The sequence below is a fragment of the Ostrea edulis genome, chromosome 7 (genome assembly GCF_947568905.1).
Source record: "Ostrea edulis chromosome 7, xbOstEdul1.1, whole genome shotgun sequence".
Taxonomy (NCBI): Eukaryota; Metazoa; Mollusca; class Bivalvia; order Ostreida; family Ostreidae; genus Ostrea; species Ostrea edulis.
The window spans coordinates 55,032,169-55,096,674 of NC_079170.1; the positions used below are offsets into that span (position 1 = coordinate 55,032,169).

Consider the following 64,506-nt stretch of genomic DNA (forward strand, 5'->3'; position numbering starts at 1 on the left):
TAGAGCTGCGGTCCAAATATATGTGTGGCTGGATGGGGGTGGCTCTGCTCATGGGGAAGCCGGAATATCCTAACATGTGATATAAAGAGAACTTTTAAGCTTTCAGGGCTGATGACACATTATTTAGAAATCGTCAGGATAACTTGAGTTTGCCTGCTTACATTGAGTGCGCTGTGGTACACTTATGATGCACAGTATAACTTAAAACCACTCTTTCTTTTTATGGCAATTTTCTGGGTCCCTTTATGCATTTCTCAGTTAATGGATTGCATCTGAATATCGATATAATTAACTTAATAACAAATTAAAACGAGTAGTGCATTGCAAAAGTGTCGAACAAATGTAGAAAGAATAAGAGTTGCTAAAGAGTTTACAATACTGTATTAATAAACATAATTGTCGGTTTAGTGTTTTTATTGAAGCAGTCTGTATATTTATTTATTTCGGTCCAGTTTCTGTAGTTGGAGTTGATCCCTTTAAATTGTAAAAAGTCAGCCATCGATGGTAAAAGTAAGCCTCTTCGTAAAGCTCCATTTGTGACATAATTAAAAGATATCTCGCATTTGTTTACAATACAAACAAGAGGACCAAATGCCTTAACGTTAGCCCATACAGGGAGTCTCATATTTACATTTAAGTCTCAATATGGAGTCCTTTGTGCACATCTTTATGATCTTTCAAAATATGCACACAATTACTATTCATTTACAAAACGAAAACAAGAGATCCATGGGTCACATCGCTCACCTGAGTCACCTTGACCCATATTTTAAAGATTTTCCCTATATATTCACATGTAAACGTTTGATCCCTACTGTGGCCCCAATCTACTCACGGGGGCCATAATTTTTACAAACATGAATCTGCACTATGTCTGGAAGCTTTCATGTAAATGTAAACTTTTCTGGCCCAGTGGTTGTTGAGAATATTACTATGTAAAACTTTGATGCCCTATTGTACCCCCATGGGGCATGATCTTAACAAACTTGATCTGCACTATGTCAGGAAGCTTTCATGTAAATGTAAACTTTTCTGGCCCAGTGATTCTTCATCAGAAGAGTTTTAATGATTTTCCCTATATATTTGCATGTAAAACTTTGATCCACTATTGTGGCCCCAACCTACCCCTGGGGGCCATGATTTTAACAAACTTGAATCTACACTATGTCAGGCAGCTTTCATGTAACTCTCAGCTCTTCTGGCCCAGTGGTTCTTGAGATTTTTAAATGACCCCACCATTTTTGTGATTACCTCCCCTATGGAGGCATGACCCTTCATTTGAAAGCCCTTCACTCAAGGTTGCTTTTTGCCAAGTTCAGTTGAAATTGGACCAGTCGTTCTGGACCTAAAATGTAAAAAGTTTACGGATGACGGATCAGAAAAGCTCACTTGAGCTTTCAGCTCGGGTGAGCTAAAAATGGAAGTTAGAAACATATGAATCGTTTTGACACCCTCCCCCTTACAGCTACAAATTGGGGATGCAGATTAGCACCAGTATCCTAATATGACAGGGGCATTGAAAGGCATGAATACAGTGATTTAAATTTCTGGCAGAGCCAAACCATGTGGCATAATCAATTCTTTTCACCATTCTTATGTATCTCAAGCACAAAACAAAAGTAGGCTAAATTCAAGAGCTTTAATTCTACAAATACAGACACATACGTCCTGCTGATAAAGAAATAATTCATGTAATGATCATAATTCATGTCAAAAGAAAAAAAGACCTTACTCAAATTGAATCTGTAGTAATATGACAGAAATATCTTTATTCACATACCAAATATTACTCCTTAATTAATCATACCAAATATTACTTCTTCATTGATCCCACAAGCAAATTTATCATTTAATAAACTATTGCACCAAGAAATAATGTGCTGAAGTTTTATACTCAGATACGGCAATATCACAAAACCATGAATACGATGACATTAATGAAATTATGTGAAACTCAGGTAAAAATTAACAAGTGCATAAAAAAATAGATACCTGGTTTTTTTCCATTGTTGGTAAAAAAATAAAATATTGAGTCATTTGTTCCTCTAATATTCCATTACAAACATGACTGAAAAGATAGTAAAAAAAAAAACCCCACTGTGTGTAAGCTGAAATAGAATAAAGATTCATACTTTATTTGAAAACTGAAGTCAGAAAGCCAAGAAAGAAATTCACAAAAATTTAGACTATCAAAATATTTTGGCAAAAACAGATTCCAAACTCTAGATGTATTCATTGCATTTATAATTTCAATACTGATAATATCAGCCCCCCCCCCCCCCCCCCTAATGAAATATGGTAATAAACATAAATTACAAAATCTTGCAATTGCTGTTGAGCATTGCTTTACTATGACGGTGGTACTGTAGTTTATTGCGGTGGGTTGTGTACACTTGGCATTGTTACTGGCTCTCTTGTTCAGGCTAATAGTAAGCATCAGCCAAATGATCAGAAATCAGAAAGTAAAGCAAATTGAAATCTCCAATTAATATACAACATTCTAAGGAACAGTGAAAAAGATTCTTATTTGTATCAATAACATACAATGCCCATCCCATACAAAAGGCAAGCAATAATAATATTTAATCATTATTTACAGCATTGGGTTTATTGTCAGATGCAAAAAGAAGTAAAATTTGTCAAATCATCATTATATGACAGTTAATACAGTTTGTGACCATTGGGACCTCAGAATAGCAAACCATGGAACTGCGAAATGTTTTCTTAATTCAAGTTAAAATTTTGATTCTAATATTTCCTAAAACCCTTGAGATATATGTCAATATAGGTCATAACACAATTCCAATCAAAAAATACAAAAGTGTAAGTGATTAAATGAAATTAATCCCAACAGCTTTAATGAAAATAACTCCAACAACCATTCTGTATACAGTTGCATGCCATTATGAAATACGAGAAATTGATTGCTATCTGTGTCAAGTGTAGTCTCTTTTATAAGAAACAACACACTGATCCTGTTGTCACTTTTCCTTCTAGTCTGGTCAGTATTACAGGGTCACTACAGATCACAAAGACCACTGGACAGCCAGAGTTACAAAACAGAGAGATTGTCACAATGATGACGGAGGATTTCAGTGATTTGATCAATTTTTCAATCTCTCACTTGGTTACGTCCCCTTAAACACAAGTTGATTCCTGGAAAAAAAAAAAAAAAAAGTATGAAATAGTTGAAGGAGAAATCTGAGCTTTCAGGCAATTCTTGTGAAACTAAAGTCTATTTGGTTTTTTTGGCCTTACCTGTTTTGGCCATTTTACAGTAACAAATCCCATTATAAGTAGGGAGTACATTTTACAGTAACAAATTCCATCATAAGTAGGGAGAAGTACATTTTACAGTAACAAATCACATTAAAAGTAGGGAGAAGTACATTTACAACCTTCTGTCCTGTCCCTCTCTTTAATCAATAAAATACCAATTAAACTAGATATAAGAGTGTCAGTATAAAGGAGGAATCTTGAGGAAGTCTAGTACCTAAGGAATATTCCTTGGATTCAATGTGTGTCTCTTCACAGTATCATACATTGCAATGTCTCATTTTGAATCCAGATAAGAAAACAACCTAATGATAAACATTACATCTCAAATAAATATCTGGTTTAAAACAAAGAAATTCTGGTTTATTGAAAATTTACCTGATTAAAAGAGACCACAGTCTTTGAGATTATTCTTGATAATGACATCTGTGACTGCATCAAACACAAACTGCACATTATTTGTATCAGTGGCACATGTGAAATGGGTATAAATTTCCTTTGTGTCTTTTCGTTTGTTCAGATTTTCAAACTGCAATTGAATGTATGCTGCAGCTTGCTCAAAATTATTATCGCCTGAAAAAAAAACAACTGAGTTTATAATCTTTAAAGTTAATTTATAACAAGATGTACTGTGAGCAATGCTCACTAAGAATACCCCCCACTTACCCCTATCTCCCAAAGGGTGTTGTTAATAGGTATAAATTACCTCTTTCCCGAGTGTCAAAATATGGTATGCCTTTGTAGAAGAAAATGGAAGATATAGTCCAAACACAAATCCATGGCATAAACCTATAATTTTGACCTTGAGATCAAAGGTCAAGGTCATAAAGAGGTCATGAATGTACATGACACATAGTCTCATGTTGATACACCCATGTCTTAAGGTATGACTATGTCAAAACCCTATAATCAATTTTGACCTTGAGGTCAAAGTTCAAGGTCATATAGAGGTCATGCAGGTACTCAACACATCGCCTCATGGTGATACACTCATGTGTCAAATATGATATGCCTATGTCAAAGAACAAAGAAGTCATGGCCCTGACACGAATCCATTGTAAAAACCTTTAATTTTGACCTTGAGGTCAAGGTCATATAGTGGTCATGAAGGTACTCGACACATCGTCTCATGGTGATCTACCTGTGTGCCAAATATGGTATGCCTAAGTCAAAGAACAAAGAAGTTATGGCCCGGACACGAATCTGCACAGACAGACAAACAGACAGAGTGATTCCTATGTACCCCCCAGAACTTCGTTCGGGGGGTATAATAAACAAGAGGCCCATAGGCCCAATCTAATTAAAATCAGATCCTAAGATATGCTCACATTCGCCACAATAGGATCTGACATAACCACATAGAAGGTTACGTCCGCATGACCTTTCACTTGGAATATTCATGAGAACTATCAGCCGGTCAGACTGCGCCATACAGACAATGATGGCTATTTAGGCGGTTCCCGGCAATTCGTAAACAAGTTGCAGTAATCTACCTCCCATGAATTTTATTCCACAGACAATGATGGCTATTTAGGCGGTTCCTGGCAATTCGTAAACAAATTGCAGTAATCTCCCTCCCATGAAGTTTATTCCACACTATAAAATTGCATATTCTTACATAAGGAATTTTAAATTTTCGCAAAAATGCCTAATCTATTTCGTTCATACAAATAACAAAACGTACGATATAAAATACACCCAAATTAAATTAATTGTGAATTCCGATTTATGTATAAATAGGGATGGGTATGATTTGAATAGTTTTCAAGTTCGTTTACTAAATTAATGCAAGGAATATGCCAGTCGACGTAAACGGTGCATTTGTAACATCACATCTAGCTGTGATGTGTTTTCTTTCAAACCAAACAATTGCAGTAATTTTCCTTAAATTGTGAACACCGAAGATTTCATAGGCAACGCGCTGATTGGCTAACATAAAGTTCACATGAACATGACGCCTGGTTGGGTTATGTCAGATCTTCTTGCGCTGAGTATATGGCGCGGATCCAAGAAGTCTGATTTTAATTAGATTGCCCATAGGCCTTTAAAACCATTCACTTGAGCATTAGTTAGAAGTATCACTAGCCCCAAGGGCTATGAAATCTAGAAAAAATTTCCAATTCTGCATATCTAACCTAAATTCTAATATTCAGCAACAGTATAAAACATGATGTGTTCTTAAACACAAATGCCCTCAAAAGTGCCACACTAATGAAAGATGGTATATCAACACTATATGACTATGAAATGAAATTTACAATTTTGGTAAAGGGCTACCTACTCCTTCTTAATATCTATTTTGTTGCAATTCAGTATCAATAGCATTAAAGTAGATACTGTTTAAATGTTTTACACATATACATGTATAGCAAATTTGGCCTGGAGTCAGAACCTCTACACTGGGGATGATGAATTCAATTTTAGTGGAGGCCTTCCTGATCTACATTACTATGCATTTTGTTTTCCTTAAAAATATGCAGTTGTAGAGAAGATTTTTGAAAATTGGTCAAGTTTTGTCAGTTTTTTATCCTGAAATTTACAATTCATGTCACCCTTGTACAAAAGATGCTTCATATCAAATTTGGAAAGAATTAGAATGATAGTTATCAAGAAGTTAAAATTGTTCAATTGTTAACACATTAAATTACCAACCATTTTGGCCCCACCCTGGTACTACAAACTCCTACCCCTTGAGATCATGAAATTTACAATTTTGGTAAAAGCTAACTGCTCATTCTAAATATCTATTCAATTTCAATTAAATATCAAAAGCATTACAGAAGATTTTCTTTTTATAAATGTTTTACACATAAACACAAGTTTTGCCTTGCCCTGGATTTCTTTCTATGTGATGTGAACACAGCAGAAATAGTGTCAGACAATGCAGGAAAACCAGACGTTTACAACATGTCTTCTTATCCATCTTGAAAACAATGTGTTTAAGGTGTGTTTCCCCAGCATCGACAGTTATAGTTTTGAGGCACACATTCAATGTACCAAGTTTGGTTGAAATTCGCCAGGTGGTACTGGAGAAGAAGTTGATAGTATGAAAAGTTTACAGATAAATGTACAGATGGACGGACTGACAGACAATGGTTAATGGTTGGGGAGAAAAACTCACTTGAGCTTTCGTCTCAGGTGAGCTAAAAAGAAGAAAAAAATGGAGCAAAAACAATGTTTCTGGCACTATGTGAAAGGGGACATAATACTAAGAAATAGAGCAAAAATAATATGTTCTCAAACTTCCTTTGGGGAACATAATTAGAAATATACACAGCTGCAACAATTTTTGCCTACACAACAGGTAGTGCTGTGAAGCTGTTGAAAAATAAATATGCCTGTACAAATATTTGACACAATTAAACTTGATTCCCTGATTAGCAGAGATGTCACATAAATTGATCTTTACCCTGAAACTCTGGGAAACAGATGGTAAGTGGTGACTTCTTGATCTTTTCTTCAAACAAGTCTTTCTTGTTTAGGAAGAGGATAATGGATGTGTCTGTGAACCATTTGTTGTTACATATTGAGTCAAACAGCTTCATACTCTCCATCATTCGGTTCTACAAATGAGTTGTTACATACTGAGTCAAACAGTTTCATGGTCAGTTTTATAAATGAATTCAAACAAGAGGCCCATTGGCCACATTGCTCACCTGAGTCACCTTGGCCCATATGTAAAGATTTTCCCTATATATTTGCATGTAAAACTTTGATTCCTATTCAGTATTGTGGCCAACCTACTCCCTGGGGGCCATAATTTTTACAAACTTGAATCTGCACCATGTCAGGAAACTTTCATATAAATGTTTACTTTTCTGGCCCAGTGGTTCTTGAGAATTTTTTTTAAATTAACCCCAACCTATATTTGTGATTATCTCTCCTTTGAGGGGGAGGGGGGGGGGGGAGCATGACCCTTCATTTGGACAAACTTGAAAGCCCTTCACCCAAGGATGTTTTTTGCCTAGTTTGGTTGGAATTGGACCAGTGGTTCTGGAGAAAAAGGTCGAAAATGTAAAAAGTTTACAGATGGACAGACAGACAATAGACGATAAGCTAAGGTGAGCTGGAATCTCGTTCAAAATGTTAAACTTTGCACAATTAATTCATGAATCATATTAACATTACTTATAAGATAAAGTTTGACTGAAATTCTACCCAGCCAACTTTTGGTATATCATAGGATTATATGAGATGTAATGCAGGCCTTAAATCACATGATTCAGGCTTTAGAGGATGGGAAAAACATTTTCCATCACTTTGTGGGGAGGTAGTGAGCATGAGATCCCTTAGTATATAATTGATTAGATAGAATTTTAATCAAACTTCCACCTTATCAGTAATATTTGTTTAACTTGCGAATTCTATATATTCCACGTATCAAAGCATCACATGAGATTTTGAGTCATATCTTTCACATAATCTATAATCTGAAATCATTTTCACAGCTAACAATATTGCTAATATTCATTCAGAATCATTTCATTTTAAAACCTGTTCATATCATATCAAAAACACATTTCTCAAACTCCAACTTTTATTTACAATCAGAATTATATGTTATATTTATTCATTTTGTAATAATATATGAAGATATTCAGATTTGTTATCTCCGTAATACAATTATAAATTGTAAGACAACATTAAAGATTTTCTCTATATATTTGCATGTAAAACTTTGATCCTCTATTGTGGCCCCATCTTACCCCCAGGGGCCATGATTTTAACAAACTTGAATCTGCACTATTTCAGAAAGCTTTCATGTACACTTCAACTTTTTTGGCCCACTGGTTCTTAAGAGGAATTTTTTTAAATGACCCCACCCTATTTTTGCATTTTGTTATCATCTCCCTTTTAAAGGGGGCATGGCCCTTCATCTGACTCCCACTTTTAGCCAAGTTTAGTTGAAATTGGCTCTGTGGTTCTGGAGAAGAAGTCGAAATGTGAAAAGTTTACAAACAGATGGACAATGAGTGATCAGACAAGCTCAGGTGAGCTAAAAGGAGACACCCAATTTTTCTTACTTCTCATTTACCTCCCCCTTCAAGAGTGTGTGGCCCTTTATCCAAGGATGCTTTTCGTTAAGTTTATTTGATATTGGCCAAGCATGTTTTCAAGAAGTTAATTTTGTGAAATATTAACACTGAAAATGTTGAAAATGACAGACAACACACTTCGTGTAGCAAAAAAGCTCACTTCAGCTTTGGCTCAGCTGTCAGAGCTAAAAGTGAACTGAGCTGTAGAATAACTGAAAGGAATTTTTTTACTGTAAGATTTTTCCTTTTTTTAAAAAGTGAATTGAGCTACCTAAATAAATTTAAAAAATGACAAATTGTCTGAACAAATTTCTTCCCAGATCAATGTATGTCTACAAAAATTGCTACAGAATTTTTTATACTCCAACAATCTACTTTCATCAGGGCATGGGTACTAAAAAGCCCATGTCTGAAATTTATCTACTGCATATTCAAAAGTACTGTTTGATAAAATGAAGTTTACACTATAAAATAAATATTCCTATCTGTCTATGTCAACTCATATATCAAGCACAATAAACATCCTATCATATCAAAATACCTCATTATTTCATATTAACTTCCGCCACCATTGTTTACTATTTCAGTTGCCTTGTTTAATCATTTTATCATCCTCACAAAAGAATTTAGTCCTATAGCTATGCAGTTTCTTTATCACTACTGCAGTGCATTAGCTGACAGGTTTCTTCTAACTTCCTGCAGTCACAAAAGCTTACCATTTCTTGATCCTCCACAAGTGTTAAGTCATATTCGCTCATGGCCACAATAAATATAATAGCAGTCACACCCTCAAAACAGTGAATCCACTTTTTCCTTTCTGATCTCTGACCTCCAACATCAAACATTCTGTAAATATAAAAAGCCTTCTTTAAAACAGTTCAAAATATGTCTAGATATTAATTGTTCAGGTTAGAGTAAGCATGTGGCGCTCTTTTCATGTATATATAATTGAGAACCAACATTACAGTGGGGCCTCAATAATCTGGATGATTTGGTGATTTTTTGGGGAAAGTTAGCCTCGACAATTTCCTCAAAATGTAAATTCTACATATGAAAAAATCAAACAAATATTAGCCATGCTATCTGCTAAAATTATATACCCGTGTCCTGTCAAAACCTCCATAATTACAGCACAAAGCATGAGTATTCCCCATTGCAGGATGGAAAACACAGTGTAAAATGGTCGTTGTTACACAGTGCACACGGTGTGCCATGGTGTATGTGTATTTCTATTACACAAGAAGTCCACCATGCCTAGAAAGTTAGTCTTTAATGTCCTCAGTGTTGCACAGTATCAGCGTCCGCGTCAATATAGTATATTCATAAATGTTCCAATTCTAAAGCCTATGAATGAAGGTGCAATTTTTGATGCTGAAACCTGGATTTTATGTTAAATGATGTAAATGAACCATTCAACAGTATTCTTCATTGTGAAAGTTTTTAAGAAAAAATAACAGCAGTTGTTTTGAAACCTAACGAAAGGCCTACAGGCCTTCTCAGTCACGCAAGTATTAGTTAGTAGTATCACTAGCCCCAAGGACTATGAAATCTCTAATGTTTTCCAAATACTTCCCTACAACAATAAGATAAACAGCTGAAACAGCTTTATTCTCATTTTGTTGCATTTGTTACTGCCATTTTGATGACAGGAGGAACACAATGAAGTGTGCATTGAACTAAACTACTATATTTCTTTAGGGTGGTACTTATTCAACAAATACGTAAAAGTACCCCCTCCAATAATTGCTGCAGTATTGTAAAGAAGGCCTACTTGAAGTGCAGGTCTTTGAATGTGAAATGAGTCTCCACAATGCCTGTAGTTTTCACTCTTGTCCTGAGGACATCCTGCTCTGTGGGTACATATGAAGGTTGTGATATCCTGTCCAGTGAATTAAGATAGCTGTAAACAAATAACAAGCACTCAGTATTATAATTTCAACAATACATTTAAGAATTGAACAGCACATTTGAGCTGTTCATGGTCAATATGAACGGATTTGGATTTGGGGCAAATTCTGTGAATCGTGCAAGCGATTCACAGAGAATTTATATTCATTTACTAAATCACCGTTTGTTTACATTGCTTCTACAAGTTATGAAATATTTGTTGTATAAAACGAACTTCTATGATCCGCCCTTAACAAATAATAGTCAATTTCATTGGTCGAGGGCTGGTCACATGAAGGGAGACAATTCATGATTCATAGTAATTAGTTGTCTCTATTTCAAAGAGAGGCCCATGGGCCACATCGCTCACATGAGTCACCTTGGCCCATATCTGAAGACTTTCCATATATATTTGCATGTAAAACCTTAGTCCCTAATATGGCCCCAACCTACCCCTGGAGGCCATGATTTTTGCAAACTTGAATCCACACTATGTCAGAAAGCTTTCATGTAAATGTCAACTTCTTTGGCCCAATGGTTCTTGAGAAGAAGATTTTCCCTATATTTGTATGTAAAACTTTGATACCCCTTGTGGCCCTCGGGGGGGGGGGGGGGGGGGGGGGGGGGGGGGGGGGGGGGCAATGATTTGAACAAACTTGAATCTGCACTATGTCAGAAAGCTTTCATTTTAATAACTTTTCTGGCTCAGTGGTTCTTGAGAAGAAGATTTAATTGACTCCACCCTATTTTTGTGATTATCTTCCCTTTGAAAGGGACATGGCCCTTCATTTGAACAAACTTGAAAGCCCTTCACCCAAGGATGCTTTTGGCAAGTTTGGTTGAAATTGGTCCAGTGGTTCTGGAGAAGAAGTCAAAAATGTAAAAAGTTTACAGACAGATGGACAGACAGACGGACAACAGGCGATCAGAATAGCTCACTTGAGCTTTCAGCTTAGGCGAGCTAAAAAGGGTGTGGCACTTCATTTGAGCAAACTTGAATCCTTTTTACCCATGCATGCTTTGTAGCAAGTTGAAATTAGGTGAAGCAGCTAAAAATGTGAAATGGTCAGGTGTAAGAAATAAATTCCAAATGCTTTAAATTGAAAGCAGACAACACATTGCAAGCTACACATGTCACCTGTGATGTCATTGTTTCATGTCAGTGTACAAAAGGTTTAGTTGAACCAATATAGAATTTTATGTGGTCCGTAAATTCCTTAAGGGGTGAGAGTAAAACTAATACCTTTATTTGAAAGAGGTTGAGGACATGTAAATTATATATGACAGTATCCTGGCTCTGAGAAGTTTCTCCATGCCTTTGAGAAAATGCATTGGTAGATGCAAAGGTAAGCATACATGTGAAGCAATGTAAAATTATATCATTTCACATGTAACTTTTAAACCTGTGTGGTTGTCTTACTATTCTGCTGAGTCATTGAGTTGGTATTCTCTGGAGCGACCAAAACAGCCCTGCACTCCTGAGTCTTTCCATAGCCTTTTCATAAGAGCTGCCAGTTCAGGTGACAAATCCCCCTCCTCAGCATTACCAGTCATAGAAAACAGTCTCCTGGCATCATCCTACAATTTCCACTTTTCATATCAAGATTTATAAACATAAAACATATTTCTGTAAATAAATTGTTTATGGTTGTTTTCTTTATGTATTTCATAAGATAAAAGAGCACTTCTCTTTACATAGATGGCAGCTATTGCTCATGCACAGGGCCCAGTTGCTTTTAGAGGAATTGTCCATGTGCATGCTTGTTGTCATTTCTTTGATTTGTAAACATGAGCTGCATCTCTTACAACCACATTTGGATTCTAGGAGTGTGTGTATGTATTTTTTCTCTTGGGCAAATAACACCCCATCTTGTTTGGGTTTTTTTTGCAGGAGGGGAGGGGTAGGGGTTATAAATATATTTCAGATTTATTGGTATATTTTTGAATATACAATTATGATTTGGGGACACTTACCATCTGTATCGTATTTTTAACTCTGGTGTATAATGTAAAATTCTAGTCAAACATTTTTATTGAACTGGTGTTTTTTTTGCATACTGTGACTCTATATGTTTGTTTATTGTCATTTATTTGATTTGTATTTGAATAAATGACCATTCTTATTCCTTCGAGGTGTATATGTTACTGTTATGTATCCATGGGACTGACAAACAAAAACAATATTACTAATGAACAACTAACATCACTTGCAGTCCACACATATTCACGTTAAACTTTGCATTAACTAAACAACATGCATATTTTCAAAATATGCAACAAGAATATGCTGGAATGAATGAATAAAAAAGATTTGTAGAATTAAAAAAAAAAAAAAATGTCATCCAGATCAATAGACCTGCAAAATACGCCATAACTAGAAAACTGACTCAATCAGAAAGGGCCCTCGCCAAGAACTTCATTCAAGTATTCAGACGAGTATTGTATGTACTATTATCAGGCCTCAGACAAAATTGTTGAAATCTAATTAGTCAGATCTTGGTCACACGACGCCGTGAAAAAAACAACCCAACATATTATGCGAGAAAAATTCGTATTGAGCGAGTAATTTATTGTCAGGTTCGACTTGCAGCCGTGACAAAATTATTCTTAAACAAAAGGAAAGACATTTGACTAAGTTGTATGATATAGACCCCCAAATATACAGTTAGAGGTCTTTGATGTGATAAATTTGTGCTTTCCTAGCCCAGTGGTTCTTGAGAAGATTTTTAAAGATTCACTCCCTATATATTTCAATGTAAAACTTTGATCCCCTATTGTGGCTCCATCCTACCCCCTGGGGTCATGATTTTAACAAACTTGAATCTGCACCATATCAAGAACATTTCATGTAAATTTGAGCTCCTCTGGCCCAGTGGTTCTTGAGAAAAAGATTTTTAAATGACTCCACCCTATTTTAGTGATTCTCTCCCCTTTGAAGGGAGCATGGCCCTTCATTTGAATAAACTTGAGAGCCCTTTACCCAAGTATGCTTTGAGCCAGGTTTGGTTGAGATTGGCCCAGTGGTTCTGGAGAAGATAAAAATGTGAAAAGTTTATGCCGCCGCCGACAGAGTGGACAAATTTTGATCAGAAAACCTCACTTGGGCATTCGGCTCAGGTGAGCTAAAAAGGTCTTTTCACAAGGTATATACATGTGAAATATAAAAGACCTATCCCCATTGGTTCATAAGATATAGCAAAAGGTTAAAGTTCTTGGTACATAATGAAAGACCTGGTCATCTATATGTGAAATCTCCCTTGGTTGAAAAGATAGATCTAGCCAAGGTTAAAAGTTTTTCCTTAAAGTGTGATGCCAACCCCGATACCTCGGTCATGACAATAGGTCTCCGGACATTTGTCCCAGTGAGCTAAAAATATATCTGTCAATCCCTGTGCTAGTGAGCTTTAATAAAGACTGGTAGTTTATCACTGACATACACACTGCAAAATGTAAAATCAAATGCATATACTTAAACAACTGGACTTCATCTGAACTAGCACAATACTATTAGTTACACAGTTAGTGACCTGGACGCCGTTTCATCAATAAGTGTAAATTTTCAACTAAGTCTTACGCTGACTACGTAAATCTAGTTAGTACGTATAATCTTAGTTTAGCGCAAACCGCGTTTCACGAAACGACGTAAATACATGCGTACGTCAGGCTGTCCAGCACCCTTGGACAAAAAATAAGGGCAAATTTTAGGGGTAAAATTTTAAAAAATTAGGGCTAAATTTAGGAATTTTTAACCAAATTGTGGAAGTTTTAATTATTTAAAAGGACTTACCTTGTCAAATTTGACAATAAAGAAACTCAAATGACACACAAATAAGATGTTACATAAATCTCAACTCTTTATCACAAAGTCACAACCAATAAACAAGCTTGACACATGGATCCACAGGTCAACTGCCTTTCACTGCATCAGCATATATCTGAATAAGAACTGCAATCTACGTTAATAACACACATTTTGTATGAATGCATTTTGATTTTTCAAGACTGATAAAAAAGTAGGAATTGACATGAAAAATAAGGGCTTTTTTAGGATTTCCCCTTGAATTTTACATTTTTTTAGGAATTTTAGCAAAACTGAAAAAAAATTAGGAATTCTTAGGAATTTTAGGGCCGCTGGACAGCCTGGTACGTTACTACTCGACTAAGTTTTCATCTAAGCTTACGTGCTTAGTTACCGCGTCCTGAGCATGCGTACATCATACTTTCGTTTTTTTTCCACTTGTCGTCTGGACCAAAATAATGAATGAAAAGAATGTAAAGAAAATGCACAAGCGGAATTGGGAGGAGAAAGAGATGGCCGTGTTGGCAGAGGCAGTAAAATTTTCCTATACCATACTATTTGGGCACTGCATACTAAATCAAACATATCACTCCATAAACAAAATTTGTTTTTATCTCTATAAGCCTATATATATATATGTATATATTTTACATCTCTTCTTCTACAAAAAGTAGTTGTTTTATGATTTCAAAGATTATTATATTTTAAGTGCATGTAGGTCGACACGATACATCTACATTGTATATCAATATTAACTATATAAATTTGTACTTTAATTGGACAATTAATGTAGACTCATAGGCCTAAATGTGTTTGAACAAATTGAATATCTGCATATTTTACAGTTTGGGATTATATACAGGCATGTACCATCGTTTCACAAAGTGACGGAGGGTGGGGTGGGTGTGTGCAGCTGGGACATAAATTAGATGTTGGATTTTCAAATAATCTTTTGTCTTATCTGCAAAATCCTAATTCGGAGGTGGGGTGGAGTGGGTGGTGTTGGAATCTTTTGCAGTGATTTCCACAATTTTCTCTCTCTCAGGTTTCATTTTCTTCAATCGTGGGGGTGCTAGAGTCTTCTATTATGAGTGTCTCAAAACATTTTCCTACAAACACCATGTGTGTGTGTGTGTGTGGGGGGGGGGGGGGGGGGGGGGGGGGGGGGGGGGGGTTTAGACTTCTTCTAATAATGCTCATGATCATACCTCACTAAATAGTTTTTATTCATGAATTCCTCCCATTCACTTACAGTACAAAATTTTTAAAAGAATCGTATTGTTAAAAAAAGTGGAGTAGTAACTTTACGCAGGGTGACACCCCTCCCCTTCAATCCGATTTGTGCCTCATATACATGTACATGTTTTTCTTTATTTGATAACATAAAATATATATCTGCACGGATTATCCTGCACATCACTTATCACCGAAATTCGTCAAGTATCAAACTGTTACGAAGACCTTTTTTTTTTTATTTGGAAGAACTTTATTATCATAATATAGTTATATGATGTATCTCTTAAGACAGGATATTTTTTCAAGATTTAAGATATACAATGGAAAATAGTAGATCTTAAAGTAACGGTTCATGAAATATACATTACACTCCCGTAAATCCACCCACCATACGACAGAGATCGAATTGAATCTGGCTCGCTAATCATTTGTTCCAAGTTAGTCAGAGCGGAAGTTTTGAAGAGATTTATAAATGGCCTACATATAATACAACAAAGTGAATGTTCCCTTTACATTGGAAAACCTTATACAGGGATTTGGGAATAACACTGTACATTCATCATTCATGTACAGATAGACACTTGTGAAAAATAATCATACAGTAAAGGCAAGCCATAAATTTACTAGTTTTCAAAGGGAAGTAACCCTTATAGCCTTACATATTTATCGTTGTAAACGTCTAAAAGCATCCTGTCTTGAAAAAATTGATCACGACGCAAAGCTCGTCTGTAAAAATTCCATATATATTTACAAACAGCTAACAGTCGACCATGATTTTTGCTTGCGTAGGTACTTACGTAAGGGTTCGACCTGATGTAGTGTTTCTACTAGTTAGTAGAAAACTTGCGTAAATTCTAATCTTACGCCATTTGATGAAACGGACTTACGTAAAATATTTAGTCTAGTCAGAAAGTTACGCCAAACTAAACTTACGCAACTAGTTACGATGTTTGATAAAACGGCGTCCTGATATGGAAAAATACATGGTGTGAAAAGAAAACCCGTTTCGGGCTTGGCGATAAAGGTTTTCTTTTCACACCATGTATTATTCCGTATCAGGTTCGCCGAGCCCGATACGGATTTTCTTTTCACACCATGTATTTTTCCGTATCAGCTAGCTAGGTCACTAACTAACTGTGTAATGAATTCATCACGTCGAAGACCTCTAATTGTTCATTTCTCTGCCTTTTCTCGTCTATTTGTGTTGCAGTCGTCTGCCCAAATCACTTCACCATTTTGTCACGGCTGCAAGTCAAACCCAACAATAATTATTCGCTCAATACAGATTTTTCTCCCATGATACGGTTTATTTCACGGCGTCATGTGACCAAGATCTGACCAATTAGATTTCAACAATTTTGTCTGAGACGTGATAAAGACCATTTCATCTTTCTATGTGATGTGAACACAGCAGAAAATAATGTCAGACAAAGCAGGAAAACCAGATGTTTACAACATGCCTTCAATGCAATCTTATCTGTCTTGAAAACAATGTGTTTATGGGGTGTTTCCCCAGCATTGCCAGTTATAGAGTTTTGAGGCACACATTCAATAAATAATTCATACATACTTGGAATGAGGAGTTTTTATTACTACTGTCCACCTATACCAATCAATTTCTAATGCTTGTCATGTTTATCTAGCCATAGGTAGAAATGCATTAAAGTCTCTATCAATGAAGAGCAATGACCAGGTGATGTTGTTACCTGTTACACAGCAGACTAGCAATCCTCAGTCTATTACAATACCTGAAATTCACTATCAATTGATCTGTGTTGCCTCCTGTAATCTAATTATCACCTGTACAATAGGTAATACCACAACTATCATACACACATCTGTACATATTCTACAATTACAGATCAATTTCCAACACAAGAGCTGTCAAAACAGTATTTATCATGATGCAGAAGAATCTTTATCACTGAGAAAAAATCTAGTGAAGCTGTGCAACACTAGACCTGTTCACATGTAGTGTCAATACAGCCTGGCAAATAAATAGTGAAGCTCTAAACTTTTCTAAAATTTTCTAAAAGTAGGTCAAACGTCAATGCTAAGGTCACCAAGTACCAATGGAAAGGTCTTGCAATAAGAAATACACATGCCAAATATGAAAGCTGTACCTCTTATGGTGTAAAGTATATATGGCCAAGGTTAAAGTTTTTTTGAAAATTTCCAAAAACTACATCTAGAGTCAATGTCACATGGTCAACAAATCTAGTATGCTGGAAAGGTCTTCTCACAAGAAATGCACATGCTCAATATAAAAACAGTACCTCTTACAATTTGAAAGATATTACTTATATTCGAATTTTCTAAAAGTTGGTCAAAGGTCAATGTGAAGGTCACCAGGTCAATGATTTTGGTGTCAATGAAAAGGTCTTGCCATAAGGAATACACACATTAAATATGAAAGCTTTACCTCTTATGGTGTAAATGATATTACAGTGATCGCGAAATGTTGAAATGTTTTACAGGACATTCGGTCTGGTAAACACAGGAACATTACCAGACTGAATCACATTTTACTAGACCAAAAAAAGGTAGTATTGTTTTTATATTTGACTTTGAGCCCCCTGGTCATGCATTTTCGTTTTAAAGGTCTACCGGGGATTGCATTACTATTCCATTTTAATTGGAACATGTTGTCGTTTTCGTATGTCTTTTTTATAAACGGACCGAAAATATAACGAAGTTTACCAGACCGAGAGTCAAATTACTGGACATGTCCGTCGGTCCAACGACATTTCGCTTTCACTAATATTACCAAGGTTAAGGTTTTATGCCACCGACAGACAGACAGGCCAAAAACTATATACCCCTGAATCTTCTATTCTTGGGGCATAAAAATGTGCAGAAAACATTATCTAGCACAAAGTTCTATTATATTATGAAGATCTTGTAAAAATCACTCAACTATGACGAAATTTAATCTTGGATCTGTAAACATACAGTAATAAACCACATTCTAATTTTCAGCTTCCTAAATCAAAGTATGATGAAAACAAGTGCAGAAAACCAACTGAGGCAGACTGACTGACAGATGCACACAACTGAAGAGGAAATAGTAGGGGACTAATAAAACTGAAAACAAATTTCCCAGAGTGATGGTAACTCTTGGGTCTACACTGTCTTGGACATGCAGATTCATGCTCCTTTGTCCCATGGCAACAAATACTAAATTTCAAACAGTTCATCCTTATTGAAGACAACATATCACTGCTGCTACCTTAAATCTCTGCATTATATTATAAGGTACCATGTGAGAATATCAAGTCTGAGAAAATCCCCCTCACTTTCACAGGAAATTTGTGGTCTGTTCTCTTAGCAAGTGAGGAAGCTTGTTTTCCTGTCAGCATCCATGAGAACCTTAAGAGACTAATGACTACGCTCAGATATATACAAGCCACATATCAATACCACATCACAACAGGTAACATAACAGTCAGTGGGAAAACAGTCTTTTGATGTTTAACACAAAAGTATGAAATGGATGGTGTGCCTAAAGCACTAACAGTGATATTACTGTATAAATGCATCAGTGCTCAATGTCATACTTACTACTAGGTTGCAAAATGTGTCTTTAAAGCTCTAATTTTAGGAGAGGGACTTGTAAGTTGTCAGAACTTGTTCCCAATCCTTTTGATTTCATCAATAAAATATGTTCAAAACAAACAAAGCTCTAATGACATTTTAAACAGGCATAGCTGTAAGAAACTAACAAGGAAGTCCACCATATTTCTTTCAGATACTTGTTTTACTCTACCTATATATACCCAAATGCACCTGATCTAACAAGAGGCCCACAGGCCTAATCGGTCACCTGAACATTACCGTATATACTCGCCTACAAGTCGGATTTTTGAGAGTCAATGTTTGGTCCAAAACTCTATGTCCGACTTATAGGCGTGTCTTAAGAAGATTGGTATTTTTCTGGGCGGCGCAATGTAGTGTTTTTTAAACAACTCTGATGATTATCATGGACTACCACACAAATGATTATTGTTCACAAATATCTACACATATCGTATTGTTTATTATTTTGAAAATTATGTATAAAGAACAAGTATTTACATATTTTTATCTAGTTAAGTGTTTATTATTTATTTTGAAAATTATTTACATACCGGTAACTAATTCTTTCAATTCAACTAATCTATCGTTTATCGGTAAAATTGAATTACAAACCCCATTTAATATTGAAATATTCATATGTATACCGGCTGAAATATATTTCATAAAAGATTGAATATTGTTAACAGATAATTTAGATCATCATTCTTGACTCTTAAAAACTCGATTGTTGATACAATTATACCGGAATCCCACAATAACAGTTTTCGAGAGGCGCGTACCACTAAGTAAACACGGTGTCAGGTACTGGTAATTAGGAGACCATAATTGCTTAGGTAAACGAGTGATCATTGCCCATAGTAGATCAAGGGTTGTGTTTAAACCCCAACCAGACATGGCTTGGATATTGAGCACCTCATAATTATTAATTTCTCAAAATATTTTTTGAAACATCTAGGTAAAAACACTAGAGCATTGACTTGAAATTGGTAACCGATTCTGACAAAAATTTGTACTGACTTACAAGCGGGTCAATGGCAAATTCCTACAAAATAACCTTAAAAAATACAACCAACTTATAGGCGAGTATATACGGTAGTTAAAAGTATTGCTAGCCCCAAGTGCTATGATATCGATACTAATTTTCCTCCTCTGCATATTTAAGCTAAATTCTAATATTCAGCAGGAGTATAAAACATGTTGTGTTCTTAAAACACAAATGCCCCAGAAAAGTGCCCATACTGATGAAAGACTTTACATACTATATATTAAATCTATATGACTATTTTGGACTTGCCCTAGAGTCAAAACCCTGGGGTGTGAAATTCAAAATTTTGGTACATTCCTTTCTGCTTTTTCTAAATGTGCATTTATGTTTTATAAAGTATCAGTAAGTTTAAGAAGTCTTTAAAATACAATGTAATAAAAACAATAATCACTATATAATAATTTTTGCCCCATCCTGGAACCAAAATTTCTTACATGAAATTTACATAGACCTTCCTGCTCTACGTCACTGTGCATTTAGTTTTTGTTAAAGATGTGAGGTTGTTGAGAAAGATTTTTGAAGATCGGTCATTTTAGGGCAGTTTTGCACCATCCCCAAGGCCCCAGGGGTACAGAGGTCCTGAAAATTACAATTTATGTCCCCCTTGTTCCAAAGATGTTTCATACCAATTCGATAAAAAAAGTTTAATGTTCAATTGTTAATGTGTGACTGGAAACTCACGACGATGGGTACTGACAATTGTAATAGGTCACCTGAGTGATCCAGGTGACCTGAAAATATTACTTGTTTTGCCTGAGATGAAAATGATACTCTGTCATTCAATAAATTGCATCACATGTTTGCCATTTAAATTTCTTTCGACAGCGAGTTGCAAAATTTAGATGGCAATATGGCATCCAACCGTGCTTATAATGTTCAGGAAAATGAATTAATCGTAAACTATATGTCTGGTCCTCAACAACACCATATGATATAGAAATGTTTAAGAATGTTTTTGAATATCTTCTCTACAACAATTCAAAAAATGTTGTACAATTCCAGAACTGTTCTTTAATGTCTTGCAGGGGTAATGTTCAATTTAGATATGCATACCATTCCTGGTCTGTAACAATACATCACTCTATATCTTTATGTAAAAAAACAGATGAACTCATATTAATGTTACATACTGCTCTTTCAGGATATCCAAACTCGATTTTGAGCTGTCCCATGGCTCGGATGATGGCAATCATGGATTGAATTGTGTTGCTGTAAACTACTGGCTTGTATTGTAGGCATTCTTCTTGTGAATATCCCTTTTCATGGATGATCCTGCAAAATGAGTCAGTTAATTCCATCTGTATTAGTGAAATGTTGTATTAAAATGGTATGTTTTACAAGTTCTCAAATTCACCCTGGCTATCATGAGACAGCCTAAACTTACTTCATCTGTTTGACAATTGTGCTCTTCCCCGACTCTCCAGCCCCTGAAAAGGCAAAATGTTTCATATCATTGAGAAAACTAAGAAAAGAAAGAGCTCCATGTTAGATATGAAAATCGAAAATCTTTCTCTGCCTAATTAAAGAATTTTATGAATAAAATTCATGAAAATATTCCCAAGGAAACTTCAGTTATCAAGTGCCATAAAGAGTGCTGATAACTGGACTGACAGTTAGAGTGATAGCTACAGGAATCTAATCATAACATTTAAATTTTATGAAAATCTTCTCAAATAATCTCAATTTATATGCCAAATTTGGTCCCACCCTGGACTCCTGGAGTTAGAACTTTTACCCCTGGGATCATAAAAATTTACAACTTTGTTAGAGGCCTTCCTGCTCTACATGACAATGTATTTATTTTTTTTAACAGATGTGTGTTTGTTTTGGCAGTTTTTGCCTGCCCCATAGGCCCTGGGGGGAAAAGGAGTCCTGAAATTTACAATTTATGTCCCCATTGTCCCAGAGATGCTTCATACCAAATTTGACAAAGACTTGAAAGGGGTACGTAGTTATGAAGAGGTTAAATATGTTCAATTCCTAACTCACATCACACAACAATGGACACAGACCAATAGTAATAGGTAACCTAAGTGACTCGGGTGACCTAAAATGTTCACTGTTTATACACAAAAGAGGGCAACGGATGAAGACCAATGGTAATAGATCATCTCAGTGATTCTGGTGACCTAAAATTAATTTGCTAAAAAAAAAAAATTTCTGCTCATTTTCTGCATTGTATTTAAATGAAAACTCAAGACAACAAAAACTAAAAGTGATCAATCAGTGTTTCCATTATCGCAAATATCTGAAATTTACACATCAAAATACTTTTTACCCCCAATACCATCACTCGAAGGGTCACCATGATGCAGAAAAAAATACAAAGATAAATTTAATATTTTGCAATCAGCATCAGGTTCGGTGTTCTTTCCCAGATGGGACCAGTTTATAATACTACATTCAGAAGTATATAAAATAAAGGCAGAGAACCAGTTACACTTGCAAGTTGTTTCAACATGGCAACATTGTTAAATAAAACCAAATAAAATGACGATAAATCGAGAAAACGATCCTGTAAATATCAGGATACACATGGTCTCGACATAAAGAATACTGTCTGCATCAAATGCAGTAAAAGGTCCTTCAATAACCGCTGGCTCAGTGAGTATACCTGGTTCAATGACATTGCAAAATCTATGAAATGTAAATGCTGTACTGTCAGCAAAAGATGTAATCCTTTTGGACTTAGTTCAAAGATCGTCGTTAGAACGGCATTAATCTAGCAATGACCAGACTTGCAACAGGTAATGAAAACAATCCAAGATAAGACATAGAGACATTTACGTATGTCATACCTCCATTGTGTTTTATCATATAAAGGATATGTTGACCATGCAGTGACCTATAGAAACTTCAAAGATGTGTAATAATTTATGAAAGTATTCATTACATCTGCAGTTAACCAATATTTATTCATTTCATGAACAAAATACTGTACTGTTGTGTACCCTATACAGTGCAGATCAAAATTAAATGCTTTAAATTAAAATTCAAATTGCGTGAACCTCAAAAACAGAAGAAAAAAATTTGACTCCCAGAATTCAGCCCCAGAGAGCAATAATGATCCTTGCAACTCAAAAAGGTTTTTAAAAAGACTGTCATTCCATAAATTCCATAAAGAATAACAAAATTATGAGTTGGGCAAACACTGAGCTCTGGAAACACCATAGGTGAGATCAGGTGTCCAGGAGGAGTAAACATCCCCTGTTGACCGTTTACACTCTCCACGATATAGATATTGATCATGTAAATGGAATAATTTAATCCATATATAGTCAAAAACTGTATGTAAAGAACGGCCCAAATGGTATGAAAATTGTCAGACAGCATTTGACCAATCAACAGATTGCATTTGCAAATGAGATCATTATAACAGCCATAGAATTTGTAAAATGCTGATTTCAAATGAGACTGTTGAAACCCCTGTAACATCAACTTATTTGTCAGTAGCTTGCCATGATTTAATAAGAAGAAAAATCAATATATGCACCCAGGGGTGCATAAGCCAAGTTGCATGGGATACATTGTAAAGTGAGGAATGATGTGGCATATAATTTATAATTGTGAAGAACTAATTTCAGTTTTAAACTTTTCAAGTTACTGTCCAGAAACCATATTTGTCTAAAGTTTTCAATCTATTTTTGTCCAAAATCAATAGAGGCCTTGCTTTGCTGGTATCCAACAATATAACCAAGTTTCATTTGTTTCAAATTAAAAAATTTCAAGTTATTCTCCGGAAACTAATTTTTTTTTTGAATTTTAAATCTATTTTCGGTCACTGTGACCTTGACCTTTGACCCATTTTCTCCAAAATCAATAGGGGTCTTCCTTACCTGGTACATAACAATATCTTTAAGTATCATTTGATTCGGATTTAAACTTTCTGAGTTATCATCTGGAAACCAAATATTTCTGAAATTTTCATTCTATATTCGGTCAGTGACCTTGACCTTTGACCTTATTTCTCCAAAATCAATAGGGGTCTTCCTTACCTAGTACCCATCAATATTTCAAAGTTTCATTTGATTCAGATTTAAACTTTCTGAGTTATCATCTGGAAACCAAATTTTTCTAAAATTTTCATTCTATTTTCGGTCACTGTGACCTTGACCTTTGACAATTTTTCTCCAAAATCAATAGGGGTCTTCCTTACCTGGTACCCAACAATATATCAAAGTTTCATTTGATTAGATTGTAAACTTTTCGAGTTATCATCCGGAAACCAATTGTTGACGCCCAACCGCCCGCCCACCAACCCGCCCGCATCACCAAACCAATAGCCGAGTTCAACTTCGTTGCAACTCGGCTAAAAATTGATTATATGTACATGTTCTTGCATATTAAATCAGTTGAGACATAAACACCATAATAATACCATGGTATGATTCCATGATAATGGAATATTACTACATAAATGTGGGAAGTTGACAATGGAGAAGCTGAAGTCATTCAGCTTTACGTTAACATCTATATTCAATAAAATATCCAAATACAAAGTAGATAAGGAAGACTGATGAATTGACAAATGAAAGAAAATGATTATATTGTAAATACATAAAACGTCATCAATATATCTAAATGTTGAGTTGTAGGCCACAACAAGAGATTTTCTTCTTCTCATGTAGAAGCTTTTGAATAAATTTTGCCTCATAAAAACATTAAAATAGGTCAGCTAATAAAGGAGCACAATTCAAGCCCATGGGAATTCCAACAGGCCTGGAGGTAATAAAACTTTTTTGAGCACATTTTCATACTATATAAACTCAAAAACTCTGTGCTCTAAATCATACTCATACTCAAAATAAAACATCTATAAAATCATTCTCGTACCCAAATGGAGTGCATGCTCAAGTTTTTTCGAGTACATGCTTTGGAGCTTGCTCAGAGTTAAGCTCAAAACAAACATGGAAGAGTTTGTGTATGAGTACTGTAAGAGTTTTATAACCTCCAGGTTGGAAGACTTGATCACCTAAGACCATGTATATATCATCAATGAGGAACTCTGACCTTTTTAATATCAAATTCAGAGTATTTGTGCTTACATCGAATCAGAGCGATGTTTAACCAAGTAATACTGTAAACTGACTATTATTCATGATGACTTTATTTCACGATTTACTCATGATGAACTGGTTCTTGGCAACTAATTTTCATGACTAAGATAATCTTAAACGTACATGCAAAATCATTAAAGGTCTGGTTCATGGTGAGAAATATTCGCGATGAAGGGTTCTCGTGAACCTCATGAAACCTTCTCAAACACGACTATAGTTGATTTACAGTATTTTGAATGACTGATCACAAGAAATGAAGATTTCTGTGTTCAATTTTTATTGAAAATTAAAACAGCTGTCTACGTTGTCAAAAGCCTAGTTTTAATTTATTATGAGGAATGGTCATGTAAAGTGTTGAAAAGTAAAATGTTTAAATGCTGTTGATTTAAGAAAAGCTTTGTGATTTCAAATTTATTAAAAGTTCTTTGAAATTTATTAGAATCCACATTTGATTTTCACCACGTCTTGCAAAATTATGTTGTGGGACAATACATCAGAAGTTTCTCCTTCAAAGCAATTAATATTTATGTGAGGAGCAAGACGGGCATGGTAGAACATTTTCTGTATCTAGAAATTTCTCTGTCTTTTTATCATCATTCAAATAGTACATTGTGTTTTATCTTGGTCTTGTGTCTTCTTTGTTAAATTAGTTCAGTACCTTCCCAGACTTTCATCAAAATGGCGGCTAATAATATAAAAAAAATATACTAGTTTTTAAATCCTGATTTTATTTCTTTTGTATCACTGAACACACAGTTGCTGAACGAAAGAAAAGCTCAATAATAATTAATCAACCCTTACCCCTGGAATAATGAATTTCCATACTTATTCTTATCTAAACATCTATATCGTTTAGTTTCAATTCAGTATCAATAGCATTAAAAAAGATATTATTTAAATGGTTCACAAATATTTACAATTTTGGTAAAGGGCTACCTCCTCATTATAAATATCCATTTAGTTTCCATTTAGTATCAATAGCAGGGATGTGGATAACCACTCGACAATGCAAGTAATATTTGCTGTTGGCGATTTATAATAGATATAAAAATCACCTCACCCATATGGCGACCAAATTTTCTGTCAGGAACATTTTCATTTTATAATGTGCTTTCTTTTTCAATAAAACTTTATACTAACCAAGATTATTTGTGTTGTGTGCAAAGCAGATACTAAACATAGGTTATGTCAAGCATATATGTGACCTAGACTAGCCACGAATAAACAATGTGGTGATTTTATCGAAAGGGTTTCAAAACTCCAGAAGAGAAATACTAACAGACACTATTACTTCCATGAATATGAGAACAAATGATCGAGATTGTTTTTTCAGAATTTCGGAATGTTTTCAAATGGAATGTTTTGTCACTAACAGAAAAAAAAAATCTTCTGTTATAAATTTGGTCTTTATTGGAAATTGATATGTATACAAATACAATGTGGGCCCTTGGATCAAATTGTGGGCCCGTAAACTTTGAAAGGTCACTGGGGCCCACATGACCCCTAAGGTTTCAAATTTTATGTTAATCACAACACTGAATAGCAAGTAAAGATGTTTATTAAATGTTTTACACACAAATACTATACATCCTTCCCTGGAGTCAGAACCTACAATTTTGGCAATGACCTTTCTGCTCTACATCACTATGCATTTAGTTTTTCTTACAGATATGCAGTTGTTGAGAAGAAAGTTTTTTGGAAATTTAACAATTTTTGACAGTTTTTACCCTGCTCCTAATTAAGGCCCTAGGGGTGCAGGAGTCCTGAAATTTACAATTTATGTCACTCTTGTCCAAAAGATGCTTCATACCAACTTTGAAAAGAATTGGAATGGTAAAACTTTATCAGAAACGCACGATCCGTAGCACTTCTTTTACCTCCTATGGATCACAACGCAGATATTTTTGCTGGAAGGTGTTTCTCAGTTTCTTTATGCGATTTGTCGCTTTACTGTTCCTTATTGCAATATTCAACCGATGAATAGGCTCCCCTATTTCAAGTGTTCGGGAGCATAGAAAAACATGGCTTTTGAAGCAAAGATTTTGACAAGTTACATAGCTTTCAGCAAAATGTTTTACAACTTCTTTGTCAGTTTGTTTGAAATTAATTTTAACCAAAATATAAACATACCTAACAACTTACCTCTTTCCTCCTTCATCTGGTACATTTTTGTGACCATTGATTCATTGATTCATTAAATTTACATATCTGATTTAATTTATTTGTACAAAGGCTGCACGCAAATGATGCGTCTGTTGGGTGAAAGTTCAGGCACTCTTGAGCATATAGCTGTACTGCTCAAGTGAAGTTTTTGACGACAGAGCCCTGTAACCCTGATCTTTGATAGTTTGATAGTGGCACAACAAAACACACACACTTTCATGTGCGCTGCTATTACTGCTGACGCTTAGAGTTTAAGGATTATTTGGCAATTCCAATTGGTTCTTAATTGATCATGCATTTTAATGAGTTATGTGAAAATATTGGTGTTGTGTCCTACAGGAGGTAAAAGAAGTGCAACTGACCATAGGTTTCCAATGATGGGCGCTAATCAAAAAGTTAAAAATATTCAATTGTTCCAGACCCATTTCCTGACCGTATGGTTACTGGAAAAGTAGGCATGACCTGATCAAGACAATATCCAAGGGCAATAACTCTGTTTTCATTGATTTCTTTATCAAGTCCATTATGCAATAGATTTCCTTTATTTTTCAGACATTTTGTATATAGACATAGATATATGATTCTGTTTATGTATGTCTCACATCTTAAAAACTAAGATGACCTATATATTTTATTTGATAATTTTAGTTTTGACTCTATAATAAATGAAAATAAATTTTCTATACATGTACTTTTAACAACTAGAAAATATGCGAGTATGACAGGGCTCGAAATTAACATATGCCCGTCAGTCTGTGACTGCATGGTTAAAAGTCTGGCGGACTGACATACATTTGTTTTTGTCAGTCCGATAGGACTGGTTAAATTTCTAAAGCATCATTTTGGAAAATATACTTTTGAAATCTTATAATACACACATTTGGCATGCTTCGATCTGTAGATATCAGACAAATCTGATTCGTAAATATAAATTCCACATTTAAGTGTTACAATATTGTCTGACTCAGAGGCAATTATTTAGTCAAATTTCATTTTAATAACATTAACGAAATACGTTTAATTATTTCTGGAAAACTGTTGGACTGGTAAATTTTTCTGCGGACTGGTTGAAATTATACCCCATCAGTCTGGCTGGACTGGTGACAAAAAAAGTTAGCTTCACGCCCTGGTATGGAGTTTCCTTAATCTCAGTTAATTTTCCAATCAGAAAATATGAAAATTTATTAGTATTGATTATTCATTAACATGAAAAGTTTTATAAACACAAAAATCTTCCTTGAGGAAATAAATATTTTTAATCAAAGCAGGTTATATTATCTTTTAGAGTGTTTAATGTACACATTTTTGTACCTTTGTAATGAGCTCCATAATAAATTTTCAATATTTTTTTACCGGCATAAAAATGTACAATGGATAAGAATAATACAAATTTAAATCATTTGATATAATTTAATTTATCTGAAAATCTGTTAAATTTTATTCTTAATTTGTTCCCCTGTAATGCATAAAAAATACTCATGCATATAAAACAAACCCATACCCTGTTGATCACTCGGGTATAAAAATTAAAATATCAGCTACGTGGGAATAGGATTTCTCAAAATGATTGCCAAGTGGGAATAAACCCAAATAATGCATCAGCTGCAGTCTGACACCCAGGTTTACCATACACCAGGGTCCGAACTTACTGACTGCTCAAGATGAAAACCCAGTGGTGGGGCTAATTTGAACAATCAGTGTAAATTCATTCATGTAAAATAATAAACTGAAAATCAGGATGGGCAGATTTTGAACGGGACTGGCAACTTTTGAGTATAGCCAACTCTGTGTGACTAGCTCATAATCTCATTGAATTTCCAACCCTGCATAAACAATCAATAATTCTCAACACCTGACATTTTTGTAGAATGTGATCATTCAAGATACTAATGAGGCACTTTCAGTAATCTTCTTAAATATTTTGGTACTTTAGTAAGTTTTGAAAAATATTTTGGTTTTAACAATGTCATTTTAAATCCTGATAATCTTCAGCTTAAATTTGTAGGACCAACAAACCATTACTGTAAACATGTAGCTTCTAATTGAAATGATAACTTCTCTTTGACATTACACTGATATTACAATAATATGTACTAAAATCTAACAGATTGGAATAACAAGTTCAGAGTTTGTTTATTGAAAGAGTGAAAATTGTTTCTTTGATGTCCTCACCATGGCAATATAATCATAACCTGAACAATGTCACAGAACCCAATCATCAATGAAAATCCAATAGATACCAGTAGTTTTCTTTATCATACAACCTTCCAGGTGAATATAAACATTGAATAGCATGAAGTAGCATGCTACAAAGTTAACTTTCAAACAACTTTAAAAGACATAGTTTCACTTTAAGCTTACTTCTATATGACTCCAATAGCTTAACCTACTTATTGCAATCAATGTCAACATTCAGTTAATAATAGTATGAATTGTGTGTAGTTGTACTATCATAAGCTTTTCCTAAGTGCACACTCCATGACACTTGTGCTCAATGCACATCCATTATAACGAGTATCTTAATAATCATTTCAGTAATATTGCATACAGAGGAAAAACACACTGTGCAATGTCTGTGTTTAAAGTTGTTTTAATTTCAAGAATTTCATTGTGAGTGAGAACTTTAAAACCAGTGCCTCACAATGTCACTAGTTACTTGGTATCGAAGTCTTGAGGTCATACTGTTAAAAAAAGAGAGTTGTCAGAGTTTAAACAAATATTTGTGTAACTAGCATGCCGGGATTTCACCTGTACTCTCTTCAGGTCAATTTTACCCAAACTTACCCAATAATAAAAACTTAACCTCCTTAAGTGAGCGTTTGTAATCTTCCTGAATGCTTTTGTTGATCTGTTTGGAGACTTTGGCAGCCTCTACTGCTTGTTTCTGTTCCTCAGACAAAACACAGCCCATACTGACTGATATAATTCAATGTACACATGCACTCGTGTCACCAAAAATGGTTAATGAATCACTTCCTTAATGCATCAATAAATTGTGGTTTAACTTTCTTTTTTTCAAATGACACCAAATCACACTGATATGTATAATCAAATCCTAGAATAAACAAAAACAGTGATCTGTACATCTACAGAATTGTAATCTCCGGGACTCAAGAAATAGCAAGGCTGCCTTGTTTTATCAATCTTCTCTACATTCTGACTGTACAATTGGGCCCACTGTCAAGTCCACAACTCAGCTGTATAAAACATGAAAAACTAGAAACACAAGTAGGAACAATCCACACAACACATCTCTCTGAGATCAGACACTACTCAGTTTTAATACACACACACACAAACACCTTAAAGAAATGACAGAACCGACAAGATTACAAAAATCCTCCTTTAAATGTTTTCATGCTGTTGCTTTAAAAAAAACTGTCCAATTGTCCATGTGTAAATTCTTGAAGTAGGTATTTATCCTGGATTATGAATTATTCAAGCCTTTCATGTTGCGAACTGCCAATATTAGGACGTATAAAAAGAGTCTTTTCAAGGGAGTCTACTGTTAAATATCCTGGACTAACATAATCAGATTTAATCAAGAGCTATCATAAGATAGGTATAATGATAAGAAGACCTGGCCTCTTTAGGAACTGTAAATTAAATGTCCAACACGTCAATCAATCAGAATAGGTTGTATCAGATGACAATTTCTGTATATTGCTGACAGATATTTTTGCAATATTCATACACATACAAAGCAATAACAAGTTCAAAATAATTATAGTTTTGCAATAAAAATTTTAAGCAGGTGTCAAAGCTGCATTGTAGTGATGGAAAATCAGAACACGTACTATATGATCGATATTCGGTAACAGAAATAATCAAAAGATCATACTCCAGTAATCAATCTTTAAAATGAATATTAGATATTCATTTTTGAAAATCAATTAAGCATTCCCATTATGAAATAAAAGAATATGATTATATCCTGTACAATATGTTGTACACTTCACAGCATTATCTATTTAACAATGTTGCATGACATGTCATTATCATCCCATTGCACTCTGTCTGACCTTATTATTTAATTAAAACTGAGTTGGGGGTAGTGAATTTGTAATGTACATGTACACAGTCACCTCAGTGTATCACCACCCATTATATCACCATCTCCACAAACCCCCAATCATATTTATATTTTCAATGTTTTTGGCTTTCTTATATTAATAAATTGTAATGATAAACATTTCTTCATGAATGTGATGCAGTTGTAAACAATATGTGTATGAATCTTAATAAATATAGTACATTTATTTAATCAGCTGGGAATTAACACATAAATACACTTCATGAAGCATGCCAGCATGAATCATTGCAGTTCCCCTCATGTATTTTCAAAAATGAAATTAATTTCTTAAATGTAAAACTGATTTCCATACATGCTAAAAACCTGACATTGCCAAACTCACCTACCACCCAAATTCAAGTACAAATGGTCACATTACCTAAATAAAATTCCAGATAATGATTCCAATGCACTAGCATCAGAAACAATAATGATTGGTCTGACCTGTGTGGCGAATCGTATCGAACTTAAGGAGGTATACTACATCATCAAAATAGCCAACTTCCTTTAAAAACATGAATGAAAATATAAATATCAGCAATATTAGTATATTCCTTTTCAGTTTGATTGCCTAGCTCGGTTAACATGTTGACTGCTGATCTGTCGATCTGAAGAGGGTAACATTGTTTTTTTCAAATGTTTCTCAACCAATCAGACTCGACCGAAAGTATAATAAGATATAATAGCATTCATAAATTTCATGAAACTGTTTCTTTACAAAAATATACAAAATGTCTGTGAAAAATAATGGAAATCTATTCACTTAATATAGAAATCAATGAAAATTGAGTTATTGCCCTTGGATTCAATATTTTGAAACATCATTGATTATTCATACTTCCGAAATATTTTTAACATGTAATATCAAGACTTTTTTTTAAACAATAACTATCAGAAAACACCCCAACAAAATTTATGTTCCTATAATGCACAAATCTAAATAAATCACTGATTTCACAAAATCTTATGGCATCACACAAGGGTGGAATTACTTTAAGGCATTGTGAGGAAAGTGGACAGAGACAGAGATGGACTGACAAGAGATTGTGAGGATAGTGGACAGATGGACTGACAGAGTACAAACTGGTAGTCCTCTTTGGCTCTGCGGAATGGGATAAAAATGTGTACATCAACAACAATCACTTGCATTCATTTAGTTAACGATTGTCAACGATGTGCAACCTTTAGTGACAATTAACACTATAATGTACAGCAATTTTCAGAACTTGGGGCTATTGCTCCACCTGTGCAGGTCATCAGATTATGTGTCTGGTGTGTGCTTGTAGAATAATGCAGTATAGACCTATCAATCACAATTAATGACCAGGTGTTTATTATAGATCTCTATTTATTACACACAAGTCAGGCAATACACAAATGTCTACACTGGTCACATCTGAGGCAACACACAATTTCTATGTCGCCACATCTATGCACAACAGTTGGAACATTCAGGCCCCCTTGGGCCCAACTTTCCTGAGTTTACAGGCATTATTGAAAAATTTACTATATTCAAATATTTTCAACACGATTTCTCAGAGATGGCTCAATGGATTTTCTTGCCAATTATGAAGATGATAGAGAATTGTAGTACCCTTAGACACGATCTTTCATTTTTACAAAATCTACTTCCGTTCGTAAGATATGTCCGATTTCCATTTTTCAAAAAATCATCTTGTCCGGAGGTAATCTCAAAAACGACTAAAGAGGAACAAATGAAACTTTCAGGTATTATAGATCTCTCGATTGTATAGTGCATGCACATTAATTTGTTTTTCATTATCACTTCCGGCCGTAACCAGAAGTGATTGAAAGAATCACTAATTTCAAACTTTTTCTTTTAAATTGAAACCTACACTAGTTTATTAAGTCTCTTTCAAAGTATTCAAAGAATGTTGACCCCGTCGGTAGTCAAAACGGCTACTTCCGGTTTCTCGATAAAATACTCCGATACCTTTCGTCTTTGTGTTCCCCATAAATCTCGTTTATATTTCAAGTGTTTGATATGATTTTCAAATATCTTAAAAACAGTATCAACACCTAGATTTAAGACAATTTTGTTTTTCAAAATTCACTGCCGGTCGGTAGTAAGCCACTACTTTTTCTTTCTTTAGTTTGCTTCTTTTTCTTGAGAACTCTTTCAAATAGAGACGTGAAACTTTCAGGGAATATAGACAAAAGAGAGTCGCTGTGGTTTATGGGAAAACACATCTGAATATTACTTCCGGCCGTCATCGGAAGTTACGAGAAATGGGTGAAAACTTCATTAACACACCTCTCATGTCTTGAAAAGGCACATTCTCTAATATATTTGAATGATTCTTGTAAGAACAGAAAGCTGTGTACCGGACGTGTTCAAATGGAAGACCTACTCATTACTAGTAATGAGCGTCTAGTTATTATTATTATTAACTACAAGTCCGAGATCCGCAAGGACTCGTAAGAAAAATCTGTGAGTGTGAAGGTGGTATTAGCCTCATTCTGGAGTCTTTTGTGCAAAGCTTTATGATCTTTCTAAATATGCATACAATTCCAATTCAATTACAATAGAAGGAAAGCCCTTATTCATTTGCCCCCCCCCCCCCCCCTCCCAACCCCACGATGAATTATTATATCTGTAATTTTGGTAGGCAGCTGTATCCTCTACTCTAAATGTGTATTCATCTTTCATTTAACGGTAGAAAAGAAGATTTCTTAAGCATTTAAAGACCACATTTTAAGCCACCTCCCTTGAAATTTATCTGGATTCAGATAAAAACATACCCCTTGTCAATCAAATAAAAGACAATTATACTATAGATCTGGCCGACTGACAGATTTGGCCAAGCAAGTCAACTGGGCACCCCCACTCAGATGTGTTCATTGCAATTAGCTGCACTCTTTTCATCAACCGAAAAATTAAGGTCACATTTTTTTTTATTGACTTGTTAGTTGAACTAAAGATTCCGACATTAGAAATAAATCGGATACAGGTAAGTCATATATCTCTGAAATGTCCTAAAAATACAGTTAGACTTTAATTACAAATGAGCGGTGATGAAAGCTTTGATTAGGTTATGATGGTTGGAATTTGGGATCCAGAAAAATTACAAGTTCCAGTAAAAACAGCACCAGCTTTAGTGCCCACTGTTCTACATGTAATTCCTTAATTCTCAAGCATCATTTACAGCCTGTAATTTACAGTCTATGCGAAAGTCACTTGACTGTCAATTTTTTCCAGTACAATTCGGATTGGGTCTATAGAAAAAAATCTGGATACAGGAACAAGTGTCTGATGAAAAAATAAGAACCAGTTCAGTCTTCACGAAAACATTAAAAACTTGCAGGCCAGTCGGACCAGTGAACTGTCTGAATTTACTGGCCCACAGTGAAATATACTGGCCCCCTAAATTTTCATATGTTTATCACATACATTATGGAATGCATTGTCAAATTGTACAATTAATTTACTGGAACTATGGTTATTACTCGTATTCATATCCACCCTAAGACATCCTTTCTGTCGATAACAGAAAAACAACACCGTACACGGTATTTTCTCTCTCTTCGCCCGCAAACAACAAGACTACAAATGCACATATTTTTCACAAACAGCCCGAGTGCACCTTAAGAAGTAGCCTTCTCTACTAACATGAAATGTAAACGATTGATTAATTCTACAAACTATAGAAATTGCATAAAATCAGAGATAACTGCAATTGACGATGTTCATTTTAATTGGACCATGCAATAAAGCAGCAATTGCTGGTGTGCGGTGCGATACAGAACGCGGCCATTTTTGTTGTTTCAACAAGTTGTTCGTTTAAACGTTATCTTGACAATTACAATTATAGTTATCGTTTTTTACGAAATAAACAAACCATGATGTCCAAACACTTACTTTATGTGCTATTTTTTTTATTTATTTTTATTTTGATGGTAAATTTAAGCAAATAAGACGTTTAGAATATCTAAATCCAACATCATATTTAATGTGATTTACAAAAAGTCTATAAGTCCATTGGACTTTCGGATTTTTAATTTTCACTGACCCGACCATAAAATTCACTGGCCTCGGTCTTCGGACCACTGAGTTTTCGTGAAGACTGCCAGTTGTCATTTTTTCCCTTCTCCGTCCCTACTTTTAAAAACAAAGTTTTGAATTAAAAGATATTGAAACCTCATAAATTTTCTTGAATTTGAATATTTTGCCTATGATAATAAGATATGCTTTGCTAATCTGTCATTATCTACGATGTTGATTTCACCCCAGCACTAATCAGTGCTCCAAGTCACATCTGCTATCAGGTCGCAAAATGGCGACCTAGAAATATTTCTGGTCGCCATTTTCAACATTTTTACTCGCCATGGTAAAAGATTTTGTAAATAAGACCTACAAGTTTATTTTTAATTTGAATATCTTTCAAGAAAAAAATCTACACCCATTTATGTGTTTTGTTTGTTTGATTTTTAAACTGAATAGAAATGTGCTGTGAAACATGCTGGATGCTAACAAGTCAAGTAAATTACTCTGGCAAAAGTTGTATTGCATTGGGCCATCCTGTATATTTTACAGTATGCTTCTGGGGAAGAAAACCCAGCGTTCCACACAAGGATTTGCTTTTAAGTCCTCAATAAGTGGGCCTTCACTGCTTATGAGAATAAGGGCTTCTACTTTTGTTGGATCTTTTGCTGAACAATCAGTATCAGCATCAATAAGAACACTACATCCCAAGTTTGAAATTGTCTGTGAAAATTAGTAGCAACAGTTGCCCCGCTTGACTTACTGCTAATAATGCAGTCACGGACAAAGACATGTATCTTACTGTTACCGTGAATAGTCACACTTCCACATTTGAAAGATGTACACCAGGTCGTGGTGAAATCGGACAATGGGTGTCCAGAAATGGTGGAAGTTGCTGGCTGATTAGCCTCACAAATTCTGCAATACATTTTGCAATCTCTGTATATCAACCACGAAAATTCCTTCAGCCATTAAGACTGGGGTACTTCCTTTACTTTTGCATTTTTCTTTAGACGCAGCTACGTCATCTTTAAATGCAGAACTTTCTCCGTGTGATTCCTGAATTTCTCTGTTACATGTACTTACATGTTCAATTTTTACTACTGATAAATCCAAAGTGCTTTAACCCTCGTTTTACCGCCATCTTGATTGCTTTCAAACGCTGTTTTGACTGAGACTGAAAAATAGTTATTTAGACTTCCGATCCCGATTACAAAATTTTACTGGATCCTTAATATTTTTCCACTCGCAAAAATGCAACTTAGATATAATCTCTAGTCGCAAAATCGGTTTTCTGGTCGCAAATGCGACCGTTTTACTTGCAACTTGGAGCACTGCTAATAGAAATGTTACATGCAGGGATCCAAATTACCGCTCGCCCACTCACATTGGCAACTATACTATGCTTGTGGGCACCAAAATTTTCGTTCTCGTCGCCCACTTGGCGACCATAATTGTCTGATCAACATTTTTCTTTTCGACCATTCTGAGTCCTAATATAAACGTAGTTCAATTTCTGGTTGAAATTTTGCCACTTTGCAAGACATTCCTGGGGTATCAAACCTTCCAAAGCGTAAACCAGAAGAAGTTGAACAACGCAAGGATTACTTCAAACGAAAAGAAATCGTCTGTTTTTACCAAAGTGGAAAGAAGGGGGGGGGGGGGGAATATGGCCTGATGATGGCGAAAAGGGGATGGCATGTGATGTGTGTACAAAACATTACATTAAAGGTCCAATCATTATGACAGCTTGCCTGAGTTATAAACTTGACAGCATTGTAAAACTGAGAACTTTCGAAATCGCATAAAAATAGGACACCACTACACCGGTGCATGCTATGCCCACATACATTATTGACCCAGGAATTTTAACAAAAAAGTAAGGATTATCCACAAAAGAATTACGTCGGAATTGCAATAACAATGTATTTTGCATTAAACAAATCTAAGTCCAAGGGCTGTAACTAGGGTGAAACGATGCATCGCGATGCGGCCGAATCGCGATGTAGTGGTCTCGATTTGATGTTCGATTTATTCGGGGTCTGTTTCGGTTCAATATGGTTCTAAAATTATAGCACACATTGCTCTTGATAACACGGTTTCTGATTAGCCAATGGAATTGAAAATTGCCCAATCAACATACGAGTAAACTTTGCTGTATCAAAATGGACGCAGTCGAGTTGAAAAATGCACCCCCAATGTATAAATCCTGGGTATGGCGACATTTCGGCTTTAGGACAAGTAATAAGATTGTTGCTCTACGTTAAATGTTTTTACATTATGTAGAATTTATTTGCAGAGATCAATAAATACAACAAAACATAAGAAAATATTAGCATTATTAAGAATTTGGTACATGCTATTGTATCGAATCGAAAATCATCGAATCGAATAAAGAAGGTACTGTATCGTTTCACCCCTAGCTGTAACTCCTTCAAAAATAGTGGGACAGTATTCCCCTTGTACAGGGTTCCAAATTACCGCTCGCCCACTCGCATTGGCGTCTAAACTTTGCTTGTGGGCACCCAAAATTTCCATTCTCGTCGCCCACATGGCGACCGTAATTGTCCGATCAACATTTTTCTTTCCAACCGATCCAAGTCGTATTATAATTGAATTTCAATTTCCGGTTGAGGTTTTGCCACTTGGCGAGACATTCCTGGGGTATCAAACCTTCCAAAATGTATTTAAACCAGAAGTTGAACAACGCAAGGGTTACTTCAAACGAAAGAAAGCGTGTGCTTTTAACCAAAGTGGAAAGAAGGGGAGAATATGGCTCAATGACGGCGAAAAAGGGATGACGTGCTGTGTGTACAAAACATGATACGAAAGGTCCAATGGTTGTGACAGCTTACCCAAGTTATAAACTTGATGGCATTGTAAAGCTGAGAAATAACATAAAAAGTCTGAAGAAACGTGCGTTAAAGTCGGACGCCGCAAAGATCATAAAGTCCATGAACTCTGATATTTTTGCTAGGTTGACGAAATGAGAGTGGAAATGGGAGAGGTATTTGAAAGAATAACGGAGAAGGAAACAGAATTTAAATATTGATATTTAATTTTTAAATAAATTGCAATGTGATCTGATGTTTCTTTTTTCTTGTAAAAAAAAACATGTTATTCAATTTCATGATATGTGTGGGCTACTAAAATTCCATGTGGGCTAACAGGATTTCTTATTCAGGGGCCCACTTGGCCCCTAAAGTATTCAGTCGAAGTTGGAACCCTGCTTGTAATATGCACATCTACACATTGTGATTTTCCTTTGTACCAATTTTCATTGAAATCCCCCAAAGGGTTTAGGAGAAGTTGTGAAGACAAAGTATTTTGAATAGAAAAAAATAAGTCCAAGGGCCACAACTCCTTTAAACAAGATGTGTTGTGAAACACAAATGCCCCCGATAATGGCCAATTCCGAAGATGGCCAAGGTCACAAGGACAAATATCTTGGTACCAGTAGAAAGATATTGTCACCAGAAATGCTCATGTGCAATATGAAAGTTTTAATATTTACCATTTAGAAGTTATGACTAGTGATGTACCGATTGTCGCCAACTTTCAATTGTCGGTCGCTATAACTGAAATGACGTGAATAATCGATTGTCATTTTGAAATCGAAAATCGCAGACATCGGTTTTTTTTTTTTTAATAATATGAATATTCCTAACGCTACTTATCTAAAATCCAAAATGGCTGACGAAGCTGAATCATCCAATAAGATTGAATATTGTTTGACGATTTTCTCGAGAATCTCTCACTCACATGGAGACGTCACCATTGTCGGTAAAGGCCTGCAAAATTTAGGCCTATGCTCTGTGCTTACAATCTTTCAACAGGGAGGGATCATTATCGTGCCACACCTGTTGTGACACGGGGCTTCGGATTTTGCCTCTTCCAACAAGCAAGGGGTAATGAGGCTCTATTCTAACTGGGATCCCATAAGAACAACAAAAGTCGAGAGATCTATCTCTATCCCGGGAAAATAAAATCGAAAGTATGGGATTAACTTCAAAGTTCTAATTATGATTTTGGACGTCTCCATATGAGTGAAAAATTCTCGAGAGAGACGTTAAACAAGATACAATCAATCTAATGATTTTATTCTAATTAACTTAATATTTAGGGTTAAACATAAAGTAAATTTCATATATTTATGCCATAAATTTGAAATCATTAAAATTCAATTATTTTTCGATTAATCAATAGAAAAGGTAGGTACATCCGATTAATCCGATCATCGATTAATTTTTTGAGAGTCAAACTTAAAAGAAATGTTAATTTAAAACATTTGACTTTGATCTACACTGTTTAGGGTATACTACAGTAGTTGTTCATAAAATGAATTAAATATTGGTTCAATGCATATGAAATGAATAACTTCATGATTTATAGATTTACTTTGAAGGTTCTATAGGTTGCATGTCATCATATCATATGTCTCTACGACACCTTATACATCATCATGTATATATATCTGATCAATGTTAGAAGGTATAGTCTTTGTATAACATGGACTTTTTTGTGCATTTCATGCCGCTGTAATGATCACAGCAGCGGGCAGTTCTTCGAGACCGCTCGGTAAGTTGTTGCTTACGTTGTAGACCTTTACTGATGAAACTGCCAACTCCTGTGTTCGTGATCATATGCATCCTGATCATCTGCAGGATTGTTTTCTTGATTTGTCGGCCAGTGTTTTATTTGGTAAATCTAAAATTCATTATTTTGATTGTTTTGGATGTCTTCCGCCACATTCAAAAATCTGTCAGTTATCTGGTGGCGCCCAGTTTTTGTTGGTGGAAGAGAAAACCCAGATACAATGCACCTGGGAATAGACCACTGACCTTACGAAAGTAAACTGGGAAACTTTCTCACTTACCGGCGCAAGCGGGATTCTAACCCGCGCCGACCAGAGGTGAGAGGTCGTGTGATTTTGAGTGCGATGCTCCAACGACTCGGCCACGGAGGTGATGTTTTTGGGGGTAAAAATATTTTTTATGCACAAATTACACAGAAATTTGTGTTAACGGAAACACTGGAAGTTGCAAAGACAAAGTATTTTGAATAAAAATAAAAATTAGTCCAAGGGCCCTAACTCCTTCAAAAATAGTAGTGCAGCATTCCCCTTGTAATATGCACATCTCCACATTGTCACTTGACGATCTATCTTTAGCTTTAAAATATAACAAGAGGCCCATGGGCCACATCGCTCACCTGAGTCACCTTGGCTCAGATTTAAAGATTTTTCCTATATATATATTCACATGTAAAACTTTGATCCCTATAGTGGCCCCAACCTACTCCCGGGGGCCATGATTTTTACAAAATTGAATCTACACTATGTCAGGAAGCTTTCATGTAGATGCAAACTTTTCTGGCGCAGTGATTTTTCATCAGAATATTTTTAATGATTTTCCCAATATCTTTGTATGTAAAATTTTGATAAACTTCTTTGGCCCAATGGTTCTTTAATAAGAAGAAAATCTTTTTAATAAAGATTTTTTTTTTTATTTATTAGTTATGTAAAACTTTGATCCCCTATTGTGGCTCCATCCAAAAGCCATGACTTCTGCACTATGTAAGGAAGCTTTCATGTAATTTTCAGCTCTTCTGGTCCAGTGGTTCTTGAGAAGAAGATTTTTAAATGACCCCACCCTATTTTTGCATTTTAGTGATTATCTCCCCTTTGAAGAGGGCATGACCATTCATTTGAACAAACTTGAAAGCTCTTCACCGAAGAATGCTTTTGGCCAGGTTTGGTTATAATTGGCCCAGTGGTTCTGGAGAAGAAGTCGAAAATGTAAAATGTTTACAGACAGACAACGTACAACAGGCGATCAGAAAAGCTAACTTGAGCTTTCAGCTCAGGTGAGCTAAAAATATAGACTTCACTTATTGTTTTCACTATTTTTCTAATCTTAAGGTAGTGATTGCATAGGTCATTGAAAATTAATGAATCTATGAATTCTTTTAATTTTTACATATTTTGTAGTTGACAGTAACTCTAACTCATCATGAAAGTATTATATGTGGTTTTCACGGAAATTGTGACGCTACGGTTGTCATAGTAACACCTCTTGTCGACTTTCTGTAATAAATGGTACAGGTGTTTCAGATGGTGTTTAAAAATGATACAAAAAGAGTAAATGATACAAATTTTATATCAAATTGAAGTTAAAGCCTTAATTAATATATAATTTGTATTAAGATGTCCATTTATTTTCAAATGAAGTAGTAGCACGGCTCCTTATGAGCAATTACCAAAACAGACATATTTTCACCCCCTGAAAAATAAATGACCAATGAATTTTTTTTAATTTTACATATATATTTTAACATATGTTAGTAGGAATTTTCCCTGGAAGTATCAATATTGGTTTTCAGGTTTAATATGGCACTATGAGCACTACAGTTACCCCCTCCCCCTCCTTACATAAATGCTGCAAGTGATAATACGATAAATATGCATCTTACATGTATTTATTTTAACTCTTTTTAAAACTATAAATATGTTTTGATTTTTACTATTGAATTAATTTCACACAGAATGATAGTACTGTTGCTTTGGGGATGTTTTTATTACTTTCTGTTTGAAATTACGTTTATATTCATGCTCTATAAGTGTATGTTAAAAACGCGGAAAATATAACACAGCCGATGTAAGCTGTGCATTGTGACGTCTTATTACCTGCGACGTTTTTTTCTTCCTCTCTCTCTTTTCAAACCAAGCGATTATCAAAAACAACAAAACTTTCATTATTTTTTAAATTATAAGAAATAACTAAACTAATTGAGAAACAAGAGGCCCAGGGGCCTTATAGGTCACCTGAGTATCATGTAACAACCTTCCAATGTTTGAATTAGGTTTGTGTTTAAATATAAGAATTTTACTTTTGGATGGAAGAAACATTGAATAGCTATGTGGTCAGCCCCGCCTTTGTACCAGAACCCCTGACCCAGGGGCCATAAATTTCAGTTTTGAAAGAAGCATCCTTGATCATCATTATCATACTATTAGTTTGTCTACTTAATACCCAGCAGCAGAGGAGAAGATTTTCAAAGAAATAAAATGCATTTTCACTATATGATCAATAGGGCCCCACCCTAATACCAGAACCCCTGACCCAGGGGCCATGAATTTCACAATTTTGAAAGAGGCATCCTTGCTCATCATAACCATGCTATTGGTTTGTCTACTTAATACCCAAGGACAGAGAAGAAGATTTTCAAAGAAATAATGCATTTTCACTATATGACTTATAGAGCCCCACCCTAGCACCAGAACCCCTGATCCAGGGGCCATGAATTTCACAATTTTTAACAAGAGGTACTGTGAGCAATGCTCACTAAGAATACCCCCTGCTTACCCCAATCTCCCAAAGGGTGTTGGTAATAGGTATAAACTACCTCTTTTCTGAGTGTTGCTACTTCGATGTCCAGTGCGCATGACCTTTGACCTTTTGACCCCAAAATCGATAGGGAACATCTTCATCCTATGGGTAGTCCATATGTATGATATGGTGACTGTAGGTGGAAAGGATAACGCTTTAGAGCCCGGAAACCATATTGCTACTTCAATGTCAAGTGCGCTTGACCTTTGACCCCAAAATCGATAGGGAACATCTTCATCCTATGGGTAGTCCATATGTATGATATGGTGACTGTAGGTGGAAAGGATAACACTTTAGAGCCCGGAAACCATATTGCTACTTCGATATCCTGTGTGCTTGACCTTTGGACCCCAAAATTGATAGGGAACATCTTCATCCCATGGGTAGTCCATATATATGATATGGTGACGGTAGGTGGAAAGGATAATGCTTTAGAGCCCGGAAACCATTGCGTCTACAGACGGACAACCCGATTCCAGTATACCCCCCCACAACTTGTTGCGGGGGGTATAAAGAGGCATCCTTGCTCATCATTACCATGCTATTAGTTTGTCTACTTAATACCCAGAGACAGAGAAGAAGATTTTCAAAGAATTTCTACATTTTCACTATATGACCAATAGAGCCCCACCCTAACACAAGAACCCCTGCCCCAGGGGCCATGAATTTCACAATTTTGGTAGAGGGCTCAACCCTCATTATAATTATGCCCACAGTTTGGCTTCTTGATGTCCAGGAGTAAAGAAGAAGATTTTTTAAAATTACACTCATTTTGATGGTTTTTGCCCCACCCCTCAGGCCCCAGGGGGGCAGGGACCACGAATTTCACAATTTTTGTTCACCTCCACCCACAGATGCTATATGCCAAAATTGGTTGAAATTGGTTCAGGGGTTTCAGAGAAGAAGCTGAAAATGTTCAAATGTTAACGCACGACGACGGACAAAAACAGATAGCAATAGGTCACCTGAATGAATTCAGGTGACCTAAAAACATATTAACAGCAAGTGCTGTTTTCGAAATTCAGACTCCTTGATTTCTTTTAACATCCACGTTACATAGTAGAGTCCCTCGATTCTCCGAGGCTCTTAGCTGACAATCTCAAATTTAAGTGGAGGATGGGAATATTTGTAGCAAAATAAAGTGTTTTAAATCTATGTATAGTGTACTAAAGATATGATTAAAATTATCGATATTTTTGCTCCAAATGACGCTATTACATAACCCGTACACGTGTTTCCTCGGCCTAACGATTGTCATTGGATATTACATTTATGTGCACAAACACCATATTATAAATGTTATGACATTTATAGCATTATATATCATAATTTCAATAGGCCTAGTGGTTTGTGAATTAAATTTACATTTTGTAAGACTGAAAATTAACTGGGGAGCGGGGTGTGTGTGTGTGTGTTATGAATCATGGAGACGTAAACTATGACAATTATTTAAGAGATAGGCCTAATTAAATTTTCATTTGTATTTTATTTTACTTGTATATTTCTAAAATCACTTTATCCGGTGTCTGGTTATATCTGACAAGTCTTTGTTTCCATTGTCTGTCATTATTACTGATGCTTAGCGCTTGACGTATTCCAGAATCGGAAACGAAAATAGTCTCTTTTTAGATAATACAGGAATAAACCACGTGATGCCACGCAATCACTACCTTAACTTTTGGACAAGAGCATTTTGAGTTTTGCAATATTTTGTCAAACTGACAGATTTATAGAATATCGTTCACAAGATTAAATGCATAAAGACACGAAAATGAAAGAAAAACTTTTCATTTGCAATCTTTTATTCCCAACATCTTTTGGGAATTTTTAGGTGTGATTTTGGGGAAAAACAACTGTTTTTCAGCATAGGGAATGGGACTGAAAAATTCCTGTACCCTGAGTCATTACACCAGGAAGCTACCAATCTCAGACTGGGTGAAATAAAAAAGTGTGATTATGCACCTATAAAGCTATTTGATTGATTGTGCATTGTTTAACGTCCCACTTGAGAATTTTTCACTCATATGGAGATGTCACTATTGCCGGTAAAGGGCTGCAAAATTTAGGCCTATGCTTGGCGCTTACGGCCTTTGTGCAGGGAGGGATCTTTATTGTGTCACACCTGTTGTGACATGGGGCCTCGGTTTAGTTGCCATTGATGATTCTGTGAAGTTTCCAAAATATCTGAAATAGGCTGGGCGTCGAGGTGGCTGCCTTAAGGCGTATGGGGGCAAAGCCCCCTGTTGGGGGTCTGTACAAATTTAGGTTTTGCAAGCCCAAAATAAGCGTAAAAATGTGCGACAGAGTGAAAATTAGTACCAATTTCCTTGGGTCCATAAAATTCAACACCAGATAATTACCAAAACATCACAGAATGTATCAAAAACACCAATGCATCATTAAAATACACCTAGAGGGTGTTAGATCATATTCATATATAATATTACCAAAGTTTCATTTATATTGATAGAAAATATTGAACGATTTATGTCTAGTATTTCAGATTGCATTTCTCGGTGGCGACATTGGTCAAGAGGACGGTTATGTCATATATATCATTTCATAAAATTTATTCACATTGCAACCAGAACTTCTTGAAGAGGTAAAAATTATATTTCACTATTACAATAAAATTAAATATGCTATGTCTGATAAAGTTGCTATAAATAGCATGACAATTGTTGTGGAGCATCTACTAGCTGCAGAACTGTAGCTCTCTGAAAAAATATTTTGACTGAATAGAGAGCTACAGTTCCACCCCTAATAAAAACCTTCGATTTACGGCTCACAAAAACCTGTGCATGGTTGAGGCCTGATATCGTTGTATTCTTGTGTTGCTGTCACATAAATTTAGTATAAAAAAAATCTTAACATATTTTCCTACTATAGTTGTGTCCAAACATACCTTCAAATATTCATTAAAGCCCCATACGACCCAAAAACTCCCAGCTTCAAATAATTTCGTTTGTTGACGTAGCCATGTTAGGTAGCCGGGTTCGAACTCTGTTGTTGTTGGTACATGTATATATTCATAAAATTCGTTATAAGTTATATGTTCGCTCTTCATTTATTATATGTTCGCTCTTCATTTATTATCAACACAAATAATTTATAGAAATTAAAAAAAGTTTTTCTAAAGGTAAAATAAGCTCTTGATTAATGATAATGCTACATAAGTCCTTAACACTCGTGTGAAAGGGATGGAGGCCGGACCAGACTAATGAAAGCCGCATTGCTGTGAGTTTAGCTATTTGAATAATTATTATTTAAAGGAACTGATGATATATTATTTAAAATATTTAGCTAAAATATTTGTGGGGATATTAGTTCACATCTAGACGTTATTTTGCAAGTATGGAAATGAACCGGAATTCGAAATGACCCGGTTACCTAACTTGGCTACGTCAACACACGAATTCATTTGAAGCTGGGAGTTTTCGGGTTGTATGGGGCTTTAATGAATATTGGAAGGTATGTTTGGACATAACTATAGTAAGAAAATATGCTAAGATTTTTTTTATATTAAATTTATGAGACAGCAACACAAGAATACAACGATATTAGGTCTCAACCGTGCGCAGCTTTTTGTGCACCGTAAATCGAAGGTTTTTATTAGGGGTGGAACTGTAGCTCTATGTTCCGTCAAAATATTTTTCAAGAGCTACAGTTCTGCAGCTAAGCGTCAACATGTTGTTGAAAAAACAATACGAACAAACTTGGGGAATGTATACATATATAAGCATGATCTAACACTCTGTAAATGCTTTATCAATGATACATTGGTGTTTTCGGCACTTTTGGGGAGTGTTTCAGTGTAATCAGTCTTCACGAAAACATTTAAAACTTGCTGGCCAGTCGGACTAGTGAACTGTCTTAATTTACTGGCCCCCAGTGAAATTTACTGGCCGCCTAAATTTTCATGTTTATCACATACACTATGGAATGCATTGTCAAATTGTACAATTAATTTACTGGACCTATGGTTATTACTCGTATTCATATCCACCCTAAGACATCCTTTCTGTCGATACCAGAAAAACAACACCGTACACGGTATTTTCTCTCTCTTCGCCCGCAAACAACAAGACTACAAATTTTTCACAAACATGAAAACAAGCCGAGTGCACCTTAGGAAGTAGCCTTCTCTACTAACATCAAATGTAAATGATTGATTAATCTATAAACTATAGAAATTGCATAAAATCAGAGATAACTGCAATTGTCGAAGTTCATTTTAATTGGACAACGCAATAAAGCAGAAATTACCGGTGTGCGGTGCGATACAGAACGCAGCCATTTTTGTTGTTTCAACAAGTTGTTCGTTGAATATTCACATGATCAACGTACAAGTTATCTTGACAATTACAAGTATAGTTATCGTTCTTTATGAAATAAACAAATCACGATGTCCAAACACTTACTTTATGTGCTATTTTTTTATTCATTTTATTTTTATGGTAAATTAAGCAAATAAGATGTTTTAAACATGATGTTTAATGTGACTTAGGCTGTTCAAAATTAATTCTACGTTTAACGTAACCTCAAAACTTCAAAACCTACGAGGGAGGGAGGAAAAAAATAAACAAACAAAATTTTTAAACAAATGTGTATTTATTGAAAATCACCTATTCAGTGACCCCAAAAATCAATAATTTCAAATAATAGATATTGTTGGGTTTTATATTCAAGTCCAAGTCAATTAAAATCACCCAATTTAGTGACCAAAAAAGTAATATGTCAAATTAAACACATTGTAGGATTTGATTTTCAAGTCCAAGTAAATTTTGGCATTTTCCCAGCAAAGACTTTTTCCTTGTATCCCCTCTGCGAACACACCATGCAGATTGGGTGAGCGGAGTAGTGGCTTGCGATAACTTTAGGTGGTACATCCAATGGATTTTCATCACCACAAACATAGCAAACTAAAGGAAAACTTCCTTTTGTGGAAATAGTTGCTAGACACATGTGACCCACAGTTACAATTAAAATTATTATGACAATATTTCATACATTTTTGTAATGACACATCTTAAAGTTTAAAATATGCTTTACTTTGTTTTGTGTTGGTTTGTTTTTTGTTATACAATTTTCTATGTACTATTAATCAGTGTTGAAAGATGCTAATTTGGTGTACCACAACTAAAGATCATGGATTGTACCTTCACTTCTACAAATACAAGGCAGGATTCCAATAGTTTAGGACGTCTTCAAATAAATTGATTAAAATATTGCAGTTTTCTTTTTAGTGCTTTTAATTTTTATGATTAAAGGGACTGGTTCATGATTTTTGATAAAAATATTTTTTCATTTTTGATGTTAAAGGCCGGGAGTAACCTAGAAAACTTTACACCCCTACAGTAATTAAGCATATATGGCAAGAGGGCAGGGCTTAGCAGTGTTATCAGAATAAGCAGCAGTTTGATGCTTGACTCTACACGTGCTCTGTAGCAGACGATATTTTGAACACGGAGACTGGCATGATTTATCAAAATAAACTAAAGTTTTCCCGCATTTTTCTACCACTCTGCTGGATCTGTGAGGCACTGAAAGAATAGGTTTTTACTTTAACAAAACTTCACCCTAGGAATTACAAAATGAATTCATCATTGTTTTATCCATGTCTTTTAAAACACGGTAGTTTTTCGATAATATACACAAAATATTGGTATATATGATATAATAATACTTATGATTTTCCTCTTGGTACCTTTCAATTATGAGAAGAATTTGGGGGGAAATTGTAGCTGTGCAATGGAGGACATGTGCATTGAAGGATTATTAAGAAACACTTTGTCCATTATGATATTTGGAGACCTACTATCTGTGATTGTCTCTTTTGACATTGTAATGTTCACACATAAGAGTCCAGATTGAGAGTAATTCTAAAGTGATGGTTGATCAATTGGACATTTGTCATCATTGGTGAGAGACAATGGGAGTTACACAACTGGTCTAGGAGATTGTTGCTTAATCAGACAAACATCATGCTTGACATTATTCTAGAAAAGGTACCAGCAATCCTGCAAAACTCTGAAACAGCGATCAGTCCTAATGAGCTATTTTTTATAAAGTTAACAATTTTTTTTAAAGGAATGTGATTATATTTAATTAAAAAATAAAATCTGGATTTACCAATGATATATGAGTAAGTACTTTTTTTCCACGTTATACAGTGATTTGATTACATGTTTCCTTTGGTGCAATCCCTCTTATCTAGAACTAGACAAGCATGCTCGTGCAATATGCGAGTCAACATCCGGTGTAAACAATAACAAAAGATAATCACACCCACAAACTGCCAATCTCTAGTTTGAAATACAAATTTAGCCCTGCTTCAGATTTTTTAGGCCAAAATTAAAACTTCCATGAGAATTTATATCTAAAATAGATATGGCCAATATATGCACAGTTATGAAGGGAACAAGCATACCCATTTTAAAATTTCAGTACAACAGCTTAATCTTTATTTTTGCAAAATAAGTGCTGCAACCTGAATGTGACCAGAAAATTCATATATTCCACCATTTTCACCGATTGGCTGCTTTTATACCCAATTGCCGGCCTTTAAACATTAGAAATATAACTCATTTAATGTTGACAGCCAAAATTTTGACCTTCTGAATGCAAGAATGAAAGCAATATTTTAGCCTTAAATCTACGTTATGTAAACAAAGACTCGAGTCTTTTTATGTACACAAACAAACAAGTGAACTATTGATTTTGTGATATAATGCATCTTAATGTTGTATAGTCACAAATTTTTACTATTAGATGACACATTTTACCCCCAAAATGCTTGAAATGTGAAAGATATAATAAACTTAGATCAATATCCATTTCTTTTGAAAATTTCGTAAATAATATCCTACCGCAATCTTTGTTTACAAAACAAATAATAAACTCTCTATAATGAGCTTCTGTGATGATGTATAACATTGATTTCCATATGAAATCTTTCAAACATATTAGACAGTAGATTTTGATCATTAAAAGTGAAAAACAAAATTTTGGGTAAAATTGTGAATCAGTCGGATGTCCCTTTAAATGCTTTGTACAAAGTAATTATCAATCAGTAAGTTATGTATTTCCAATCGTAGTACAAACTGTCATGAAATAGTATATCGGAACTCTTCAGTGTTGAGAAGGTAAATTTTATATGCAACGGCTTCGAAAATAACCATCTTTATTTACTATGGGATTTACACTATGTAAAGGTAAGAAATGCATGTTTCATTGTGATAGGGAGTTAATAGGATGTCGAAGGCGAAAAGTTGAAGCGGTCAAGGAATTCAGTTTAACCCATTTTAATCGCAAAAAGCGGCCGAAGTTCAGGCAAGATTTCACTTTGTGTGACACTGGTCTGACATTCAGAAGAGGCGTCAGTCCAGCTTCGACGAATCTCGCTGAGATTAGTTCGGTTCAAACCATCTTTGTACGTTTTCTTTGCTTCAATAGTGGCATATACAGTGGAACCCCGTTATTACGTTTTCCATTTTGTCACGATAAAATAACGTAATACCGGGGGCAACGTAATAAACGTTCCCAGTTAAATCGGTTAAAAATATCATTTGGAAATTGTATATCGTCCGTTGGTACTCCGTGAAGGGGTGTGTGAATATATCTTTACTGTTTCTTTGTTTAAAAGACTATGATACTTTGTTTTATTTACATCTTATCTTTAATGTCTGTAATTCTTCATGTTCTTATCCCTTTTCTTTATTTCGGTGTAGGATACATAAGGATGTTTTGATAAACGTTGCTTTTTCTGCATTCGTGTGGACCGCCATTTTGTTCAACTTTAAAACAATGCGTTCATGTAAATTTCTCTCAATAACTCGTTCCGGTTCGTATTCAACATTCGTATTAAAAAATAACAAAACATCGTTTTTATTAAGTTCTCTAATTACACAATACACAACACAATAAAAAAAATCCCACCCAAAAAACAACAAAACTATAGACACAAAACGCACACGATACCCAACACTTGCACACTTCTCACCAACGATAAACATGCACGGAGAACAATTTAAGCACAATCCACATAAAAAAAAATATAATGATGCACGGAGATTTCATTTATAACGCTAAATGATGGCACTAAAATCACGTGCGCATTAAGGGATTTTAAAATGTTCACTGAGGTAAATGCCGTGCACGAATCGGCCGATAGATTGGTGTATGTATGGACGAGATTTACGAACACCCAAGCTGCATGTCCAAACAACGAACAATTTTTTTAATTGAACACCTTTAGTCACCTATATCCAAGCAGTTACCCAAGCGGTTGTAACATTGCTACGATAAATCTTGTCTTTCTTGTTTGGTACCAAAGCTGTCCGTGAATAGAGTTTTAATAGCGAAGGTAATCACACTATGCTGAACACGCAGGTGGTTGAGAAATTATTTCTTTGATTATCAAAATATGAATAAAGTGCACCGCCACGGCACATGATACGCCCGTCACATATAGTCAACATGAACATATCACCATGAAGAGATAGGTATGCATGGAACCAAATGTCAACCTTCCTTTAAGAATCTTACCCACTTTATGGCCTCATGTGACATTGCTTCAAATATTGATAATGTAAGCTTAATGATTTTTAAAAGGATATAAAAACATTTTCCCAAATGGTTTCAATGAAATGATTAAAGTGCAAGATAGCCCTTTATCCAAGCAAACAACTTACAATAAATGGGAGTACTCAAAAAGGTTGATTTATTCAACTTATCAAAAAATACATATATCAGTATCTGCCTTTGTCAAATCTTCAAGTATAAAAGTAAAATATGCATGGTGATGTCAATATAAATAAATATAGATTAAAAACGGTTATTTCAAATACTGGTGCATCTCCTATGGTGTAGTTATTAATTAGAAAAAAATAATACATCATATATTTCTCAACTGGTTGTGTTAGACTTGAGAAATGCACATCTGCAGCTTTGCTCATTGTATTTTAAGGAATGAAGAACAATGCACAGCATAATAAAACATCAAACATTAGTCATTATGTTTATTCTTAGACTGTAAAACTGTCATCTTAGTGAGACATGACAATCTGCACCTTGTTGTTGAGATATAAAATAAAAATATATTTTACAATATCATATTAATTCTTAAACTTTATACCAAATTAACTTTCAAAGTAATGGCTACCAATTAGAACTGTTCTAAAATTTGACAGATCAATTAGAAGGCCAGATTCCTCTGCCCAATTCCCGATTGCAAGAGATATAGATAGCACCTCCTTGATCAGATTGCTGTAACAGAAATCTTCTAAACTCATTAATTAATCTGTAATTTGACAGAATGCAATTTTTCTGTTAGCAAAATGCCTCCTGAATTGCTTGATAATTACACCCATGGGACAAGGGAAATTTCTCTTGTTACTGACACAAAAGAAATAATTTGTTTGTTATATACTGCTGTATAGTACAGTGTATATAATGAAGAATGTGTAGTTTCTTGAATTAACATTTTTTAATATGGTTATTGCAATACTATTTCATCTGTTCAGATTTACACAAATGCCCAATCTGCAGCTTTGTTCATTGTATATCTTTTTTCTGAACAATGCCACAGCCATAACAAAACATCAAAATACTAATCATTAAAATAGGCCTTTATACATATTGCAACCATTTGTTGTCTTAGTGAGAAATGATACTCTGCATATAGGTTGCTGAGAAAAAAAATTAAAAATTATATAGTACAATGTCAAATTAATTTTGAAAATAAAGACTAACCACAACAAACAAATTCACTTTCACAAATAATTTCTGGTATATCTGCAATTAAGAGGCTAAGATCTCTCTGCCCAATTCCCTAGAGATAAAGATAACACCTGCTTGATCATGTTGATCAGAGATGCTCTACACAAAACTCATTAATTAGTCTTGTCAAAATGCCCTTTGCATGCTACTCCCATGGGACAAGTGGAATTTCTCATGTTATTGTTAGAAACAAAGGAAACATTACATAGGCTAAAAAAAAGCTGTACAGTATATCATAAAAAAAATATGTGTTTTCTTGATGTAACATTTTTGAATGAGGTTTTCTACAAAACTCTTATATGAGTAGGGATTGTACCAATTATAACATACTTTTTTCAAAAAATCACTTCAACTAAATGTCACAGTGACCTTAAAGTACAGTGCGACACACCTTCTACCTAAGATGCATAAGATGACCAAGTTTCATGATTCTAGATCAAATAGTTTTCAAGTTATGAGCCGGACAGGGTTTTACCATATTTGGCCATATCTTCTTAATTAAAAGTCACAGCGACCTGGTTTTAATGTGCGACACACCTTCTACCCAAGATGTATCAACTGACAAAGTTTGATTATTCTAGGCCTTATAGTATTTAAGTTATGAGCCGGACACGAAAAAGCTAACAGACAGACGGACAGACGGACGGACATGAAGGCCATAACATAATACAGCCCGTCTTAAGACGGGCGTATAAAAATGAAGTAAATTTCATAGAGTACAATTTCTAAATAAACATTATTTAATTGTTTATCACTGGCTTCTATACAGGGTATTCACCTGTATTGATGTCGCTAGATCTATCGAAGCGCGATCAGTCAAGCGTCTCTAATCCCCAAACAGACCAGGAAATTTACGTGGTGACTGCCTCAGGCAGTCAAGGTGTGAATGGCTTATTATTTTGAGAATCACTATTGAATAATTAGGGGTTTATTACGTTTTTGTCGGAATTTTTACAACGTAATACCGAGTCCCGGCATTTTAGGACAACGTAATAACGAGGTCTATTTTATATAGGTTTGTTAAGAAATGGTTTTGTGCTTTGAAATTCCAACGTAATATGCGGACTAACGTAATAAAGGGGGAACGTAATAACGGGGTTCCACTGTACTTCCATTTTCTTCACGTAAGGACCTCTGATCCAATTTTGCATGCGTTTCCCTCTTACGCGGGAAGTAGAATCAAGTCGCTAAATGAAAAACCAAACCCAAACGACTACTTCAAATCCGGATTTGTTTGTTTTTTCAAAACGGCAATTTCGCCGAAACCTACGTGCGCGGGTGACGTTAAACGTAGAATTAACTTTAGGCAGCCTTACAGAAAGTCTACAAGCCCATCGGACTTCCTGATTTTTAATTTTCACTGACCCGACCGTAAAATTCACTGGCCTCGGTCTTCGGACCACTGAGTTTTCGTGAAGACTGAGTGTTTCCGCTAATTCCATGGACTGGATTTCCAGGTCCTTGTTACATAATACACATCTCACAATCCCTGGATCAATCGTATTTCTAACGTTCTCAGATATTTTCTCCCCTTTGACATCCCACTATAACCATTGCCAATTCCATGAATTTTAACTGTCCTGTCCAAAACTTTCACGTCTTCACCTGGCCTCATACGAACCGCCATGCCATATTTGTCAAATCGCGATCAGTTACCAGCTTTACAGTGCACGCACTGATAAGACAAATGAAACATTTCAGAGATTAAGAATACGGACTAAACGACCTGACTTTTTCCGACCACACATAAACGGAAACGGTTTGCTGTAAAACTAGAAAGCGAAAAAATATCGGAAATCACTCGTGAGTATCGGATTCCCGGATTCAAAATAGCGGAATTCCACTAAATAGCAGAACAGAATCATCACTGAGTTGCTATTCTGACAATCAAGGGTTACTGAGGACCAATTCTAACCTGTAACCCAATGGTAAGCCAGTTAAGGGACAGGGATCAACATTAGCGGTTATCTGATTGCCCGCAGCAATTGAAAATTCAGTTCTGACAAGAAGGTTTTTTGTTAACCAAATATATGTGCATAATTTACACACAAAAATTTCATTTGATCCCTGAAAAAAAATTACTGCGGCAAAATGACGCACAGCCCCCCCCCCCCCCCCCCCCCTGTTAATGCCAATGTTTTACTGTTCTGTTTTGATAACATGGATAAATAGATGTTTGTTGTCTTACATTGGAACTCCTTGGATATTATTTGGTACACCTCGGATTTTTACGCTAAATTCACCTGAATGAAGTTAACTCGTTCGTCAGTTGGTCACCGTATTGTCCGATGAGCAAGTTGTCAAATTATTGTTCATTTCCACCAAAGGTACACTGTCTTCCCTACTTCGGTATGGATTTAGTAAATCATCTACCAAAATCTCGGGAGATTCAGCAGAAGACGTCAATAATAATAAAACTAAGACTGTGACTCCAAGTTCAACTTCGACTGTGGTCAGTAAATCAGTCCGGAATTTTAATCAAAGGTGGCTAACCGAGTACACGTGGTTAATATACGACCAAAAAAACCCAGATTCCATGAGATGTAAAATGTGCATGGAAAGGAATTTTGTACGATTCAAATTTCAATGAATTCTAAGGGGCATTTATCATTAAGTGATTTTATGGAAAATCTCATAACCTCTTGCAATGACCAATTTCCAGATTTTTGTACATTAGCACATGTATATCCTCTGCATAATTCCACTGACTTCTGTGCCTTGTGAAAGACGCTTCAGTGTACAGAACAGACTAAAATCCAAGGCAAGGAACAGATTAGGGTAGAGAGAGTGGAAAAGAAAATCAAAATTTCTTTTGTACTTAAGCATTGTGAAGGATTTAAAAGAAAACTTATTGAAAATAGCACAAATAACTTTACTGAAAAAGTAAAAAGGAGGAAATATTAGAGAAAGGGAAATAAACAAGTATTTGAACATTTTTAATTGTGTTTTTATTTACATTGACTATGGTGCATAAGAAATTACCCCCACTATTTGAAAATGACCCCTGATACTTACCCCAGAGGGTCAAAATCACCCCCCTATTTTATAAAACCAAAAACCACTGCAAGTGAAACTAATTACATACCTGCTGCTCGATGGGGCAAATTATTATTTCAGTAGGAAATGTGATTACCCGCATTGATGAAGTTTACCATTTGATACATGCATCATACAAAGAATTTTAAGTGGGTTCATTTCTTAAAACATGAACGAAATGTGTTTAATTATTTCTCAAAAATTCTGGTGGACTGGTAAATTTTTCTGCGGACAGGTTGAAATTATACCCTATCAGTCCAGCTGGACTGGTGACATAAAAAGGTAGTTTCAAGCCCTGTGTAACTATGGTAGGCGGAGTATTCAAACTAACGTCCAGGCTAGTAAATTTTCGTATAAAAGACAATGTCTTAATCTGAACCATACTATTTGAATAGTTTATCTGGTAGAATTTGACAGCCAGTAAAAATGCATAATTACAGGAATTTCAGTTTAAATTAAAATTCAATTTGGGATATCGTTGGAATTCAAGAGCAGAAACAATGTCCCTCTGAGTATACAACTTACAAGTGATTTATAAATCACAAGTAATAAGCACACGATTACAACTTACAGTCGATTTGGCCATTAATACACACACATGTATACATTAAACCTACAATATTGACGAATTTTGATCGTGAGGTTAGACAACCGTGATACATACCCAGAAGTAAGAGCTTGACTTCTCTGGATGCCTTCTCCCCATCCTGCCTCAGCACCTTGTCAATCTGTTTCGATCTTTCAACTGCCGCTTTGTCATCGGCTGAAACGGCGCACCCCATGTCCAGAAAATTTCACTGTAACAAGTTGTAATATTTCACAGATTAAAAATAAAATGTTTAGTTCTTTTACAATGATGGATTATTTCCTCGATTTAAACCATGTGATAATAATGAATCGGTAACAAAAAGGCACGTTATTTCCTTGTGTATTTTAGATGTTCATCGGTGCATCGCCCGTTTTGAAATGGTTACCCGGATGTTTACTAGCACCTGCGCGTGTGCCCATTGCACTCAAATGGGGACTATATCAAAATGTGAGAAATATTCAATAGCCTTTTACGGAAGCAATTCAAAGCTTACCTTTGGTCTAACTATTCAATTAATGTGCAATTTTATGAAGATATTTATGGTACAAATGAAATAAGTTCTAATAGCTATATAAGCAGTGAAGCATTACTTACTGAGCAGTCATATGATTTTTTGAAATCCAAGCGAGGGGGAGGGTTAAGCTCTTTATGAAGTATATAATTATATATATATAATTATGCCGAATTATGGCGGCATGAAGAGTTGCAGTTCACACCCTCATGTGTGTATAGTATTCCTATATCATGATCGGTGATACAACATTTTTAAAAACAGGTTATATGCGAAAATTGTGTGTGCCATTGAAATATAAACACCCTGAAGTTACATATTTTATTAAAAATACACTCAAAATACCCAAGGAATTGAACATTCAAAAATACAAGAAGGGGGGATACCGGAAGTCCTGTCCACAAGCACCTGTGGCAGTGATAGGTGTAACTACTGTACGTATTTCTATTATTATTATTATTCATGGAAGCCAACTCCGAGATAATCATGCCAACCTACTGTCACGCTGTGACTTTGGGCATTATACGATCAGCGAGGACTTGCAGACAAGCCAGGGCCACGCGTGCGAAGACTTCGCCCACGTACGATGCTCTGCAGAGAGGGCATAACCCTGTTATCATCGCGATGCTTGCTAATTTTTGACGTTATTGGCGTTAGTGTGAATTGATTAGACCGTTAGTCCATTCATTCAGATATTTTAGGGATGTGTTTAGAAATTACCTTATTCTCAAAGTACATTCTTTTTTACACAATCGATGCCATGTGTTCCGTAAAGTATTATGCAGACAGTTTAAAACATTTGTAACCAAAGAACTGCGAACGATAGTATTATTACTTCTAGTCAATTATTTAAAAGTTATCATTTTTAAAATGATTTTTTTATGTCAATATAGATTTTGATATGAATTTTCATAAAAGCTATCCCGTGGGGATGCAGGTTAGAATAGGTCCTCAGTACCCCACCCCCGGGGATCCAGGTTAGAATAGGTCCTCAGTACCCCACCCCCGGGGATCCAGGTTAGAATAGGTCCTCAGTACCCCACCCCCGGGGATCCAGGTTAGAATAGGTCCTCAGTACCCCACCCCCGGGGATCCAGGTTAGAATAGGTCCTCAGTACCCCTTGCTTGTCGTAAGAGGGGGTTAATTAGGGCGTTCCTTCGGATGAGACCGCATAAAACCGAGGTCCTGTGTCACAGCAGGTGTGGCACCCTCATTGCTCAAAGGTCATAAGCGCCGAGCATAGGCCGAAATTTTGCAGCCCTTCACCAGCAGTGGTGACGTCTCCATATGAGTGAAATATTCTCGAGAGGGACGTTAAACAATATTCAATCAATCATAAAAGTTGATTTATTTGACAAAACAAAGAGAGATAACTCTATAATTTGGGTCAAATCATTTTTAACCCTTCTTCCCACCCCGAAAACACAAATTCCGTTTTGCAGGTATTATAAAGTGTCATTTAGCAAATTTATAACCAAGTTTACAGACCATAACACAGCGAAAATATTCACACTGTGATCAACTGCAAATGAAGTTAAAGTGTAAGAAATGAAGATTAACAATTTTTTTACTCGATAATATAAATTAAAGCAATTTGACAAATTAAATGGCTATTTATTGATATCAATAAGCATCTAAAAATACACAATTCATGACGTTTTAAAGCCCGGTTTTAAAGAACATATTTTTTTCTACTCCCTAATCAAAAGGAATTGAAACTAAGAGCAATTAATCAATTAACACTGACCAGTATCAAAGTATATAATCATTTACTAAGGGATTCTACTTTGCATTTTAAAAAAAATATCATTAGCAAAATTGCAAAGCTTTTTAAAATATACGAGTTCAAAATGTAGGCGGGAATCCAGAGTTAGCGTGCGTAGTTCTTTATTACGGAATAAAGGTCAAATATACAATGTACTATGCGTAAAATCGATGCCATTTTTTAATATTGTAATATAATTTATTACGGAATATAGGTCAAAATACTATGCTTTGTGTAGTCTTACAATCGATGCCATTTATTCCGAGGGAAAAAAAACATAGGAGGATTGTTATCGTGTACAAATAATTTACAAAAATGTATTTCATGCACAGACTCCAAATGTATTGTAAATTTTATACCCGTGATATAGCGAGTCATCCAGGTAAATAAATCGGGTTTGGCTATAATACTATAATGCCACTCTCTTTATACATAATTTATTGATTTTTGGAACATCGTCTCTCTGAATACTCCTGTTATTAGCATGGCGATGCTAATTAGTTTTGGCCATTCCTCTTCTTTGTAAACATTTTCATAATAACACCCCGTCCCCTATATCCAAGCCCCATTTTTTCTAATCAATCCCCCAAAGAAACTATACTTCCTTTTGAGGTGTTTATGTATACACATGATTTTTTAAACATCTCTCTCTATAATTTTATTCCTGTGATTGGCATCGCGATATATAGAGCGACGCAATCTGACTAAAGTACAGACCTATATATATAATAATATAGGTCTGTACTTTAGTCAGATTGTAGAGCGACGATGTTTCAAACATTTTTATACTGACACCCACCCCATGTAATCTTTGAAATGTCGTCTCTCTCTCTATATATATATAATTCTGTTATAGGCATCACGATGCTAATAACAGGAGTACATATAGAGAGACGATGTCTTCTGATATATACCTTTATAGTGATATAAACCGTTAAAATAAGAAAATATGTAATAACAATATACAACTTTTACTCATATTTAATTTTCAACATTAATATAGTTGAATATTGAAATACTGATACTTTTAAACGCTTCAGACGTTATGTTAAAACACGTCAAAATTACAAGCATCGTGATGCAGATAACAAGATTATGCCGCAAAAAGATACCCTGTATAATAGTTATTGCAGTCGCTGCGACCACCCTTGTTTTTGTACCCCTGATGATTTTGGCGTTAAGCACGTCCTGGGGATGCCTTGTCCTCTCTCCAGCAGAGACGTTCGTGGTGTGGTTCTAACAGGACAGGCTTCCCACATTTTATGGTCGCAGGTAGGATACTGTCTTCTGGTGGTTTGCCAAGGGCCAGAGCGTCGATTGCTTACTGAGTTCTGCCAAAGTAGGTCTTCCATAAATGGGGTTGTAGCTCGTTGATTTCGTCAAGCTCTTGTGTGATGAAGTTTGCTCTGTCCGAGTAAAGTTCCAGGTAGTGCTCTACCCATCTCTCCATTTACTCGTCCCGGCCCGTAATGGCATCTCAAGGGTGCAGTCTTCTTTGTTGGTTTCCCCGCTGCTTTTACATGTTTCAGATATTGCCGCTGTTCGACGCTTGCTGGGTGTTGTCTGACACCAGTAGACGTTTGCTGGGTGTTGTCTGACAACTGTGACCAGTTGACGTTTGCTGGATGTTTTCCGACAACTGTGACCGGTATACGTTTGCTGGATGTTGTCCGACAACTGTGACCAGTAGACGTTTGCTGGATGTTGTCTGACAACTGTGACCAGTAGACGTTTGTGCAGCGCCGCGCTGTCAGCTGTGCTTAGCTGCGTGCAGCGTTCTGTACCTGCAGGTTATTTTAACTTGGGTCACACTTTTAGCTGATGAATGCGCTGTGTTTAGCATCTATGACTGGTTCCATCTCAGTAATATTGACTTCAAGCGAATCCGTGTTGTTGCGCTCATTTTAGCCGTAGGTCGGAACGGAAGCACTGTAGATGGTGTTGATAGTCTTCGTTCAGCCGTTCATTGAGTTCCCGATTCTTGTCTGGGTGGGCTGTTTTGTTGGTGTTGATTCTGGACTCTTTGGATGATGAAACTTCTTTGGTTTCAGTTTCACCTTTGTTGCAGTTAGAAAGTGGTTAGTGTCGCCGAAGGCAGTGTGGTAGGACCTGGTTTGCACACGTTGTTAAGAGAATCATGCCAGTGTTTTGACCTTGGATGTCTACAGGGTACTTTTATGACATGCCTTGGTATGAAGATAGGTGTTCCCCACAAATAGATTGCGATAGCAGCAGAGTTCAACAAGCTCTGGCCATTTTCATCCATCCTATGTCGTAGTGCCCCAATCGTTCGGCCATGATTCTCGGTATGTACATACTCGAACGTTAAAGTCACCCAGAGGGTAGATATGCTCTGCGTCTGGGAGTTTGCTTGTGACAGTTTCCAATGACTCGTACTTCTAACTGATCCTTTGTTTCGGACGAGGCTTATAGTGTTGGGGCGTAAGGGCACACAGCTAGGGTCATGCGTTGATGAGAGGTGCAGGATAAGAATTCTCTGTGCCATCTCATGCGATGCTGTGTGTGGCGTAATGCAAACCCCACACCATGAAAGACCTCCTCGGTGCCTTTTCCTCGCCAGAAGAAGGTATAGCGTTCCTCATTCAGGGACTCACCCTCTGGGACTCTAGATTCCTGCAGGACTGCTGTACGTGTCAATGTTCAGTCTACAGCTTACGACCAATCACTACTGTCTTCCGAGCGTCGTCAATGACCTGTAGGTCACCTGTCAATCCTGTTCACGTGGTTCTGACATTCCAGCTTGCAATCGGAAGAGCTGGGGTCTTTGTTTTCAATTTTCGTTTTTTTGCCCGGTGCGTATAGTTGACGATCTGTTTGTTGAGCTAAATGACTCTAAGCTCCAGGCACCCACTGAAGCACGCAGATCGTGGCGATTCAAAACCTTACTGACCGGAAACTGCCCGACTTAAAGCGGGCGATATCTGATCGGTGGGACTACGACCCCCCTCCCCCCTGTTGAAGACAACCCGTACCATCCAACTGTACATAAGTCGGGCAAGGCAACTGCTGTTTTCTGTATTGTGATCTCATCGCGTGGCGAGGCTGGAATGGCCTCTTTTTAAAAGGCACATGTAGATCTTGGCAACTGTATATGGAGATCTTGTGCAGCCCAGGCGACAGGATCCCCCTCGCTGCCGCACCAACGAATTCCAAGGGAGGGAATGTAGGGCATTACATGTGGAGCCAGCAAGGCTGCAGGAGTTGCCAGAAGGGCGACTAGTTGCCTTAGAGGCTCCATTCCAGATTTCTGTATAGGGTTTACTCCTTAGCCTTTCCTCCCCCCGAAGGTATCCACAAGGCAGTGGAGCCATAATCCAATGACGGAGGGGGGGGGGGGGGGGGGGGGGTGGGCATGGTTACTGGATGGTTGGGTGTCAATGGACCTTGGGTCTGTAACACTCCAAGACTATCCTGCACTCCTTGGTACTTCTGGGTGTTGCATTTAAGAGTTTTCATTGTTAGACACAATTAAATAGTTTCTAGTGTTTGGCACATCTCATTTTGTTTTCAAACATACTATATCTAAATGTAAACAAAGACATGACACGAGCCTTGTTTACATTATAAAGAATTGCGAGTGTTGTATCACACTTGCAACTCAACAACTGATATTTAAATTGTGGTTGACCATTAGAAATACTGTAGTTAAGCATTGTAAACAATAAATATGTAAAAAAAAAAATTTAAAAAAAAAAAAATTAGAAGAATGGAAAATTAAAATTTGAATTTTTTAAAGCTCAATTCATGTCCCGGCATGCCCCTTTAAGGGGAGGGGGTGAGATGTGGCAGTCAGATGGGTTCGATCGCCGTTAGCCATATAGCTCAGTTGGTATAGCACCTGACTAGAGATTCAGGGGCCCCTGGTTGGAATACCGGTCTGGTCCGTTGCATTTCCTCCTGTCCTGTTAGAGATCCGGGTTACAATAGGTCCCTTGCTTGTCGTAAGAGGCGACTATATGAGGCGGTCCTTCAGACGAGACCGCAAAAACCGAAAACCCATGTCACATGTATGCACAGTGTGCCGCGACACGGTGCTTTTTTTTATTATCTTCTAGTCAGGTGGTTTAACCACTAAGCTACCCAGGCCGATATCCACGGTTTGTATAGCCCTAACTACTACAATAATTCCTCCCTCCTCTTCACCCTCAAAGACACTCAACCCAGATTCGTTTCGCAGGACAACCTACAGTGCAGGGGTGGTCAACAGGCACCTTGAACGTAGTATATCGAAGACAGGAGAAACTAAGTATATGTAGCTGGACCGGAAAGCGAATCCAGAACCCGGAACTCTGAACCCTGAACCCGGCATCTCTAGTCAGATGCTCTACCAACTGAGTTACCCAAGGTCGATATAGACCACGGTCCATATATCCCTAACTACTGCACAATATACAATCAACCTTTCCTGTCACATAGAAACATTAACTACGCGCTATCGGCCTATACCCCTACGTAACATTCTGTCATAAGATATATGTACAATATAGTTATGTGCATGTATAACATGCAAGTTGATTACTGCAACATAGTTACCATGCTTGTACTACTTGAATATGTGTTTTGTGTGTATTTTATACATTGATAGATTTGATGGCTAACTCTCTGTTCATCATGCAGTGCAATTGTCTTTGTTTCCTTTGTCATATGCTTCTGTGATTTTGGACTTTGTCAATGTGTACCCTCATGAATGCTCTTCTGGGGGCTGGAATTGGTTGAATAAATATTCTATTGTATAACTCAGTTTCAGTTAGGGCCACGGTGCTGCTGGGCCCCGTCCACTGGGGCATTGAGACAGTCCCATGCAGATACCCAGCTATTTATTGCCACTTAACTACAAGATTCAAATTAAAATTCCATGGCACACTTTCTTGAAAATTCTCAGATTGTGTCTATTTTATTTTTAAAAATAAAATTGCTACCACTCGATCATGTCATTTCGTACTAGTTAATTATAGACAACAACCAGTTAATTATAGACAACAACTAGTTAATTATAGACAACAACTAGTTAATTATAGACAACAAAACCTGACCGAATACTTTATCACTCCCTCTGTATTTTTTCTAAGTTGTTTTTCCCGTGGGGATCCGGGTTAGAATTAGGTCCTCGGTACCCCTTGCTTATCGTAAGAGGTGACTGTGGTCCTCCGGATGAGACCGCGTGAAGGTAGACCTGTGAGGCACGGCGAGGGTAACTAGAATTACCGAAATACCCGTGATTTACCGAAATACCCGTGATTTACCGAAATACCCGTGATTTACCGAAATACCTGAATTTTGCATTTCATATTAATGTAATTTAAATACTTGTGTAAGAAGTTTTTTGTATAAAACCTAGTTTATGGAATTTTTCTTGTATATTTCAAATTTTGAAAAGTAAATTGTTCATCTCCTCATTAAATCCTTCCTTTGATTTTTAATTGTGAGTATAAAATTAGTTTGATCCAAGCAGATGATATTGCTTTCTTTATCTGTAACGAGGAGGAGAAAATTATCTGCTCAGCTTTTCTTGTGGGTAGAAGAGCAAATGCAATGATTTCGAAATATCAAACGCCAAAATAAGCTTGCAAACAATTATTAGAAAACAATCATTAATTGTTCATCTAAAATAAAATAAATATTTGTACAAGTATGCTTGTATGTGGCGATATTTTATTGACCTTTATGATAGTTAACGAGAGTTACACTTCTTGTCTCCAGCCGTTTCCGTTGTGAAATATACAAGAAAAATTCCATTTATCGGAACTCCTCGAATGTCCCGCGCACTCGACTGTTAGTCTCGTTCAACCAGACTCTTGGCTGTCAATCGGATCACGCGCTCGTCCTTTTCCGTAACCGGTTTGCGGTTACAGAAATAGCCGAGTAGTTACGATTGTCTCGGCTGTCTCCGTAAATCTCCGACGAGCTCTTCGGATATTTACGGGAAAGGCAGAGCGTCTGGTTGCACGAGACTAACTCGACTGCGCGAGTAGTCTCGTTCAACCAGACACTCGGCTGTCTCCGTATATCTCCGACGAGCAGAGAGTCTGGTAAAGACACGATAATAACTGTTACCGCTAGGGAGCGCTAATTTAGTTTCCATTGGATTCTCTCTGACATAAACAGTCAATTCCGAAAATCGATGCTAATGAGTTGATCCTTCATTAGTGATATTAATGGGAAAATCATTACTACAATAAAAAAAAAAATATGCTCTTTGTCAGCTGGAAATTGTACTTTCACTTTTGCCTCCAAAAGTGATTTTGATAAAACGGTTTTACCATTT

The 64,506-nt window shown here is 35.9% G+C and overlaps 1 protein-coding gene across 2 annotated transcripts; it reads right to left on the reverse strand.

Moving 5' to 3' along the window:
* Positions 1 to 1,625: 1,625 nt before the first annotated feature.
* Positions 1,626 to 56,340, reverse strand: LOC125655629 (guanine nucleotide-binding protein G(i) subunit alpha). 2 transcript variants are annotated; one of them, XM_048885991.2, is made up of 9 exons: positions 56,019 to 56,340; positions 21,240 to 21,282; positions 20,986 to 21,127; positions 11,620 to 11,777; positions 10,084 to 10,212; positions 9,029 to 9,158; positions 6,686 to 6,839; positions 3,655 to 3,849; positions 1,626 to 3,156 (listed from the first exon to the last, which is right to left on the reverse strand). In XM_048885991.2, the coding sequence occupies exons 1-8, from the start codon at positions 56,134 to 56,136 to the stop codon at positions 3,659 to 3,661; spliced, it is 1,065 nt and encodes a 354-aa protein (XP_048741948.1). In that variant the 5' UTR covers positions 56,137 to 56,340; the 3' UTR covers positions 1,626 to 3,156; positions 3,655 to 3,658. The 2 variants fall into 2 exon arrangements, with proteins under 2 accessions (XP_048741948.1, XP_048741947.1); XM_048885990.2 differs by lacking the exon at positions 56,019 to 56,340 and adding an exon at positions 29,860 to 40,466.
* Positions 56,341 to 64,506: the final 8,166 nt, after the last annotated feature.

What these genes read in the sequence shown, in the direction of transcription:
- LOC125655629 (XM_048885990.2), bottom strand. Translation starts at nt 29,986, where the DNA reads ATGGGCTGTGTTTTGTCTGAGGAACAGAAACAAGCAGTAGAGGCTGCC. An exon ending in GGTTAAGTTTTTATTATTGG is followed by an intron (nt 21,283 to 29,859) that starts GTAAGTTTGGGT and finishes TTGCCTTTTCAG; the next exon opens with GGGCTGGAGAGTCGGGGAAG. An exon ending in CTGTTTCCCAGAGTTTCAGG is followed by an intron (nt 3,850 to 6,685) that starts GTAAAGATCAAT and finishes TTTTTTTTTCAG; the next exon opens with GCGATAATAATTTTGAGCAA.